General features: G+C 31.6%; 5 protein-coding genes across 6 annotated transcripts; 1 reads left to right on the forward strand and 4 right to left on the reverse strand.

Annotated features, from left to right (window-relative positions):
* The first annotated feature begins 5,057 nt into the window (after positions 1–5,057).
* On the forward strand, positions 5,058–11,468 carry LOC129887151 (E3 ubiquitin-protein ligase RHF1A-like). 2 transcript variants are annotated; one of them, XM_055962120.1, is made up of 9 exons: positions 5,058–5,112; positions 5,203–5,340; positions 6,691–6,737; positions 6,871–6,933; positions 7,167–7,257; positions 7,336–7,652; positions 7,850–7,945; positions 8,023–8,383; positions 11,071–11,468. In XM_055962120.1, the coding sequence occupies exons 2-9, from the start codon at positions 5,218–5,220 to the stop codon at positions 11,080–11,082; spliced, it is 1,110 nt and encodes a 369-aa protein (XP_055818095.1). In that variant the 5' UTR covers positions 5,058–5,112; positions 5,203–5,217; the 3' UTR covers positions 11,083–11,468. The 2 variants fall into 2 exon arrangements, with proteins under 2 accessions (XP_055818095.1, XP_055818096.1); XM_055962121.1 differs by having other exon boundaries at positions 5,068–5,340; positions 7,345–7,652.
* A 17,327-nt stretch (positions 11,469–28,795) lies between these two features.
* On the reverse strand, positions 28,796–32,737 carry LOC129887152 (peroxiredoxin-2F, mitochondrial). Its single transcript, XM_055962122.1, has 5 exons — positions 32,497–32,737; positions 32,368–32,397; positions 30,572–30,730; positions 29,287–29,381; positions 28,796–29,053 (listed from the first exon to the last, which is right to left on the reverse strand). Exons 1-5 carry the CDS (start codon positions 32,677–32,679, stop codon positions 28,948–28,950), a joined length of 573 nt encoding a protein of 190 aa, XP_055818097.1. The 5' UTR covers positions 32,680–32,737; the 3' UTR covers positions 28,796–28,947.
* A 4,652-nt stretch (positions 32,738–37,389) lies between these two features.
* LOC129884139 (uncharacterized) lies at positions 37,390–42,905 on the reverse strand. Its single transcript, XM_055958487.1, has 3 exons — positions 42,865–42,905; positions 38,970–39,126; positions 37,390–37,932 (listed from the first exon to the last, which is right to left on the reverse strand). Exons 1-3 carry the CDS (start codon positions 42,903–42,905, stop codon positions 37,687–37,689), a joined length of 444 nt encoding a protein of 147 aa, XP_055814462.1. The 3' UTR covers positions 37,390–37,686.
* Positions 42,906–45,185: 2,280 nt separating this feature from the next.
* LOC129887153 (NEDD8-activating enzyme E1 catalytic subunit) lies at positions 45,186–56,567 on the reverse strand. The gene is made up of 9 exons (XM_055962124.1): positions 56,376–56,567; positions 56,121–56,284; positions 54,815–55,017; positions 48,402–48,634; positions 48,256–48,318; positions 48,089–48,145; positions 47,767–47,888; positions 47,487–47,604; positions 45,186–45,702 (listed from the first exon to the last, which is right to left on the reverse strand). The coding sequence occupies exons 1-9, from the start codon at positions 56,472–56,474 to the stop codon at positions 45,415–45,417; spliced, it is 1,347 nt and encodes a 448-aa protein (XP_055818099.1). The 5' UTR covers positions 56,475–56,567; the 3' UTR covers positions 45,186–45,414.
* A 2,472-nt stretch (positions 56,568–59,039) lies between these two features.
* LOC129887154 (protein trichome birefringence-like 11) lies at positions 59,040–63,080 on the reverse strand. Its single transcript, XM_055962125.1, has 4 exons — positions 62,257–63,080; positions 60,626–61,015; positions 60,255–60,413; positions 59,040–59,805 (listed from the first exon to the last, which is right to left on the reverse strand). Exons 1-4 carry the CDS (start codon positions 62,697–62,699, stop codon positions 59,433–59,435), a joined length of 1,365 nt encoding a protein of 454 aa, XP_055818100.1. The 5' UTR covers positions 62,700–63,080; the 3' UTR covers positions 59,040–59,432.
* Between the last annotated feature and the right edge of the window lie 9,009 nt (positions 63,081–72,089).

Here is a 72,089-nt window from a genome sequence, read left to right on the forward strand (position 1 = left end):
AGTTTAGTTGTACATAAAAATCTTAATATACATCTAATGGATGTGGTTACAGCTTACCTTTATGGTTCACTTGATAATGAAATTTACATGAAAATACCAGAAAGGATTAAAATTGCCTGAAGCATGTAATAAGTCTCGGAAGATATACTCAATAAAACTGCAAAGATCATTATATGGTTTGAAACAATCAGGGCATATGTGGTATAATCACCTTAGTGAGTACTTAATAAATGAAGGTTATATAAATGATGTCATTTGTCCATGTGTTTTTATTAAGAAAACGGAATCAGAATTTGTTATATTCGCCGTTTATGTTATGATATAAATCTCATTGGAACCCCTGAAGAGGTCCAAAAGGCAATTGAATATCTAAAGAAAAAATTTGAAATGAAAGACCTTGGAAAGACAAAACTTTGTTTAGGTCTGCAAATTGAACATTTAGCAGACAGAGTTTTTGTCTATCAACCTGCCTACACTGAGAAAATCTTAAAAAGATTTTACATGGACAAAGCACATCCATTAAGTACTTCAATGATTGTTCGATCACTTGAAGAAAATATAAATACCTACTTGAGACAACCAGAGATCTAATGTTCCAATCATATTTACCCCAAAGATATTGGGGAGAATGTATTTTGACAGCCACTCATATCATAAACAGACTTCCTACCACTTATCTGAAGAACAAACGCTCTTTTGAAGTCATGCATGAGAGAAAACCTTCTTATTCATTCTTAAGGAGTTTTGGATGCCTCTTCTATCCAACAGTACCAAAAGCCCATAGAGACAAGTTTGAACCTAGAACAATACCTCATATCTTTATTGGTTATCCATTTGGAACAAAAGGATACAAGGTGTTGAGCCTAGCCATTAAGAAGATATACATTTCAAGAGATGTGATGTGTCAGTTGAATGTATAGAGTTGTTAAGTGTTGAGCTAGTGTCTGTGATACTTACACTTTCTGGATCACTGGAATGAGGTGCAGGTATGAACAAATCATCATAAACAGCAAAATGGGGAGAAGGATTTGAATAATGAGTAGGATTTGAACGCAAGTACTTAGAAATCAAATCAAATAAAGCTCTTTTGGGAGCAGATGCAAATGGAAAAACATTCTCAGTGCTATTGGTGCACTTATGTATCTTGCTAACGCAACTAGGCCTGATATAACATTTTCTGTTAATTTGCTAGCAAGGTATAGTTCATCCCCAACGCGAAGGCATTGGAACGGTATCAAACATATTTTGCGATACCTGAAGGGTACTATTGATATGGGTTTGTTTTATACTAACAAAGGTTGCGTAGACCTTATTGGTTATGCAGATGCAGGTTATTTATCAGACCCACATAAAGCTCGATCTCAGACAGGTTATCTATTTACACACGGAGGGACTGCTATATCATGTCGATCTACAAAACAGTCCATTGTTGCTACTTCTTCAAATCATGCTGAAATAATAGCAATTCATGAAGCAAGTAGAGAATGTATGTGGTTGAGATCGATGATACAGTTCATCAAAAAAAGATGTGGTCTGGAAAATAATGTTAAAATACCCATAATTATATTCAAAGACAATGCCGCGTGCATAGCTCAATTGAAAGGTGGCTTCATAAAAGGAGACAGAACGAAACACATTTCACCAAAATTATTCTTCACACATGATCTTCAGAAGAATGGTGAAATTGATGTACAACAAGTTCGTTCAAGTGATAATCTTGCAGATTTATTCACAAAGGCATTACCAACATCAACTTTTGAGAAGCTAAGACACAAGGTTGGAATGCGCCGTCTCCAAAATATCAAATGAAGTTTTCATCAGGGGGAGTAAAATACGCGCTGCACTCTTTTTTTCTCAACCAAGGTTTTGTCCCACTGGGTTTTTCTGGTAAGGTTTTTAATGAGGCAGCAATCAAGGCGTATTACCAGATATGTAGACACAAGATTTATGGATATTCATGATAAATATGTATATTATGTTTTGTAAAGTTTTTTTTACACGTGGACATCCAAGGGGGAGTATTATGAAAGTGGATTGTCCACTTAACATAATATTCTATATTAGTGGGGCCCACTCAAAGTGGGCAACTAACCCACTTGGTTTTCTTCTTCTTTGATGGCTATAAAATGCCATCATTTTGGCACAAAAACATCCATCCGAAGAAACATAATTACATACTGAAAATTTGCAATCACTCTCTTCTATTTTATTTTCCTTACTCTCTCCGTCTAATTAATTGTTGAGGTAGTATATTCATAACAAACACAATATAATACTTCTCATCTTATTTACATTCCAACACAAAAGAAACAACCTTATATAAGGTGTAGATCTTCTTCTATAAATAAACATAACAAAATGGATGATATTTAAGGAGTAGTAGGATAATTAGTAGGATATAATGATGTCATAATGGTTATTTTGTAACTGAAGGATAACCCTGGTAAGACTCTTCAGCCTAATAATAAAAAATAATGACACTATTTTCTCCATTTTACCTCTCCTAATTATCATACACGTTAATATTAAAGTATATATACAAATCAATAATGAATCTTTTATAAAAAGATATAAATAAATTAATAAATTAAATTTTATATTTTTAAAAACTTGATATTACAACTTAGAATCTCAAATTTTATTTTTTTTAAAAAATTATAATTTAAAATTATAATATCAAATCGGATGTTGAAACATCTAATGCGACTCATACCCTCATATTTCTTAAAAACCAAATATCACACAATAATTTAATTATTTTTGAGATAAGTGTCAAAAACACATCTAAACTATTCCTCTTTTTTAAATTTTATACCTAAAATGTTGGGAGTGTGATTTCATACATAAACTATCACTTATTAGTTTGAGAAACACACTTTTCTCTTTCATTTTTTTTTCCATATCACACTCTACATGGACAAAATATTTATCTTGACAAAAATTAAATAAATTATTAGAAGTTAAAATTAAAGATTAAAGTATAACTATATCCCCCATCCAAAAAAATAATAATTATAAAATAAAATATAAAATATTTTTCTTATCTCACTCCACCACTTTCTCTCACCATACCCCCATCAATTTTTTAGTTTATTTTTAATTTTTAAATTTCTTTTATAAAAGCTTTTTAAAAAATTCTTACTTCATCCTCCCTTCAAATAATAATTTAGATATTATTTTATTTTATTTTTAAAAAATCTACCTGGCCCCACCTAACTCTCCGCTTCCAATTTTTTTCTAATTTTGTGTTAGATATATACATATGATTTTAGGTAAGTAATTTTTTACTTGCCGTAAGACTTTTTTTAAAATATAATTTTTATTTATGTTATATTTGATATGTAGAAAAAATATTTTTCTAAGAATATAAGTACATATCTAACTCAAGACGATAAAAATGTAAATAAATAAATAAAAATAAATTAAGAGTAGAGGGTTAGATGTGGTGGATATAATTTTATTTTTTTATAAAAAAAATAATAACTTTTTTTATGAAGGAGTGAAGGAGGGGATGAAGTATGAATTTTCTTTAAAATATTTTATATAAGAAATTTTAAAAAATAAAAGACGGGGATTGTCTTCGGGGGGGGGGGGGGAGGTGGTGGAGTGGGTGAGAAAAATATTTTAAATTTTATTTATCAAAAAGGTAATTTTTTTTTTGGGGATAAAAATACTTTAGTGTTTAACTTTTAGTTAATATTAATAGTTTATTTATTTTTTGTCAAGATGTAATATTTATTTATTTGGAATGCCATATGACAAGGTTTTTACAAAAAATAGAGAGAGTGTATTACAGGGGTGTGCATTATTCGGATTAAACCGAAAAATCAAACCAAATTAAACCGTATTTTAATTTGGATTGGATTTTTGATTTTTTGGTTTGGTTTTGGATTAAAAGTTTACTTGTTTTTGTTTGGTTTTGGATTTAGAAAAATAAAAACTGAAAAATCGAATTATTGTTTATATATATATAGAGATAGATATATATATATAGATAGATAGATAGATATATTACTAATTACATATATAATATTTTGGTTTAAAATTAAAGTTATAATTAACCACTTTTATCCCTTTTTTTAGTTAGATAATTTTTATTAGGGTATTAATAATTTACTGTATTAGGATATTTAGGCCCGAGTCAGTGGCCATTTTTATTTCACTAATTATTGTGTTTTAAAGTTTTACTCGTAATTTATTTTAGAAAATATATTTAAGAGAGTCAATATTATTACTTCTCATTGTATGCAATTTTTAATTTTTTTAAGCATGTAAATATAACGTTGATTGCTATTAATTATTGACATAATCGAATCGCCGAACCGAAAAAAATCAAATTGAAAAGAGAAAAACCGAACCAAATCAATTTTTTTTGGTTTGAATTGGATTACACTTTTACAAAATCGAAAATTAAAAAACCGAAATCGAATAACATAAAACCGAACCAAAAAATCGAATGCACACTCCTAGTGTATTACACACACCACTAAGGTGTGTTTCTCAAATTAATAAGTGATAATTTAGGTATGAAACTCACACTTTCAATAGTTTAGGTATGAAACTCAAAAAAATAGATAGTTTAAATGTATTTTTAACACTAATCTCATTATTTTTTAATAATCAGACAACAAAATTAGGACGAAAGAATAAATGGATCAAAAATAGTAAAAAAAAAATAAAAATAATAAGGTAAAGGGTTGAATGATTCCAAGTTCCAACAACCGTCCGAATGGAGATGGGATTCTTTCTTCTCTCTCTCTCATCCATAATTCTTTTCTTTGACCTTTCTACACGCTTTCTCTCTCTACACATTTCTAGGATTTTGTTAACTATGAAACATTGATTTATAAGCTATTTGTTTTTAGTTTTTTTTACTGTTTAATTGGCCAATTTAAAAGGCTTAAAATAAACTCTAATAAATAATTAAATTTATTTAAATAAATTTATTTTAAATAATTTATACGTTGAAAATAGCTTATTATAAATAAATAAAAATAAATTAGTATGTACCTATATTTTTTTTAATGGTGCTTAAAAATGAGTCATTCCAAACCGGCAATATTTTCTTCCTCTCCCCTTCTCTTTACTTTATTCTACGGATTTTCCCCTTTTGTATGCTCTCTCTTTCTCTCTATATACATACATTTATCTCTCTATATATCTACATATATACTTACATTGATTTTTCTGGCATTGTTACAGTTCTAGCTGAATTTCATGGCTAACGATTTGGAAACATCGCCGCCGCCGGCAGCAGCAGCATCGGCCGTCGTTGATGATAGCATTGAGGATGCCTGTAGTATCTGTCTTGAGCCGTTTGACTCCGATGATCCTCCTGCTGTATGCTATATCTACAAGCTTCGCTTTTGTGTTTGATGCATTTTCCTGTTTTATTAAATTAAATTTTTAAAAAAAACTATATGAAAGTTAGGGATTATTTGCCTGTAGCATTTTTCCTGCAGCTGTTTGTCTCCGATGATCTTCCTGCTGTATGTTATCTCTAAGCTTCCCCTGTTTATTTTGTTGCATTTTCTGTTAAAAAAAATAAAATTCATTCCATAATTGGCTATATATATTGTTAAAACTTAGGGTTTGTTTCTGACTTTTTGATGCGTTTTCTGTTTTGTTCCCGTAAATGCTGTGTGTTTCGAAAATTTAAGGATTTTATGAAAAATTAAGGAGATGTAGATGACTCTAATGTTTGTTGATCGGAATGGATGAGTTCTAGCAGTGTGTAGTTTTCACACCTTGGAAGTTCCGACGACTTTTTAATGGAAGCAGTTGGTATATAAAACAATAAAGAAGGAACAAGTTTGGATTTTGTGGTTTAATTGTTGAAATATAGAGTGAGATGTTGGTCATGTGTTTCTTTATTGATCAACATTTGATCAGTGAGTTATCATGTTACATCAAATCTCTGATATGTGGCCTTCTCAATAGGATCTACGTGTACCAAAATGTGTATCTTATTCTTCTAGAACTGAACCTTGCTCTAATTTCAGGACTCTTTTGTTAACCCCTGCCCCCTCTTATATTAGGATTTGCATAATGATAATGTAATCTACCAAGAAGGCATGCAAATAATATACACGAAGTAATGGTATAATTTATATCTTAGTTATGGTTAAAATTGCTTGTTCTTTTATTAATCTTTGGAGTATGGTGAGCTTAGTATTTTTCTTACTTTCTCCGAAGAGAGAGATAGAGATGGATAGATATATATATATATATAGAGAGAGAGAGAGAGGGAGAGGGAGGGAGATAGATCGATAGATAGAGATAGGTAGATAGATAGATAGAGAATGGTGTGCCTAGTTTCTCTTCTTATCTTGTTGAAACATCCATCTCAACCTTAGTTTTATGATTTTTACTTATTCTGATCTAATGTGATACCGGTTAAACCTCAATGGAACATAATGTTAAAAATCGATTTGTTAGGACTGGTCTTATTCTCCAAACTAATCCCAACTAATTTAACTTTGTGAACTAGTTTGATAGCTTCTTTCGCAAAAAATATTAGACAGTTCAGTTTGTTTGACAAAGGAAGTATGTATCAAAGTGATGTTGCAAAGTTCTTGCTGTCTCTTGGTGATGTCTTCTTTTGATTCTTGTGGCAATTCGTGTGTATGCTTGATTATTGTGTTCCATTATGCATTTACCCAAGTTTCTTAATTTCTTGTTTTCTTTCAGGTAACAGATTGTAAGCATGAATATCATTTGCAGTGTATTCTTGAATGGTACATTCAAAATTGTTACTGTATAATATTTTGGTTAAATGTCAGGAACATTCAGTTCCTCCCCGTCTGCACATTTTTAACCACCACTGTCTTGGTTGATATGCTCAATGAACATCGTGTAAATTCTGTTCAGGTCTCAGAGAAGCAAGGAGTGCCCAATTTGTTGGAGGGTTCTTGCATTGAAAGACCCTGCAAGGTATTTGAAATATTCTGTGGCTAAGAACACAATTATACTACCATTGACTACTTTCTCGTGGAATTGGTCTCGTCTGCGGACAAGAGCTACTAGCTGCAGCACGCAATGCAGCCAGAAATACATATCTTTTTTTTTTCTTTTCTTAAAGGAATTTCATACTGTTTAAGAGCCAAGCATTCTGATTGATACCTCATTGAGACGTATTTATTTCCCTCTTTTATGATGATCTCCAGCCAAGAGCTACTAGCTGCAGTGGAGATTGAAAGGAACATGAGGTCAAGGCTTAATGTGCGTCATACCAATGAAAATGTCGAAGCCAACCATGTGGGTGACATTGCTAAGCTTGGAATTGGCTTATTTCTTTCCATTCCATTTTTGCTTCATTCTTACTGAGAGCCTTAGTATTTCCAGGATGCCTCGCAGCAGAATGATTCAGATTTTGAGGAGCGAATTATGCGACATTTTGCTGCTGCGACCAGTAGAGTCCGTCTTGTCAACAGAAGGAGAAGACAGGCATCTTCAGGATTTGGTCCTACACAGGTTGTACCTTCTGTGCCTGTAGGAGTTGGTTCAAACCAGACTCAGAATAATGAATCCCCTGTACAGTTCCAAGGCTTTGGGTTTTCTGGGGATGGGTCTGCTGCTTCTGCAACTTCTTCTAGTATTGGACCTGCATCATCATCAGTTCCTACCCATGGAAGTGATCCTTCTAAGCTTAGGTATGACTGAGACTGTCAAGCTTGATGAATAACTCGGCAGTGTAATGAAGCTATCTACTTAAAATCCTTAATATGCACCATCTCTTAATCCTAAGTGTGGTCACTACGTTTTTACCTTGATTTTTTTGTTAAGTTTTTCCACAATTGATCCGGAATCGTATGCCTCACTACTTGGTTACTTGTTGGAATTCCTTCAGCCAACCACCAACTTATGGTCCCCAGAGGTCAAGCTCATCCGAGTTTCTTGCATTTTCTGAATCTATAAAATCCAAATGGTCTTCTGCTTCAGCGAGGTAGAGGAACTCCAACTTGTCGTTTCCTTGAAAGCTATTTTGATTCCCCTCTAAGGTTATTGTTTCTCTTTCAACAGGTATAAGGACTCAATCTCAAAAGGTACTCGTGGTTTTAAGGAAAAACTATTAGCACGCAACACCACTGTCAAGGAATTTGGCAGAGAAGTTCAGCGTGAGATGAGTGCTGGAATAGCTGGCGTTTCAAGAATGATTGAACGACTTGATCTTACTTCAAAACGTACTGGAGCTGCTGAACCATTATCTGCATGTACCATGGGTACCTCAAACGTTCCTGATAGAGGATTGAGCGAGCAAGGAAATGTGACAATTCAAGCGCATGATGGTTGCAGGAAGCATTCTACAATTGAAGTAACTCCTACCAATCCCTCATTGATCTCCAACACCAACACTGGCCAAATGGGAATTTCTCTTGGACAGGTTTGTAGTTGGTCTAACTATATCTTGAGTAGTTGTGAAGCTTTACTTGTTTCCGTGTTCGTCATCGCTGATGTTGCCAATATGCTCTTCCATTTGTTATCCATAGCTTCTGCTGGATGTTTATATTGCCTTTAAACAGAAAACTAAACTTGGAAGCCTAGTCTGCTTTATTTTTCCCGATTGGATATAGAGTTAGCATACAACTGCAGCATCGGAACTTTGACTCAGAAATTAAAATGACACCTTCCTAAACAGAATACATTACATACTGTGAGAAATAAGATAGTTTGAGAGAAAACTCAGCTTGATTATTCTCTCAAGCAATTTCGGCTTAAATAGCTAAGTGTATTATATATTTTAAGGAAAGGAAAGAGGATCAAATTACATAATTAGAGGAGTAAATGCCTAGGAAGTACTTCAATCTGCCTAGGGTCCTATCTCTTGTCTGGAAATGTTATAAGAGATGTTGCTTCAATTTAATTATACCAGCTTCATCATTGCCCGTGATGACTGTTTCTTCCCCCCCCCCCCCTCCAACCCCCCCATCAGGAGGATCAATAGAGTTCCCACTTTCGCTCTAGCGACTCGAAACCTCAACCCCTACCAGTTGATGGTGGAGGTGCTCAACCACTAGAGCAAGCCTCCCTTGTCTGTGACGACTATATCATCAACATAAATGACCAAATAAATGCACAAATTATGAGCATTATGTCAATAGAATACAATGTGATCAACCTCACTGCAAGTCATACTCAAGTCCTGAATGACTGTGTTGCTACTTACCAAATCATGTTCGAGGAGATTGTTTCAAACCATATAGGGATTGACGCAACCGACATACAATACCACTATATTCTCCCCGAGTAACAAATTCAGGAGGTTGCTCCATATATACATCATCCCCAAGATCATCTGGAGAAAACATTTTTGATGTTAAACTGATAAAGAGGTGATAAAGAGGTCAATCAAGAATGATAACGATAGATAGTAAAAGGTCAATCAAGAATGATAACGATAGATAGTAAAAGGTGACCATATGCTATTTTAGCTAAGGGGGAAAAAGTATCACTATAATCACGCCCACATATCTGAGTACCTTTAGCAGCAAGGCGGGCTTTAAGTTGATCAATTTGACCATCTGGATCAACTTTGACTACATACACGTACCAACAACCAATAGTAGATTTACTTGGAGGTAGAGGAACAAGCTCCCAAGTACCACTAGCATGTAAAAAGACATCTCTTTGATCATCGCATATCACCATCTAAGATGGGATAGCACTTTACTTGTGGACTTAGGAATAGGGTTAGGACTAGGATTACGAGTGGATTGAGTACCTTCATGGAGGGTGATCGGTGGACTAGGAGGAGACAAGTCCGCAATATATGATGCTGGATCATGACGACGATGATAAGTCGAGTGGTGGAACTGGAACCGTAGGTGATGGAACTAGAGCTGTAGGTAGTGGAGCTGGATCTGTAGGTGATGAAACTGGAGTTGTAGAGCAAGACGAAGGAGAAGTGACTGATCCCCAAAAGATGAAACTGGCAAGACCTCAGAAATGTCTTATTTGATCACCTGGATCTGTGAAGTATGAATGGGTTTGAAAGAAGGCAACATCAGCAGATACAAGGCACCGCTAGAGGTTAGTTGAATAACATTGACATCCCTTTGCACCCTCTAGTAACCTAGAAATACACATTTAAGAGCACGAGAATCTAACTTTTCTTTTCCTGAAGTAAGGTTTTGGACAAAACACATGCTTCTGAAGACACGAGGTAGAAGAGACCCAGTAGCTTTGGCTCGGATGTTGTATATGTGCGTAAAAATCTACAAAAGAAGGACAAATGATAGATTTTGAACCAAGTATAAATCAAATGGGATGTGGTAGAATTCCGAACTTGAACCTAGAATGTTCAAATCTTGAATTCACCTCTAGATTTTGGAAATGATTATAAATGAAACAGGAATATGAATCTGAGGATGTTCAGTATCTGAAACAGTAGTCCATTGATAGGATTTTAGGTGTTTGTGTTTCCTATGTTTGTTCCTTTCTATTCTCCTACCAGAAGTACTACAACTTTTTATTTACTTTTCATAGTGCGATGTGTTAGAAAGAGCTTTTCCATGACATTTTTTATTCCATCTGCCCCTATGTGCTCAATAGCAACAACAATGATGGGTCTTGTTGGATTGCCTGATCACCTCATCCCGAAAGCCGCTAGAAAAAGACATTTTATTTTACAAAATATAATGTTGCTTCTCCGTCTCTCTTCACGTGCATGCTGATTCTATTTTATGATCATGTATGTGTAAATACTTTTTGACAAAGGGTTGCAGTAAGACTTGAACCTAGACTCCTTTTATGTTGATGGCATGTTGAATTGCGTTAACACCTTATCTAAAAGCTTAAGTTATTAGATAAACTTTTATTTATTTAATTATGTCTTCGACAAGTCTCATTATAATTATAAACTAGTAAAATATCGATTATTTAGAAATCACAATTATCTTCTTCTCTTATCTCATAAAAGTGATAAAGTTTATGAAGCAACTGTTGCAAGAGGTTAGGATTGGAAGATAACCAAAAAGAATTTTGACTTTTCCATATCGATAGTTCTCTTTGCTTTTGAAATGAACTCTTTCCGCTGTTTAACCATTTCTTTCCCTCTTTTTTCCCTTTCAGAATGGAAACTGATGCTGCAACCCTGTTGAAGTCAGAATAAATGATACCTGATCATGGTCCTCTTTGTCTCTGCTATTAACTTATAGCATAATGTATAATCTGCAAGTGACGTACGCTCTAAAGGTCAGTTATTGCAGTAGGTGACTGACTTGCGTCCTGCAGTTACTGTCTGAAAACCTGGAGATTTGATATGCTGTTGGAGAAATTACAGTTTGTGCTTAAGCCTTAAGGTCTCATGACCTGTTCTCTTTACTGTAAACCTGTAGGATAGTAAGATTGTGATGCAGATGAGCTTGTGTAATTAACCATGTCCATTACCTTAATGGATATTCAAGAGTGGATGTCTTATGGACTATCCGTCATTCTTCTTTATGGTGGTTATATTTTCTTCTTTGTTATGATTTTGCCCAGTTTATCTGATTTTTACTAACCTAAGGCAGAAGCTTTATTCGCCTGAATGACTTCTTGAAAATTAGCAAGCATTAGTTTTTTGTCGTGCACCTTACCTTAGATTTTGTCATTTATGTGAAATGTGGAGGGTAATAGCTAATTTTTGCAGCCCTGTCCTTTGGAGTTTCTGATCCTAGCTAGAAACGTTTTCTTCCGGCAAGGTTTCCCCTTGCACAGGTATCTACACCAGTCCAGGAGCTACGCCTTTAACACATATTCCTTTAGCAACAAGTTGATGAGCTAGTTCTCTAGTTTGGCAACCTTTGTTGTAGTATTAGACTATAGGTTAAATCAAATTTGTGAACTCACCTGTCATGTCCCTTGTTGGAAAAATGATTCTTGTATCTGAAAAATAGGTTTTAAAACATATTCTTTATCTTTTACTAGCACTTAATTATATTACTCTTCATTAGCATTTCCATCCGACCACCTTTGATGAGCCTTAATTAGTTATTAGTACTCTCAGATGTCCATTATCTTGGACTATATAATTCCCTCTGAGTTCACTTTAATAGGGTGGATTGGATGAAACAAACCTTCCTCCTTTCTTCTCGTGTTGGCTTTCCTTTTTGTTAATCTTGGTTAGTTTTTGTATTCCTAGTTTTATACAAAAATAGCTCGTTTAATCTTGTCCTGTGGGATACACCTACACAAGGTGGATATCATTAACGATAGTGTATTTTTCATAAAATTTCAACGCGCTCTCTCTCTCTCTCTCGTCTGTTCTCTTTGTTTTCCATCTCCCTCTAGTATTTACTTACACCAAACTTACAAGGAGCTTGTAAAAAATGTAATGAGGATCGGTAATGTTTCAAGGTAGAAGGCAAAAAACAACAAGCTTCTCTAATTAATAAAGGGAGGGACAATTTCAAATATATACAATAAACTAATTAGTTTACGATAAATATAGTCATAGTTTATTTATATTACTTATATATGAGCTATACACTGAATATACAGTATGACACACTCAAAAACTGAATATAGTTTGACTATACATGAAATATACACTGACTATACAACGAATGACCATTTTTTTGGTAATTATTTTTGCTGAATGGCAATGTGGTGTAATTATTCCATTACAATAAACTAATCAATTTACCATAAATATAGTCATATTTTATTTACATAAAAAATAGCCAAAATCATAGGAAATATACAGTGACTATACACTGACTATACAATATAGATTATTTATACATGAGTTATACACTGAATATACATTATGATACACTCAAAAAATCGAATATAGTTTGATTATACATGAAATATATACTGATTATACATGCCTATACAACGAATGACCATTTTTTTATAATTTCTTTGGCCGAATGACCACTGGGTGTAATTTGCCTATTTATAAATACTTCATAACTCATTACTCTCGTTATTCTATTTTATGTTTTTTTTTCCTTTTTCAATCTGTTAACATGACATACTTTTATATTTTGAAAATTATTTAACATTAAACTTTTAATTTTATCTTAATGACATTTTTTTTATATAGTGTCACGAATCAACTCCGTAGGCCGTGACGGGTGTCCGAACTGGACACTCGCATATACCCTTGCTAACCATAAGTAAACTTGTCTCTTATTTGAGTCATAGTGTGCCAATAGGCAAGATAATATATAAGCCGACGAGGCTATCGTAGCATATCGGCACAACTGTACCTACATACATATACACAACCCACATACATGTCCACAGACCTCTAAGAGTAAGAACAGTAACATAAGGCGGGACAGGGCCCCGCCGTACCCGTAAACAAATAAATATATACATCGAGGGTTAATATCAAAACTAGGCTCCGGCACTATGGAGCGCTTCTGAACTGCTGAGTGAAACTCCTACGCTGACGGATCCCCAAAGTGTGCATCTGTATCTGCGGGGATGAACGCAACCCTCTAAAAAAAAGGGATCAGTACGACATATGTACTGAGTATGTAAAACATAGACATCATAAGGAAATTACAGTTGGCGTAGAGATGCAGCGGCAAGTGTGACATCTAATCATTTACTGTACATGTAGCTTATAACATAAGGTCGTACATACTATCTCGTACTATACCCATTCCGTTCGAGGACTTGGTGTAATGACTACATCACTCTGTTATCATAAGCATCTGTATACTATTAGTGCTATCTCATATAATAATGTCGAGGAACGTCGTCCCGATCCATATATTATATAGTAATGTTGAGGAACGTTCGGCCCGATCCGTATATTATATAGTAATGCCGAGGAACGTTCGGCCCGATCCGTATATTATATATCGTACCCGGCCCTTTATGGTACTCGATGTCATCATATCATCATACTGTACCCGGCCTTTTATGGGACTTGGTGAAAGATGTATTACAGTATACACGAGTAAGGTAGTGAGTAATCATATACAATCTAAATCATTATCAGAGACTCGACAATGTAAGAAGATTAAGCTATCGTCTGAGGACCAGAATAGTAGTGTAGCCATCTCGAGTGCCTTCTAAATGCCATTAAGGTCTATACCACTTAGGATCTCGGGGATCCTAGACATGTACTAAAGTAATACTAACAATTCATAGAATCAGGGATACCCGTCGTCACATCGTCCTTAGGACTAGGAGCTTATGTATTCAGTACTTCTCAACCTATAGAGTTCAAGTAAAGTAGTTCAACCTACTACAAGAGTTTGACATTCAAAAGTGAATAAGAGATACGAATTACATTTAGGACTTAAGAGGTTCAAGAAACTTAAGAAGCTTGAGAACCTTCCAAGGTACAAAAGTACGGGGTGTAACATATAGCCAGACAAATGTATGACATGTTTTAAATAATAAATTTTAGAAGTATTTTCTTAAATAATGTGCATAGTTTAACATGCAAAATATATAATAGCTGTGTAGTTTAGTTAGTTTGATCTCTGGACTATAATCGCTTTCTATTTTTTTTCTCTTGGTAAAAAAGTTCTCTTTTTAGATTATGTAAGATATAATAAGCTTTAGTATAGTACATAAAGTATGGATTACGAATGTTATATCTTTATTGAGTATAATTTTTTTACTACTAGGGCTACACATACAATGTTCAATCAAAAGTTTGAATTATAGGGTAACTTCTTTTTTTTTCATACTTGTTATTTTTAATATAGTATTCTTAAATAAGGATCTAATTTCACATGATAATTTTTATTAGTTATTAGTTTCTCAATATGAGCGTTACACGATAGATGTTAAGTCATGCAATTAATATCATATGTCGTTGGATTATGCAATTAATATCATATGTCGTTGGATTATACACCTTTTAGTTTTTTTTTAAAAAAGTATTAATTATTAGATTATACATGAAAGAATAAAGTACAAGTATTTGTGAAAGATCAATACTGATCATCGTATGATGACTTATTTGTGTACGTCAAGATAATTGGATATCGTTTGAACATATGAAGATAAACAATTAAAGCTTAATTAGATATATGTACATTTCTTTTTTCTTTTTACTAGTTTTGAATTTATGAGGTATAACTATGTGACTAACTAAACGTTTCTTATCTAGTACTTCCTCGTAGACAACATTTTCAGTGTATGTTTCTTCCATTCGTTTTGTGTTGCTCTGTTATTACCAAACATTGATATCCCTTTCCCAAATTTGAGATCGTTTGACCCTATAGGTTTTGTTTAGGAAAATTTTTCTAAATACACAATTTATTTTATCATATTTTCTAAAACTATCTATCATTTGAAACAATTACAAAAATTTCTCTCTTTTCTATTCTCCGATACATCACTGTAGGCGATGTATCGGTTGGATACATCACTTTACGTGATGTATCAGGACGTCGATTTTAGTTTTTTAAATATTCAAAAACTTATCAGGTTTGGTTTCTGTCCATTTTTCTATACAAACACCTTAGGTTTATATTAACGAAATTTATGCATTCGTGAAATTAAATCCTTGCCCCATTTTCAGTCTCTTCACTATTTTTTCTTCAAATTACTCTTATAAAAGAATTCTAGCCTCAATAATTCAAAATAAAATTCATGAGCGAAAAAGATACAAGTTCTAAATTTATTTAATGGAGGATGAAAGAAAGCATATTATTAATGTTAATGACTTAAATTCTATTGATATCACATAAATTGAGAGAGGGGATCGGATGTAACTTTCAAACAGTTTGCATGGATTCAAAGAAAAAATAAAGAAGATTAACCTTCTGGAGTAAAACTGTTTGAAAGTTAACGGTGTTATCTTTGTTTTTAAGGGCAAGGGTGGCATCATCCTAGACAACTATTCTCTCTAGACCATACATATTTGTAAATTTTGTAAGAATCACGTAGTTCAAGGAGCTAATTATTATCAAGATAAGTGTTATAAAGATATTTAATTTTTATTTTTTTTAATTTCATACTTAAACAATTGGAAGTGTAAGTTTTATACCTAAACTATCACTTATTAATTTGAGAAACACACCTCAGTGGTGTGTGTAAAGCAGTCTCTCTACTCTTTCTAATGGCCAAATCCATCGGTGGTCCTTTAAAGTTGGCACCAACTTTCACTTAGATACCTAAATCAGGAAATGTTCATTTTAGACACCTAATGTAAGGGTATAATGTGTCATGTTGACACTTTTTACACAGTTGGCACCTCGCGTGTTTTTCACCTACCTGAGGCGCCTAGAATTTATTTTTTCATCTGATGTGGCATCAAACAAGGCCTATAACGGTCATATCTCTCTTATCTATATATTTATCCTCTTTCTTCTTCAATTTTGCCCTAATTTCTTAGCTTATTTCTCTGATTTGGAAAAAGAAAAAAGCAATAATCAGTTTTCTCTCTTCTTCTTTGTTTTTCTCTCTTTCATGTCACTCTTCTCCTACACTTCCATGTCGAGCTTCTCCAACTCTTCCATGACCTATTTGGATGAATGTCGATATTGTAAATATGGTAATGAAGCACTATTAAAGACTTCTTGGACCCAACTAAATTCAGGTCGTAGATTTTTTACTTGTAAACTTTCAAAGGTAAAGTAATTCTTTATGTTAATATTTTTACTCATATATTGCAACTTTTATTCAATGTGAAGCTTAAAGCTTCATTTATTTCTAGTAAGTACAACAAAAGAGGAATAAGTATTTTCTGTTAATTGTGGGCTTCTAATTTTTTTTTCTGATTGATTTTGTAGAAAATGGGTGGCTGTGATTTTTTTTATTGGTATGAAGATCGACACCCTCCTCAAGCAAATAAGGTGATCTGGGATTTGTTGAAGAAAGTCAAGGCTTTTGATAAAAAAATAAATCGAGCAAGAAATATATTTATTGTTGGGGTGATCGCTACTGAGTTGGTAATGTTTGGAATATGGAGATTGAAGCCTAATTGTTAAAATGTGTTGTGTTGTTCAGGTGGTGGTCTATCATTAGGTATAGGTGGTGGTTTAGTATTATTTTAATGTTGTTGTTGCTGTAAAATTGTCTATGTTTTGGATGAAATAAATCTTCATGTTGTTGTTGTTGTTGTAAATTTCTAGTCAGGCCACATTTGTATGTATTTTGATGTTATTGTTGTATACAATTCACAATTCATATCTTGTTGAAGTGAATGTATATTTCACATATTAAAAGTTCAAAATCATACATTTTCTTCATCAATGGTGTTCTGCAGCATCTCTATTTGAGAAACAAGGCGACAATTGCATTATGTGATATGACAATTTAATACCAAAAATATTTAACAATATCACAATGTAACTCAAAAACATAATCCACAATGAACTCAAAGTTAGCATTATGCTAAATACCACGATCAGTGAATTGATTTAACAAGGTTACAATCTTCAAAAGTGTTTTTACGTTACATAGAAAAAAGTATTCAAAGTTGGTGCTGCTGTTACTTCTTCTTTTTGTTTGCCATTTGCTGCAATTGGGAGGTAGTGACATCATCTCTATTTTTCCATCTCAAGCCTCTAGGCTTAAAACCAAGGTGTATGTCTGTTGAACTTGCATCCTTAAAATTTGAACCTGTTGGTCGAATTTTTTGACTTGAAGTCCCTGGCTATTTTTACAGAAAAAGAGAAACCAAAATTAGTAAGTAAGCTGCACTTGTGAAGATTAGTATGTAACCAAATGAGAAAACAGCATAATTGAGTATTTGGGTTCCACTTGCACTTGTGAGTATGCCAAATCCAACATTACTTGATCCACCATATGATGGTTTTTTTGTCCCCCCCTCTTGCAGAGTCTTCTCTAGTTGCTGCAACTCCTCTCTTTTGTCCAATAGTCTCTTTTCTCCTCCGAGGTAGTTGACTTGTTATTCCGCTTGTAAAAGGAATACTTGTATCCACATATGATGGTGGTTGGCTTGAGCTTGTATCATTCACCCTCTTAACTCTACTTGTATCAGCACAAACTGTTGTTGAAGAAGCATGCTTGCTTGATGTTGTTGATGCAGGTTGGCTGAATGTTGTTGGTGTAGGTTGGCTGAAGTTTTTTGGTTCAGATTGGCTACTTTCTTATGAGCTTTGATCATTAAATTGTGAATTATGGGTAACTGCTTCTGAAATTTGACCAGCAACCTGAATATTTAAGCACAAAATATATGGTCATTAAAAATTCAACAAGTGACTAAAAAACACAGAAGCAAGTATAAATTATGTTACCTTGCAATATCTCTTGTTATGACCTTGTTGTTTACACATAGAACAAGTCTGTTTCACCCTTTGTTTGGACATTTTTCCATACTTCTTTCTTGGTTCATCTTTGCCCTTTCTTCTATTTCTTGCAGGTCTGCCAGGCATTGGTTAAGGTTTAAAAGGTTCAATCCTTATATTGTTAGTTTCAGGACACATCTTCATAGTTGGAATTGGTTGGATGAAATGATTATAAGCCTTTAAGAAGGTATGCTTCTTATATCAATGCTCCACAAGAGGTTCAGGCTCATGTTCTATGTGGCACAAAGCAGCAATAGCATGTTGGCATGAAATGCCTCTCAATTGCCAAGTTCTACAACTACAAACTCTATCAGCCAAGTTAACTGTATTCCTGTACTCCCCTTCTCCAATCTCAAACCCAACATCAGCATTCCAAAGCACCTTGCATGTCCTAGACTTGTCCTTATTCTCCTCTAAGATAAGTCTAGCCATAGGTACAATATCAGATATCCAGGTGTTGGCAAACTTAATCATGTCCACAGTTTTTGTCATTATCTTTCTCCTAATTTTCTCCAACATAGTTATTATAGATTTGTGTCTACATGATATGATCCATGAGTTAAAGGTATCACACATGTTATTTTCAACTACATCATATTTGGAATGCTCTTGAGAGAATGCCCTAACCCATGACACTTTTGGATAATGTAATAAGTTAGCACAAATATTCTTACCAAGTTTGCTCATTTTATGAAGCTCATCCTTGAACTTCACTTCAAAACTTGCCTTTGAACATCTTCAGAATTGTTTTCTCCTTTCCTCTCCCTTCCAGGTTTGATTCCAATTAGACCTAATATGTCTAGCACACCTTATAACTTTAGCATTTGGTCGCATTTCATCAACAACTGCATGAAAATCCTGCAAAGAAAACAAAATGCAACTCAATACTTAATAGATAATCTAATAGCTTTAGCAAATGTAATAGGTAATTACCATTTGCATATCTGTCATCACAGTAAGACCCTATCCAGTACCTAATTGCAGGTCCTCTTTTAAGTAATTGATAAAGAAACTCCAAATATGCTTATTTTTCTTATCTACAACTGCCCAAGCTATAGGAAACATATGATTGTTTCCATTCTTGCCAACTGCTACTAGAAGTTCACCCTTGCAAGCACCCTTTAAGAAACATCCATCAAATCCTATTATTCTTCTACATCCTTTCTTCCACCCCTTTTTCAATGCATACAAGCACACATAGAAATATACAAATAAATTCTTTCCTGGTGCAGTTTCTCTATCCATTCTTAAAAAAATAAAACTATCAGGATTGGTCTGTTTTATAACCTCAGCATAATCACATAATCTTGCAAATTCCATATTCCAGTCACCCATGGATTCTCTAAGAATCATTAGTTTTGCCTTGTAACAAATGGTCCTACCCACATACAATCCTAACTTCTTCCTGCACAATTCTTGTATTTTTCAAATCTTTATGGATGATTGTTTAGTTATTTCATCCCTGAATTTATTTTTTAGGAATTTACTTGTACACATTTTGTTCTTATTTGATGGAGAACACTTATGTATAGGATGGTAGTTCTTGATCAAAAAGTTACCAGAATCTCTATCAATTGCACCATAACATAATCATTTGCATTTTTCTTTGAATTTACATTTAGCCCTCACTCTATGAATTTCATTAGGCCTTAACTTAATCTGATAATTATTTTCTACTACATAATTTGTCAAAGCCTTTCTAAATTGTTTTGCATTTTCAAAAATCATTCCAAGTTCAAAAATAGCAACTTCACATTCAGCATCATACCAGATATTTTTACTCTTCCTTCTTCCTGGTTGATCAATACCCCTAACAACTTCTACATCTATCACATCTGTGCTATTATCACTATCACAGTCTGAGCTATCAATATACTCTTCATCTCCTCCTAATCTGTCAACATATCTATTCTTCTTATTTCTTCCAATATCTTCAAAGCCTCTATCAATACCAGCTTCACCTATTGGTATTTCTTCAAGTACTTTCTTTTTTTCTTAGGATTAAGATTTCTTTTGTTCCTCCTTTCAGATCTAAAGGATCTCAATTCTTCATCAACATCTGAACCATCTTCATCAGGAATGACATTTATATCTGAGTCACTACTATGCAGATCTGACTCATTCACATTTGAAACATCCTCAGTCTCATTCACATCTGAAACAACCTCATTCTCCACATTTCTAACATCAATAGAGTCTGACCATGCTAAAAGACCAGCTGGAGTTGGCAATTCCTTTAACTCATCAATTTCATGGACCAAATAAACATGAAATTCATCACCATCTATTAAGTCTTTCACATAGTCTAACAACTGAATATCAGAAGTAACTTGGACAAATTCATTGTTAATTTTATTTTGACAGTAAAAATCCTTCACATTTGTGTACCCAAGGTCTTCAGTGTATGAAAGAAACTCGACAAGGCTAAAATAATCTTTATCAATGGCAACGGAAAATACATCTATTTCTCCTCTGTAAGTAGGGTTAGGGTCTGCGATAACATGACCCCCATGATGAAAACATGTCAATATATAGTCGTTCATATCTCAAAAAAAAAGACCCTAACACAAGAAAATGCCCCAAAAGCCCCTTGCTTTATCAGTGCAATTTCCAAAAAAAAAACTAGTGACAAAATCTAACAGAGAGTGGACACAACCAGAACATACACCTTTTTCTTCAAGGATGAAACATGCAAACACAAGAAGTAGTTGATAGAAATGTCAAAACGCCCAACAAAAATGCAATCTCCAACACTTGATTTCAACCTTTAAACCTGAAAATTGGCAACATAAACTAACATAACAGTTAGTACTAACTAAGAATTGAATGAAAATCAAGAAAGATTGAACTTTCATATACTTACCTAGGTTTTGATCGGTGAAATTAAAGATAGGTTTCGCCTTTGAACTGAAGAAACAATGGAGAAAAAATGGTGTTGAAGATCAAATTTTGACCATTTAATCTTAAAGCTATATGTCATGTAAAAAAGACAGTGTTGGCATGATATAATTGGTCAACTAATCCATGTGGACGAAAGTATAATGTGAGCTATTGACTCCAACTTCAGATTATTTAAAAAGTGTTTACATGACACATCAGACCCTTGCATTAGGTGTCTAAAATGAACATCTCCTGGTTTAGGTGTCTAAGTGAAAGTTGGTGTCAACTTTAAGGGGCCACCGATGGGTTTGGCCCTTTCTAATTTTTGAAAAAATCTTACCACATAGCATTTCATATGGATAAAATATTCTATATTGACAAAAAAATAAATAAATTATTAATTTTAGTTAAAAGTTAAAACTAAAGTATTTCTATCCCAAAAAAAAATATTTTTTTAAAAGTTACTTTTTAAAAAAAAGTTTAAAATATTTTTCTCACTCACTCCACCACCTCCACCCTACCCCCCTCAGACAATCCCCCATCTTTTTATTTTTTTTTTAAATTTCTTGTATAAAATATTTTAAAAAAAATTCACATTTCACCCCTCCCCACTCCTTCCTAAAAAATATTATTATTTTTAGTTTTAAAATAAAATAAAATTATACCCATATCATCTAACCCTTCGCTCTTAATTTATTTATTATTCTTTTTTCATTTTTCTCATTCTGTATTAGATATGCTCATAGAAGAATATTTTTTCTATTTGCGTACCAAATATAACAGAAAAAATATTTTATTTTAAGAAAAGTCATGCGACAAGTAAAAAATAATTTACTAAAATCATGTGTATGTAACTAACACAAAATGAGGAAAAAATTAGAAGCAGAGGGTTAGGTGGGGCGGGGTAAAATAATTTAAAAAAACATAATATCTAAATTATTATTTGAGGGTGGGTGGGTAGGTAGGAAGATGAAGTAAGAAGTTTTTAAAAAACTTTTATAAAAGAAATTTAAAAAATAAAAATAAAACAAAAATTTTGGGTGGGCGGGGGGAGTATGGTGAGAAAAAGTGGTGGAGTGGAGTAAAAAAAATTATATTTTATTTTATAATTTTTTTAGGAGGGTGGGGGCATAGTAATACTTTAATATTTAATTTAAGCTTTTTATTATTATTAAAAAAAGAATGGATCAGATTTTTGGATCGGGGAAAAAATAAAATTTTAACTAATTTTAATAATTTATTTAATTTTTGTCAAGGTGAAATATTTTGTCTATGTGGAGTGTGATGTGGCAAATTTTTTTTAAATGAAAGATAGAGTGTAGGTATGAAATTCACACCATGATGAGAGTGAAATAAAAGAGAGAGATGTGTTTTTCAAACTAATAAGTGATAGTTTATGTATGAAATTCACACTCTCAATAGTTTAGGTATGAAACTCAAAAAATAAGGATAGTTTAGGTGTGTTTTTGACACGTATCTCATTATTATTTGTCTCTATCCTTTTTAATATTACATAAATCCCTTCAAAAATAGTTCATTCGGTTGTGATATCCGGATACATTAATTAACAAATCAGTTGAGTTAAAAAAAGAATTATGTATCCGAATACATCATGTGGTATTCGGATACATTAATTCGAATACATTAATTAACAAATTAATTGAGCTAAAAAAGAAAAAGAGAGTAGCAATTATCCGGATACATTAATTCGGAAAAATAGTTCATCCGGATAGATTCTATGATATCCGGATATATTAATTTGAATATATTAATTAACAAATCAGTCATGTATCTAGAAAAATGGATTTTGGGTGTAAAAGAAAAGATTTTAAAAATATTTGAAGATATGGTAAATAAAATAATGTATATAGGTAATTTTTGCTAAATATTTTCCTTGTGTGTTAATTGAAACCGCCTCAATCAATTCTCCATTTTCCCCTTTTCCACACAAATTTCAATTTTTCTCTTGGCGAATGCCGGTGCTAAATTTTACTGTGGTTGAATTTTACGCAATGCAAAACACAAATGATTATCAAACTTGCTGAGACCTCATAGGCTAATGTTGTATATTCAACCACATGTTCATGCACAGAATTATTAGTGTTGGGCTACAACGTTGTTATTGAGTATTACAATTTGACAAGTTTACAATTATAAGAGGAAATGACTCTTAAAATTAATTATCAATAATTAAGTATTTTTGTATTATCAAAAAAATAATAAATGAAAATTTTGTTTATTGTAAAAATTTTAATGAATGACAAAAATTTCAATCAGCATTTCTAAATATCTTCATGCTTTTAATATAATATTAATTTAGTGTACGTATTTTGCACGCGTGTGCCGTCAATAAAAAAAAATTATATATGAAAAGAGCAAATAAATATTACTACTTGTCATTAAAATAGATTCAATAGTACTCACGTAAATAAAAATAAATGAATATTATTATTTTGATGCAGTAGTTAAGTATATTGAACCTGCATGCAATGATGAGAAATAACGAAGAGAAAGTAAATTTTTGAATCCTAAAGTGATATTAATAGTTCAAAACGTATTCTACTTTTTTTTCTTATACTTTACTCAACGACATCGTTATGTTAATTGTTGAATCACATTTCTTATTTTCTTTAATTGTTGAATTCTAAACCTTTTTTTTTTGTTCGGATCCAACGATATGACAATGTTATATTAACTTTTTAATATCAAGTCTTGTTGATTTATCTAAATTTTAAGTGAGCACAATTATAATAGAATTCAAAATTTACTCTAAACTAAAATCTAAATTAATTATTTATAGGATAGCTTAAAAAATGATACTATATATAATGAAAAATTGAATATATAAAATTTAATGAACTAAATATATATATATACCAATAAATTAAAAGTTTGATCTTTTGTCCGTTTTTTATACGACTTAGGTTTATATTAACGGAAGAGAAGAAGATACAAGTCATCTGGAGCAAATAGGGTTATCTTTGTGGCATCATCCTAGACAACTACCGGAGAGGAAACTTAAGGAAAACATACTTGTCTGTTAACCGAAATCTCTTCAATCTATTCTCTATTTTCCCTTTTTCGACACACACCATTTTTTTCTCTAATATAAGTTTTATGTGGTCGAATTTACATTATTAATATGCTTGCAGCTTGGTGAATTTTATGCAATGATAACCTCCTTGGCCAAACTCTCTAGAATCTCATAGGCTAATTCTATATATTCAACAATACTGACATGCATTAGTTCCTACTATTAAGTAGTAGAGTTTGATAATGATGTGTATGGTTGAGATGCATTAGTTAACTCTACTAAATATTAGAGTTTGGCCAGTTTAGAATTATAAGAGGAAAATGACTCCTAAAATCAATTATCAATAACCAATTATTGATAAAAGAAAAATAATTATTAATTTTAATTATTTTAAAATTAATTATCCTAAAAGAAAAATAGTAAGAACAATTTTATTCATTGTAAAGTTTTTTAATGAAGAACAAAAAAATTAATTGACATTTCTAATGATCTCCATATTTTTAATATAACTAGTTTAGAGTGCGTGTGATGCACGTGTGTATCACGATAATATTAAAAATTGTATATAAAAATAATAAAAAAAATAGATTATAATACATGTAATAATATATTTATTTAAATGAAAAAAATAAATATTTTTCTAATTTTAGTATACGTGTATTATTACACGTATATGTCGTGTCAATTAATTAGCACTAATATATATAAAAAGAATAGATTGTTAAAAAATAGCAATTGACGCCTAAAAAATAAAAAAAAATCTTGTATAAAGCTAATACTACAAAAAATACAATGCTCCTAGATCCCACTAAGCCTAAACCCACCAAAATGTGAGTTGTTACATTGTGTCCTATCTAATTACCTAATCTTCCAAATAATTATTTGGTCTACATCTACTTTTCCAAATAAAAACCTTTCAGAGTGAAAAGAGCAGGAATCACTGTGATAATAGTGTCATGTTGTGTCGCCTTAAAATCGAATAACAATGAAAGGAGTAAAACTTGTGGCAATCAGAAAAAGAGAACCATCATTTCCATAAAAAATTATTGAAAAGGTAAAGAGATAAATCTTAGACTTTTTCTGACTATTTCATTTAGCAATAAACATGCTTGTTTTGTTTAACTTTTTGATTATAAATTTTCATTTATAAGAGAAACACGAGAAATTATCAAAAAGAATTCTTTTTTTTCTACTTCATATTAAAAAAAAAAAGAATGAAGATCACTTACAACTCTTATTCTACATACACCTATTACCATATTTTTAGGAGACCTCAATTTTAGGAAATGTACGACTCCAAATCCACACATACCTATTACCGTATTTTTAGGTGTCCTTAATTTTAGGAATCATATATTTTAATATATATATTTTAGTAGGACTCTTTAATTATAAATTTTCCTTGTATTTTTACCATATTTTTTATGAGTCCTTAAAATATTATAAAAATAAGTATACTTTACCTAAATTCCATAGTGAAAAAAGCCAATTACAATACATCCCTCATTTTTCTTAAATTACCCAATTTTCTTCTCTTTTTTTTTTTTTATATTTCTGATACATTACTTATTTTGCTGATATATCAGGTATTAGATGTAGAATAATTAATGATGCTGAGTTATTTATGGATAGTAACGTAATTTAAATTAGGATTGGTTGTTTCAATCAATTACCGTGCTAATTAAGGAAAATAATCCTTAAAAAATATAACAGTTATGAAGAGGAAGAAAAACTCAAAAAACAGAGCATAACTGCGAACAAAAAATTCAATCCAAAATTCTATTTTCATCAAGCGAATCGAGATGAATATGTAGTGCCGAATCTGATACATAACATCTTGTATTGATATAGATTGTAGATGTATCAGAAATATTAAAGCTTGATACATGAGAATCTGTTACAAAAACATGATGTATCAGAATCATTAAATCTTGATACATGAGAATCTCATACATAAACAAGATGTATCAGAAGCACTAAAGCTCGATACATGAGAATCTAATAAATAAATAATATGTATCAGAAGTACTAAAGCTTGATACATGAGAATCTGATACATAAACAAGATGTATCAGAAGTAGTGAATCTTGTTACATAAGAATCTGATACATAAACAATATGTATCAGAAGCACTAAAGCTTGATACATGAGATTCTGATACATAAACATGATGTATCAGAAGTACTAAAGCTTGATACATGAGAATCTGATATATAAACAATATGTATCAGAAGCACTAAAGCTTGATATATGAGATTCTGATACATAAACAATATGTATCAGAAGCATTAAAGCTTGATACATAAGAATCTCTTAAAAATAGGATGTATCAGAAGCATTAAATCTCGATACCTGAGAATCTGATACATAAACAAGATGTATCAGAAGCACAAAAGCTTGATACATGAGAATCTGATACATAAACAAGATGTATCAGAAGCAGTGAATCTTGATACATGAGAATCTGATACATAAACAATATGTATCAGAAGCACTAAAGCTTGATGCATGAGATTCTGATACATAAACAATATGTATCAGAAGCAGTGAATCTTGATACATGAGAATCTGATACATAAACAATATGTATCAGAAGCACTAAAGCTTGATGCATGAGATTCTGATACATAAACAAAATATATTAGAAGCAGTAAAGCTTGATACATGAGAATCCGATACAAAAACACGATGTATCAGAAGCATTAAAGCTTGATACATGAGAATCTGATACATAAACAAGATGTATCAGAAGCAGTAAATCTTCAAAAAAAATGACATTTAAAAAAAAATATAAACACGATGTATCAGAAGCATTAAAACTTTATACATGAGAATCTGATACATAAACAAGATGTATCAGAAGCAGTAAAGCTTGATACATGAGAATCCGATACAAAAACACGATGTATCAGAAGCATTAAAGCTTGATACATGAGAATCCGATACAAAAACACGATGTATCAGAAGCATTAAAGCTTGATACATGAGAATATGATACATAAACAAGATGTATCAGAAGTAGTGAATTCTCAAAAAAAACTACACTTAAAAATTTTTTTATCTATCGAAGTTGTTGACCTTTTCTTTTCTTTCAACTCCACATTAATTGAACACCCAAAAATATCTACGCATAAATGTCTTGGATCTTTTATAATACATCTTGTCTTTCATTTCTCAGTTGTTCTCTATGGCTGGTGTGGTACGTGGAAAGGAGATAAAGTCTATGGTGGTTGCCAAAGAGTACATTATGCTCGGAGAAACACCAGGTCAGCAACGTGTACCATGCTTCGTTTGCTCCTTTCTATTAGGACGGAATTTTCCTAAATGAATTCAATTTGCAGAATGTTCATTGGAAATCAGGTCATAGATGTATCAGAAGCAGTAAAGTTATGAAAATAGAGAGAGAATGCAGTTGAGAATCAAAAGGAGATGATAGTCTAACTCGTGTGAATGATTTTAGGGAGAAATTAGCAATATGCACAGTAAATTCCTTAAATTTTTGGATCTTGAAGATGGAGAGAGAACGAGAGAAAATGATTTAGAGGAGAGAGAATGTTTTTTGAGTTATGTATCCGGAAGATAGAAGGGGAAACTGAAAATAAGGGATTTTGGTAATTTTTTTAAAAGACGGGGACTTATCCTAAAAATAATGGTATAATAATTAAAGAAAAATGATGAAAATACATTCTTGTTTAAAGCGAAGTCTTTTAATAAAGGATAAAAAGTTCACAGAACATTATTAAGGACCTTCGTGCTTTTAATATAGTGTACATATGGATATTGATATGGATAGACATCATATATAAATATTGCAAGAATAAATCCAAATTAATAAAATGTTAGTCATGTGTTTGTATTATATCACTTTGGATATTATTGTAAAAAACTTAATTTACTAATATGAAGATTTAAATAGTTTAACTCAAACATCTAAGAATAATTATAATGTTAAAAATACCAAGTCTTTCTTTTTAATAAAGAATTATTTTTTTCTACAAACTTCAATATTATCTAAGCAAAATTAAAATTATAAACTATTAAAAAGAATTGAGGTCTCAAATTTCTATAGGCTTAAAATAATGGCTTTATCAGCCTTCTCTTGAACCATTCTTAAGAGAGATCGTAATAATGCAGGTTATCCACTCCCGCACCAAATTCAAATGAAAAAAAAATTCACGCCACCCTTAATTTATAGTTATTAATATAAATTCTACATTTTTTTTTCATGAATATTTGTAGTTAGTAATTTAAGTTTCTAAAATAAGTAAATCTTTCTTTTGAAAAATAATTAATAAAAACATTTAGTTTGGAGTTCGAAAAAAGGAAAATTGGATCACGACTTTTAAGATATGAGTAAATAGTAATATATAAGAAGAAAAGGAAGAAGAAAATCCGTCCTTCACCGTGATGGCATTTCGCATGTCTTTGTAATTATTTTTACAAACTTTTACTACCTCATATTCTTAGCAAAAGTTAAAAATTCTTGTTTGTTTTCCAACTCTACGTGGAATAAAACATCTGGGAAACTAATGAGTTATGGAGCTTTTAAGCAACTATTTAATAGGGCAGGTTTTATTCATTTGAGTTGATATATTTAGGCCTCTCTTCTTCTTCTTTTTTTAAAGAGAAGATGCTTTAAATTTACCAACGTGGAAAGTGAATATATAGCTCAGGATAACTTGTTAGCCATTTATATTTATTAACCGAAATTACTAGGGGTGTCAATGGATAGATTTTTGGAAAAAAACCCATTGTTACACACCCGTACCGTACATTCAAGCATGCATAAGTTATTGGAGAATGGAGACAAAAGGCAAAAATCTAGATCTGTCCTAGGATAACATCTCCACCAGAAACCTTGAAGTCAGAAGGAGCTTCTTCAACATTCAGAACCTTAACATTTCCATCAACCACATACGCCGACCACCTATGCAACAACAATTAATTAAGGGATTAATAGAGAGGTTGTTTCCTGACCTCAAAAGGCCAAGTTATTTGGAAAAGGGTTGCAAGAAAGTTCAAGACTTGATTTAAACTCGTTAAGCTTCTGCACATTTCACTAGGATTATCAATTTTGGCATTGACAATTGTTGGATGTAGAATCGTTAGTTATTTAAGCACGATGAAGCAGTGAATGACATAAAACATGGACTCCCTTACCTATGAGATCGAAGTCCAAGCAAAGCAGCCGAGAGATCAATTGTTAAGTCCAAACTCTTGTGGAAGCTTCCATCAAAATCACCATAAAACTCAATCTGCATCGTAAAATAGACTCATCCTCATAGTTAGAGCAAGTACAAAGAACAACTATTTACAACTATTACAAAACAACTGATATAATGAAATTTTCTGACATCTATAATGCTATCAAAATTACACATGAGAAGCAATTCAATAAATGCATTAGAATGGCATTTGAGATGTAAAGGTCATAAAACTAGGTGAGATCAACAACGCCGTATGGCTAAATAACAGGAACACGAGAATCTCAATCGTAGATCTCTCTTGGTTATCTGTCATACCTCAGTTTATTAGTTATCACTATCCAAACCCAGTCAATCAGAGTTAACGATAAAGCACATAACAATCTACATCAGGCTGTGTTTTTTGATGCTTCATACAGTTTATGAATTAAGCCATCCTCGATATGCTACAACATAAATTGCCCAGTTAGAGTTCAACGTCAGCCCACCTACATAGATTTCCAGCTCCATGGAGGAAACTTGAGTTTCAGTGGAAATATATTAGAATATGGTCAGGACACAAACTTTCGAGTTTAAGTTGGAATGTATTAGCATATGGTCAGAGTCAATATCTTTGAACACGTAGAGGAATGTAAGTAGTAGTTCATTCCTTTAGCTGTGACTGCAATGTTCCTATCAATCAGCTACTATATTTTTAGTCAACTGCCATCCAACATAAATGTTGCTTAAAAGTAAGATCTGCTCCACATGCCTCTTTGACCCCTGGCCTGTAACTCCAAACCCGACCCTCATAACCGAGAAATCCCGAGGACTGGTTGGCACATAGTTTGGAAGTCATTGAATAGTGGGACAACACTCTATCCCTCTCTACTTAAAAGACACCAAGCTTCTAATCTACATCAGGGTTCGAACTCATGATATGAGCTTTTAACCCACACACCACTCTGTGCGCTCTTACAACTAAAAAAAACCCTTGGGGCACAAAAAGAAACATTTTTCCATTCCAAGTCTTGTCAAAAAGGATAGATTAAACTTCTTCAGCAAATAGATTCAGCTCCCTACACAAGATACATGATCGAGAAGGTTGATATACAAGAATATGTTTACTTCTGCTGAGAACTGAGAAAAAGTAAGTACTACAAGTCTCCCAAGGACCATAGAAAGATCAAAGTAGTAATAAGTGAAGGTTACATTTGCTTAAAGAGAAAAACCGGATGACAAGGCATGGCACAGTAACTTACAGCTTCTTTGGCTTGTAGCTTTTCCGCCCAACCATTCATAGTGTATGGATCATTCACAGCAACACAGATCACAGAGTCGATTCCTTTGGCCTTGAACTTATCAATGTTATTCTTGTAGCTAGGTACATGTTGCATTGAACAAACTCCAGTGTATGCACCCTGGAAATTGTACAGGTAACAACTTTAGGAAGATATAAAACCAAGAAAATGAAGAGAACCAGATATTAAACAAATGACTAGAAACAAAATGGCTATGCAATATGGCCTCTTATGAGGCAAAATTCCTACGACATCCATCAAAGAAACTACGGAGCCTTTCTTTCTTTCATCATTTCTTAGAGTCATTTTATTCATCTTCTATTCATTTCATAGTGTCAGTTTATTCAACCTTCTATTGCAGACTAGGGAAACCCCTTTTCTATTATAATTCAGATCAATTGAGGAATCATGGTAGTCCAGTTGGTTGGCTACCTACCTGAACTTTCACATTGTTACTGAAGGTTCAATTCCCCATTTCGTAATCTCGTTCCCCATTTCCCCTTCCACTTCCCTCCCACTATGTATACAAAAAGAGAAGAATAGAAAGAATGGTATTAAATATTTAAATTTGTGTCCCATTGTATCTTTCCTCCAAAAGCAAATATGTGCAACCGACCAAGTGGCAACGTTAATCCAGTAGTATGTAGCAATTGGGATTATAACTAGATTGAACTATTTTGAAAATTTGCACAAGTAGTAGCAGTATTCATTTTTAGTCCCAGGAAGATAAAACATTAGACAAATAAAGATTGCTCACTGCACTTTAGTCATCAGATACCATCTTGATTTAGTACTTTGTATCGAAATTACAAAAGACCAATTTATAATTTGTACTGAAAGTAACAAGAAAAAGAGAAAATTTACCACTTTGATTTCTTATTAGGCTTAAATGGAGCTATATGGCCCGTGAATATTCATATATATAGTGGATACCCCAACTTGGTTGGAATTGACGCATAGCAGTTGTTATTGTTGTTGTTGATGTCTTATTAGGACTTTTACCTTTTAAATCCCAATGAAAAGAAAGGACTTTTTCCCCTGCTCCAAACATAAAACATCGTAAACCAAAAATAAAAGATAAAACAACCATGAATGAAGCACAAGTTGATAATTTGGAGGCTAGAAATAAAATGGCAGAACCTTAGAGTTTCACTCTAAGACAGATCCAAAACGTAATACTTGTGTGTGAGTTCTTACACTTGTGGTTCATCTTGCTATTTTTCTGCCATTAGTTTCCTTTATATCCTGCTTTGATTGCACTTTTTGAACTGAGGGTGTATCAAAAATGGCTCTACCTCACTAAGGTAGGAGTAAGGTCTGTAACTCTGCTTATATCCTATCCTCCCTAAACACCACTTGTGGGATTACACTACTATGTTTTATTTTTGGTTTTCCATCCGATATCCAATACTTGCATTGGAGTCCGACTAAATCCGAATTCGCAGCAGAAAGTCGGAAGTCCCACCTTTGGGTAAAGTGCTCCCTAACAAAAGGGACTCTGTGCCCAGGACTCGAACCCGAGACCTTTTGTTAAGGTACTTACCATTCCACCACAACCCTTATTAGTACTATGTTGTTGTTGACAAACAAATTCTCATAATTTGACAACCCCACTTTCTTTATTCCAATTAAAAGAACAAAAAAAAAATATTCATCTAAGAACTACTCCTAAGCCCAGAAATGAAAACTAGTAATATACAATACAACTCATTCAAAATCAGTGGCAAGGCAATAAATATAAAGGAAAGTCAACTTACAGGAAGACCAAAGATTACAACTTTTTTACCCTGAACACCAAACAAAATACAACATATAGTTAGAAACCAAGAAAAGGGTAAATTTAGGTATAAAGATTTCATTTTTAAAATTGAGGTTTTGATGATTACCTTGAAGATATCTTTGATAGGGGTAGTAGAGAATTTGGAGGAGACACCTTCATCCCAAGATCGAGCCTTTTGTAGAGAAACACTTGGTGCAGCTGCAGTAACATCACTACCTACGGATATTGAAGCATAGGATCTCAGACTTTGAACCACCGTTCTTGTTCTCTTTAACATTGCTGAGGCCATAGCTGATTCTCCTTACTTTATGATGGTGAATAGTGGTTTTTGTTAACTTCAGTTCTAGTGTTGCCTGGTGAATATATGGACAGGGAAAGGATGGGCCTCATTTGAGAAGTCAAACTTGGGCCCAATTTTGGTTTCCAGCCTCATTTGCTTCCGAGGGTCTTGAAAATGTAAAAAAAAACTACGGAAAAATTATATAAATATACAATTTATTTTATCATATTCTCTAAAAAAATTATTATTTGAAAAAATTAAGAAAATCTCTACTCTCTTCTATTCTTAGATACATTACTTTCCGTGATGTATCAAATAGATACATCACTTTCCGTGATGTATTGGGACGTACGTGATGTATCGGGATGTTGGGTGATGTATTCAAAATTGAGACGCGATGTATCGGAACGTTGAGGGATGTATTCGAAACCGAGAACGCGATGTATCGGAACGTTTTGAGATGTATCAAGATTCCTCCAAATTTAAGAGATTTTTATAATTTTTAAAAAAATGTAAGGATAGGATGTAATTAGTTTTTAACACTATGAAAGTTGTATAATCCCTACAAAAACTACTCCATCCGTTCACTTTTACAGTTTACTTGTCTACTAAGCAGATCCATTAAAAAAAAATTGATATCACTATTTTGTCACATTACCCCTATTAACTGATGTTTAGTATTATGTATTTGGAGAATAAGTAATTAATATTAATAAAAAAATATGAAAAAAAATAAGTCAAGCGCCAAAATTGGAGAAAAGGAAGTTACTATTTATTTTAATTTGGTACATATGAATTTTTGATGGAGAACTTTATCCGAAAATATCAAAAACCTTTACTTGGGAGAAATATTTTTTTTGAAGCTTCTGCTTAATAGCTGGAAAAACAGTTTTTGCAAACTCAAAAAAAACTTATTTCTGCATCAAAATTAGCCAATAGAGATATCAAATTTAACCCAGGTTTTAAGTTCCTACCAAATATGGCTCAAAAGCAAAGAAGTAAATGTTATTTTTCAGCTAGTGGCTGTGACCCATTAGCCCATTTAGTTTTAAGAAAAATATTTTACCCTTTATTATGTTCCTTTTCTTCAGTCTTCTTCATCTTCTCTTTTTCTCTTTTCAGTACATGCTTATACATAGAAGATCTTTCTCTTTAGCCATTGTTGATGTCAATTTTTGCCTTTGTTTAATATAGTTTCTTCTTATTTCAGGTATATTTAGAAGAAATTTTTTCTTTTACTTTTGAAAAAATTTACATATTAAGTCATTATTCTATCTCTGTTATTAAAGTTATTATGAAGTACTATTGACATTGTTGAAGTCATATGCAGCCATTGTTGAAGCTCGAAGCTTCAAAATTTGAAAATTGAACTTTTACAAATAAGCTATGATTTGAATGGGTATTATTGCAAAAAATCAGTTATATATATAGGAGCCTAAATATGAAATCTTCAGTGAGTTAGTGCAATTTTTGAGGTGTTTTTGAATGAATCTGATGTATGGATAAAAGGAAGAAGACAAAGTTCATTTTTATATATTAATGTATAACACTGTATAATATTGTATATGATGTATAAATATCTCGTATAAATTAATATAATATTGTATATTAGGTGTTTAATAGTGTATATCAAGTTTTTAAACATTTTTGTAAAAAATAAAAGGATAATGAACAAGTATCACCTCAAACTATGACCGGAATCTCAGAGACACAACTTAATTATACATGAGTCATATTACCCTACTGAATTATTTTAAAAGTGTAATAAACACACCTTTAAATCTATATAATCACCTACATGAAAGGAGGTGTTTTACACTCGCCTCCACATCATCTTTGTGTCAGCGCTACATCAATAAATTGTCATATCTAAAAAAAGTTTAAGAAATCCGATGTCATTTGATTCCTTCTTCTTCATTACTGTCACTACACCCACCATAACCACTAAACCCACTATTTCCACCAATAGAGCTCATAGAAATCATCATGAAATTTGTAACCAACAAATTCATTCCTTCACCATCATCGGATTCAATGTCTACTATCAAGCTCATTTTTCTACTGCCAAACATCAAAACACTTATCATATAACTCTCATAAAATGTTAGATTCGGATTTTAAAATGTTAAATCTCATGTATCCATCTGAAATTTGTGACCAAACAAAAAAAAGTAAAAAATAACTCTCATAAAACTTGGTCTGAAATCTCCATCGAAAAATCTACCCCAAAATTGAAATTCTAATCCAAAAAAAATTTAAAGTTGGGGTCTTTTTTTTAGTTGAATTTGGGTTAAGAAACATATTTATTTCTCACTCAAAAATTATTTGAGCAAGATGAAGTAAAGGTCAATCGAAGTGGGAAGAGAATAGAATGAAAAATCAAAACCAAACTTTAGTGGGTTGGGGTGGGGATCGGGATGGGTTGCTATATCCATGGGGAACTGAAATCGGAGTGGGGGTGGGGGTGGGGGTGGGGTGGGGTGGATAATTGAGGAGAGGGGGAAAATTAATTATTATTTTTTAAAAAAACTTTAATTTAAATTGTGCTCTTTACATGTTGCCTAAATTAAATTTCTAATATGCAGTTTTTTTCTCATTAGTAAATTTCATGTCAACTATTTGAGTAAAAATGAAGAAAAAAAAAATCTTTCGATACTGTAAAAATTGATGTAAAAGATTGGAAAAACTTCACTGGCAATTTAATTATATTGCGAAAAAATTAATTGTATTTCTAAAAATGATAAAGTTTGACTCTATTTCACAATGCAAAAAGAAAAAAGATATCAACTTAAGTTTTAATGTTAACTATTTATGTGTACTAATTAATTATAAAGATGTCCAATTGAAAATGGATATGTGTCCATATTAATTAGATTTTAAGACTTTTTTTTCGTCTCTCACATGCCTTCAAGAGAGTAAGGACACTCTTTGTGTCACCTTAGCACCGAAATGTATATTTATTACACTTTAAAATAATTCAAGGGGGTAATAAAACTCATGTATAGTTAAAGTGTGTCTCTAAAATTTCGGTCATAGTTTGAGGAGATATTTGTGTATTATCCCAAAAATAAAATATGAAAAAATTGTATATTATTGTATACCAAATGTAAAATATTGTATATCGGATTGTGACTTTGGCTAAAGATTTGTAATGTAAATTTTGGGCTATATTTTTGCAATGTTAATTAAAAAATTGTATACTTTTGTAATTATTCCAATAATATATCAATTTTGTATAAATATGTATAACAATGTATAAGGGGTGTTTATACACCCCTATACAATATTATACCATATTGATCAATGTTAATTATAATATTGTTCTTTATTTTCATATGTTTTGACTAAAAAACGTTTTAACCCAACTCACTCAAATTTTTATCAAACAGCTTCAAATTTAACCACAACTTCAAAAGTACATTCCCAAAAAACACTAGTCATCTCAAATCTGACATTCAAACTATTCAAGGCGTACATGATCATTGCAAACAACTAGTGGGGATGGAACATTCGAACCAAATTCATTTGAACTCAATATTATTATGTATCTAATTTTTATTAGTATATTTGATTAAGTGTATATGTATTTGATAAAATATACGCGTGTATCTAAATACGAGTTCATGAATCCGATAAAGTGTACATATTTTTGAATTAAGATATAATGTATCTAGTTTTGTGAATGTATCTAACTAAATGAACATGTATCTGATAAAATATATACTTGTATCTGAGTAAGAGTTCTTGTGTATGAGAATACATGCTGCTCTGACACATTATTTAGTTTTATCAATATATTTAATAATGTGTACATATATCTTATGACATATACATATGTATCTCAATAAAATTTCATGAATCTGATAAAATGTACATGTTTCTGAGTTAAAAAGTTTAAACTTTGGTGATGGCAAAAAAGAAGAAGAAGGATTTTGATTGTTTTGATTTTTTTTTAGGAGTTGTGATATGCCATATCCTCTTAAGTAGTTACAAACACGATTTTCTCCTTAATTAATGATTTTTAGTTATATCCCTTAATTAGACACATTCTTTAATTAATGACTTTCATTTATACCCGTTAATTGGACAAACTAATTGAGATGTATTTGTCTTACATGTATCCAATGTGGAAGAGGCAGATACACGTATCTTATGCACAAAGTATAATAAAAAACATAATATAACAGTTGTTTGTATAATTCACATACTCGTTCGTATATTTTGTTACGAATATACAAATTTATTTGTATAATTTGCCGACAATATACAAATATGGGAAGTACATACAAATTCTGTATTTATACATTTTAAGAATTTTTTAGAATTTATACAAATCAAATGTATAAATATTATAATTATATATGGTAGGGTCAACATATACAAAGTCTGAATTTATTCAATTAGAAAATTCTGAATTTATATTAATTACTGGAAAAGGTTTGCCGCGGGTGTTAATTAACTTAAACTATAGCTATGTATATTAATTAACTAGTATATGTTTGCTAATTCGTGTTATTTTTTCATATTATATTATTTAAAATCCACATCGCTGGCAACAATTCTTTTGTTTTTGTAATAGATTAGTCTTAAATTAGATGATTTTATTGTGACCAAAAAAAAAGAGTAGCTTTATTATATAATTTCATCAATTTCAGTTAAGAAATCAACTTCAAATTTTCTTAATAGAACACACGATTTTAACAGATGATCTTGATACTTGTCACGATACATGCATAGAGTTATTAAAAGGGGGCCAAAAAATTACAATTGAATCAATTACATCTAATTAAACATGAGAGGATTACATAATAAACAATCATAAAATTAAATACCACTATAATTAAAGAGAGGCACTTATATACCTTAGTCTGTACCTCTCTAAAAATATACTGCAAATTGCAAAAAGGAGGACTCCCTTTGTACAACACAATACAACCCAAAATTAAATTCTAGTAGTTAATTAACTTAATTATTTTTAAGTTATAATAAAGTCTTGAATTATATTAAACATGTGATTTAAGAAAATCTAGTAGGATTTAGTGAATTATAATGAGGTGGAACTTGATTAATTAGTTGTCTTTCTGTTTGTCCTTGGATCTTGGTAGTTTTGGATGAGAAATTATGTCTTGGTTGCCTGTTTTTTCTTCTTAGATGTGAAGAAAGAGGGATAAATACTCCAGTTCCTTTGCTAATTTCTCTTCTATTATTCTGCTCATATACATATCCTGCTCTTCTTGTTGGATACATTACTTGTGAAAAGGCCTGTATTTTTTTTTCCCCCAAAAAACAAAACAAAACATAAGTCTAGTAGACTTGAAATTTGATGACATAAATATAAGTGAAACTTTAGATTAGTGACTAAAGAGAGATACTACTACAACTTTTGAAAAGAAAATTTGTAAGCACAAGTTGTTAGAAAATGTAAAAAATTCACTTCACACAAATTCCCCTGCAGTTTCTAAATATAGATTTTCTATTTTTACATTATCATCTTCACGGTTTAAACTTTATGTGTTTAATAATTAAGATTCTTATTAGCATGGATGAACCTATTGTATATTTAATATTATGGGTTCTAATATACTATTTGCTCAATTTTAGTATTTTCTTTGCACTAAACTTAAATTTGTGTTTCGCTGTCAAAAGTATTGAATTCAGATGAATTTTGTGTCATAAGTAAGATACACCCGCAACTGTCCCTTACTAGTATACGTTAAGAAACAATTATCGATAGAGCTAACTAGATACTCCATCTAGTCCATCTTTACTTGTTCTCTATACTAAAAATAGATGTTTAATAATACTTTTCCAGTTTGGAAAATCAATGAATTATTTACCCATTTGTGTCTATTGTACCCTTTCTATTAGATACTATTCAATATCTAATACATTTCTCAAATCACTAAATTTACTATAATCAAAGGGTAATATAGTAATATTACACCTATTATTTATTGTTTCTTAAGGTGTGTGTCAAGTTAATAGTGGACAACTATTATTGAACGGAGGGGTATTTCAGATAAAGGTTCAATTTCCTTATTATGTGGGCTAATAGTTGAGCAAAAATTGAAGGAAATTTCAATAGAAACAAAAAAGAACTAAGTGATTCTTCCTCTTTTCTTAAGTTTTGGTTAAATCCAAAATTTCCAATAACTATGCATCCTTTGGAACTTATTTAACACTTTAACATATATGATCTGAAATTGATGAATTAGACAAAGATAACCAAAGTATGTTTAGGGAGAAAAAGAAGACAACTCGAGCATATATATTGAAATAGAGGGAAAAATATATCGAACCTGAAGAGAGTCATCAGGAGAATCACGATACACCTTAGAGTTTTGATGTTCATGTTCATCATCATCCATTATTAAAAGAGAGATTTGTTTGCTCAAATCTGCAAAAAACAAATCATCTTCTACTTCCATTTGAACAAGAGAAGTCAAAAAATGTTCACTTCACTTCACTTTTTTTTTTTTTTTTTAAGTAAGAAGGGATAGTATTATAGTGTAGTAATAAATAGGAAAATGAAAAGCAAAAAAAGGCATACATGTGGGATAGTGGGGTCAAGAATGACAGCCAAGCCAAATCTGTGCAAGACCCACAAAAGGATATCAAGTGAAATCTTTTATCGATGTAATTCTACAAATAACGTTTGAATTGATGTATGTAAACTTTTTTTTTTTATTTTTTTAGACAAAAATATTATTTTCGATAGATAAATAATGCATATAAAAGTAACTTATAAAAGAAAATACGAAATAAAAAAGGCATTATCTAGATGAGAATTGAGAAAGAGAGAGAGGGACAAAAATGGAAAAGAAGATGAGGATTGAAGAATCTACACAACAGCGACAGCCCACGCTTTAGTAGATCAGATTTCTCATCCAAATATGGACTGCATCTTTCTTGCAACCACGGCTTGAGACAACCACATGCACATGCAACATTGGGTTCATCTAAATTTAATATTTTTAATGTAAATCACAATTTTTTTGTAAGAATTAATTACTAAAAAGCATAGTAAATAGTATATTAAAAACTATAATTTAGAAAATTAATATTAAAATCTTAAAGATTGAAATCACAAAATTTAAATTCTAAATCCACCCCACCTCAGAAGGACAAAACATGAAGTGTGTGTATATAGTTCACAATTTTTGAAAATATTATTAATTCTATAGTAAAAATTTAGAAGTTGCGGATTTAAGAATTGAATCTGCTTATGCCTACATACTATACATAATTGTGAAGAGTCTCACATCAGTTCTTCAAGAAATAATATGACTTCTTTATATGGTTTGAACAAATCTCATATTTCAAATTAGTTTTTTGGGATGGTTAAATTAAATTAGATTTTTTTTTTCATTCGATGTCCGAAGCTCACATTAGAGCCCCTACTAAATTCAAATTGCACACAAGGACGGAGCTAAGTGGGAATTCGGACGAACCCAGTAATTTTTTCATAACCCTAGTAGCCTTTTCATAACCCTGCATTTGAATTAAAAAATTATATATATATATATATATATATATTAACTTGTAAAGCTTCTAACAAAACTAATTGATGGTTCAATGGTAATGAAGCGGTCATGTAAATGTTTTTCCACACTAGAGTTGTGGGCTCGAATTCCATCATCATTAAAAGTTTCTCTTGCTTTTTAAAAAGAAGCATACTTTGTAATATTTCTCTTCTTTAAAAACCCCAAACTCCTAAGCCGACAATGTAAAAGATATTACTTCCTTTATCTCAAATTTTGTGAATTTTATTTTATTTTTTGAAAATCAAATTATGTGAACTTAATTTGACTAAAAATTTGAAATGTATTTTTTCATAATATTGACATCATAACAAAAACTACAATTGATATAATACTTTTTGTATAATTAATAAACATATGTTCTTAATTAATATTATAAAAAATAATTAATTTATGTTTTTCAAATTAGTATATTTTAATTAAATTAATCATAAAAACTAAAAGTAAGATTTCTACAAACATCATGAAATTTATGTTTGAAAAAAATATTAATACTATAAATATAATATCATAAAATTATTAAAACATTTGACAAAAACATAATTTATCAAATCTAACTAAAAAATAATAATTTGCAATGCGAAATATCAAGTCAAAACAAATAAAACTGAAAATATAACATAAGTTCTAAATTCAAAACAAAAAATATAATATAATACTCTTATGTCAAATTTCAACATAACGTACATAATATGATCAAAAAGAAAAGAAAAGTGTAAGTCTATAACTTTATTCAACAATGAATTCTACTTTAATTTAAAAATTAGAATACTAACAAAATTATGCTAATAAAAAAAATTAGAATAAATAAATAGATAATACAAAAAATTGCATGAAATCATATGAAAAAATCAAGGTTGAGAATGAGAAAGAATGAAATATATAAAAATACAAATATAAATAAAAAAAATAAAAACGTTTAATGTAATTACACCTAATTTCTTATTCCCCCCATGAAACTAGAGGAGTGTAATTACTTCCTTTAAATTACATCCAATTCCTCTCTTGTCAGGTAATTACTTCGTCCATCAAACACATCAAAAAATATAATTAAATTCAATTACACCAAATCTCAATTCAATTGTGATTTTTCAAATAGACCCTTAACAAATTTGATCCACTTTCATCTTAGGCCATTTCCAATCCATGCCAAATTTTACATGAAATGCTATATTTAGTGTAAAATTTGATGCAAAGTTGCTCCAACCCATGCCAAATTTTGCACCAAATTTGGTGCTATACTATTCATCACACCAATTGTCCTTTATTATTATTTTATTATTATCTTATTATACAATACTTTTAATTAAATATTATATAAGTTGGTATGTTTTTATTAAAAAAATTTATTTGTTTTACGCAATATTTTTATAATATTAATTTTCGATTAAAATTTTTAATTTTTTTTATATATTATTTTCCTTTACTTGATTTTTTTTGAAATTAAATATATGTTAATTCTACTATATATTTTAATTGGATATAAGTATAATTAATCTTGACAAAAATTAAATATGCAAAAATATAAATCTCGACATAAAAAAATCAAGGACAAAGAAGCTCATTTTGAACTACGTAATGCATTAATAGAGCATTTATGGGAGTACCGTAGTGATCTTGAAAGTTGAATATTCATGTAGAACTTAAAATAAAAATTTTTAATTGTGTAATGCTTATTTAATTATATTTCGTTAATGATTTCACTTTTATTTGTGTTATCCATTATTATTTATAATTTGTAATATTTGCTAGCAATTTATATTATTTTAAAAATTATGATATAAAATAATTTTATATTAAACGACTATAATTTGAAACAAGTGAAAATTATATATTGAATGTTTTTTTAAAAAGAATTTTATTTTATAAAATAAGAAATAATAAATGAAATAAGAAATAATAATATAATAATGAAAAGAGGAAAAAAATTATTTTTTTGATGTAAAATTTAGTACAGTATATTAGAGATGCCCTTAATGATCCTTTAAATTTTAAATTCGCCTCCACTCAATAAAAAAAAATCTTTAAAAAATCCATGAAATGCGATTTCAAAGCTGGCAATAAAGAATCATTAGAAAAAAGGGAATACTCAATCATGAAACTTAATTTCAAAGCAGAAAATATGAAAAAAAAAAAAAAAAAAAGCCATTCATCTTTTTTAGTTAGGGTGTCAGCTACAGCTTTCCACTCTCAACAACACAAAGTTGATATACATACACCAAGTCAGAATTTTAACTTTATGAATTCTGAATTTTATAATGACAATTTCGAGTATTAATTTTTAGATTTTAAACTTAAATTTGTACATATTTCATAAACTTCTTAATATAAATATACGATTTGAATAAAAGTTACTGAGTTCGTTGAATCAGTAGCCGAATTTCTAACTCCACCCCCTGCTTTAGAACTAGTTGGAGATATTATTAACTTCATCAGCTTTCAACTATTAGCATTATAATTCAATGAGGGGGCACCACTAAAAAAACATCATAATTCTTTAATTTCTTATCATAGTACAGCTATTTAAGTCCTTCTCCAGTCTCTCACATGTAATGTATTATATTATATAATACATCTAGAGATGCAAGAAACTCTTTTGCATCCAGTAGGCTCCATTCAAACTAATTTTTAGATCTAGTAATATATTTTATACCAAAATGATGTTGGAATTTGTCCTTTACATGGTTGCACCATTATGGCTGATATGATATCTCTGGTGAGGTTAATATAGTATGGGATTTTAATTATATTGGATAAACTATTGTTAAGATCACTAAAATGTGCGTCTGATGGATGTGATCTTTCTATCTTTTATGAGATGTATTGAATATTGAGAAAGGAATTTTTTTTAGTAAGAAGCATTTTTTTTCTTTAATGGACTCTACACGATGTAAATTTAAATTAGTCGAGTTGATAAATTTAAGATATCGTATAATTACACAAAAAAACACCAATAATAAGAATGAGGCTGACTCTAATATTATATAAGAAAAATAAATTTTAAATCCAACTCAACTCCAAAAAGTAGTTTATGAACTGAAGATTGTCCAATGATATTTACTCTCTCCATTTCAATTTGTTTGTCTGATTTTGACTTGAAATGAAATTTAAGAAAGTAAAGAGAACTTTTCAATCTTGTAGTCTTACACTAAAGATATGTAGAATGTATCAAATGTGTTTTTTCTACAATTGATTCATGTAGAGGAAACTTTAATTTTGTGGTCTTAAACATGCATGTTATGTGATAAAATTGAGATAAGAGTTGACAAACATGGAAAGAGACACTCTTTTTGAAATATACTAAAAGAGAAAGTTGGACAAACAAATTGAATCAAGAGGAAATATAAGAAAAGAACAACATATTCCCTGGAACAATGTGGAATACTCTTAAGAGGTCATTTGGTAGGGTATATAAAAATAGTGTTGAATATAGTGTTAGTAAGGCTGACATTAGTTATATTGAGATTATTTTTTATGCACTATTTGGTTTAGTGTATTATAAATAACATGCATTTCATAATTTCTAAAAAAAATATTTGTTTACAAAATTCCATCCACAAATACGGTGGAAAGGATGTGAAAAAAGTTTTAAAGGACAATTGTGTTTTTAACCATGCTAATGCATGCATTAAAAATCCTTGCATTGTTAATACAATAGTTTGTCATGTATTAATTATATATAACATAATATAAAATAGAATACATAACTAATACTTGCATTTAATTATAAATAGATTAAAAAATGTATCAAACAAAATATTAATAATATATAAAGCTAATGGATACAATATTTTTCGAAAGCGTCCGTCTGACCCCTAATAGTAATAGACAGATCTCACAGAGATGAGAGATGTAGAGAACCTTGAAAAGGCAAGAGTTTTTAGTCAGAAAAGGTAGAGAAAGAGAGAGCAGAAGGTATATTTGGCACTTGGCAGAATTCATCAGTTTTGGTTCAAATTCCTGTTTTGTTGTTGAAAGAAACCATTTAATCTATATTTAAAAAAGATTATTAATTTTAAAATGTAACAACTCAAAAAAGCTAGAATTTAGAATATATACATAAATTTCCTTGGTGGACTTGAAGTTTTGATGTTGCATTTAAATATGGATTACAACTGATGCTACTACGATAAAGTTGAAGGGTATGTATATCTACAAATGGATATTATATTATTATATGTCAGTCTTATTCTTATCTATATATGATTTTCAATATTAATTAAAGTAGGACACACTTAGGTACACAACTAAAAAGCTACTGAATTATTGAGTGTGTGACCTCCATACCTATAACTAAAGAGCTATAGGGACCCCAACCCTTTGTGGGACCAAAAACAAATGCATAGCTAGTTGGCTGTTAGAGGTTTTGGTGGTCACTGTCTCTTTTATCTGAAAACCATATTTTATCTTTGTGAGCATTCAATTAACATTTGCAAGAAAAAAAATATATAAAAATAGAATAGATCTCGAATCCCTTTTTTAGATCTATTTGTTGGATTCGAATGTTTGACCACTGCTAGATCACATATTTATCACCATACCCTTCCATATGCCCACAAATTTTGGATAAGTTAGTTGAGTGGTGGATAAAATACTACTTGGCAATATTTCTGCCAAGATTGAGAAAATGCCCATTCTCTGCATCTGAGACTTGTTATGTCATGAATGTTCAATTATGCCTTCCCATAATCATATCAAATAATTACACACTAATCAAAGTGAAACAGCTGATTGCGCATCAAAAAAGATAAAAAGTCATAGCGGTTCATTATCATTGTTGTGACAAGGATTTACCACATATAAAAGTTGTATTGCCAGCAGCTTTGAAGCACCAATCAAGTACTGCAGTGTTTTCACCCTTCAACTTACAACTTATTTACCTATACATGTTTGTGTCTAGAGAAATTCAAAGTAAGTAGTATCAGATTGAGCTGAACTTCAAAAGTATTTCACAGATTTTCATAGATTACGAGATGTATAACTCACTCATTTCATTTCACATGTTGGAAATAAATTCACCAATTTTCACGTCCACGTGACAAGTAAAGAAAGAGAGTTACAAAAATGGAGGCATTTCCTATCAACCTCGTCTGCTACTGCAGTTTACTCATGTTACACGAGAGAAAAATTAGAGGAGAAAAAGAAGCTATTCTCCTAAAAGTGCTTACCAGGAACAAATAAGACGCTGATAAGTGACTGAAAATTAAGCCCCACCAGCCATGTCCATATCTGTAACTCCAATCATTCCCTTGAAAACAACACGTAATTTCCTAGAACATGACTGCTTTTTATCTCCTTTCCCCGCTGCACCAGTAACATGAACGATGTCCCTTGAAGTTTTACCCATAAGCTCAAACAATGGTAAATCCAAATTAGATCGAGTCATTTCTTCTAATACTGGAGGTGCTTGCATGTATAGATTCTTCCCTCGATACGTCACACTTACTCTAGTTAATAGTAGCTTAGGGTGATCTTCAAGGAGATCAATGAACTGCACAACACCAGAAAGAGACAAAAGCTTACGCATTATTAGTTGTATCACCAACCAATTAGTTTATTACCCTTTTGTTGTGGTGGAATGTTTGACAAGCACAAACAAGAAGACCAAATCGACACGAAGCTAAGTGCATCAAATTACATGGTCTTCACGCTGATGACAAAAAGGCATTTAAATCCACAATATATGGCATCTTTTTTTAAAACTGGCAACATAGTCCACAATATATGGCATCTTCTCATGAGATTTTTATGGCAGATAACTCAATGTATCAGAGAGTAATTCCGAAAGTTCTTTTAACACGTCCCAACTTTCAAACAGAGAAAATGCGTGAATGATATGCAGCCCTACAGTCGCAGATTCTTCCAGACATTTAAAGGGCAAAGCAGTGGGAGTAGTGAACTCAAACAGAAACATAAATATTATTGCCCTCCACCCCACCCCATAAAAAAAAGAAAGAGAAGGAAATATAAGATGGCTTCTGCCCTCTTACGCCGATTCAGTTTATCAAAAGATCGTCCACTTGAGCTCTTTTCCAACCGAGAGTATGATAAGGTCCTAAGTAATTATTCCAACTTTGACTACAAGCAATCCATACCAGATAGTTACTATGAACATTGAAGATTTTAACTCGAACTTCCAACTTATCTGTTGTAAAAGAGATTCATCTTTTCAGGAAAGGGAGGGATACTTGGATTGTTGTTTAATGTAATTGCTGCAGATGCCAAGCTATCTCATAAATTCCATTCTGCTTTATTTCCTTTTACAATTATACTTTCTTTAAATGGGTTCTTTTACTAATATTATATTGGGTGGTTAAGATGAAAAACTGTTCATAGTCACGATTATAGTTTTTTTTTTGATGAAATAAGAAGGATATCATTAACAAAGCATCAAGTAGATGCACAGATTACAACAGAAAGAAAATATCAGCTCCCATAAAGGCAAAAAAGCTATCTAAACAGCTAACAACAAAGATCTATGGAGCTGATAAATTCCAGGAAAGAATCAACACTAAGTACAGGAGAGAGATTAACCCAACCAAAAAGAGTAATCAAACATCTAGCTTTAAGGGTAGAGATGGGAGTTGGGGTGCCATCAAAATTCATAGTTAAGATTAAGGTTACTCTGCCTTTGGGGTTGTACACATCGTCTTTCAGACATGATCAAACTTTTATGGACGAGTTTTTCCCTTTACATTTCAACAGGTTCTAGGGATCTTAGGATTGCTTGCTTGTTCCTAGTCCCTACTACTCAGCTTCATAAAGTCTTCTGGTTTAGACACTCAGCTCTACTGTAGTGACAGCACTAACACCACTAAAATGATCATTGTCAGGAATTTGGCCTAATATAGTTTTTTTCCATAACCGTTGGGCCAGCTTGTGAGCGCCTCGACTAATTCCACTAGGTAAATGCTACCTCCCACTAGCGCATGTATCAAGTAACTCTATCCACCAAAGTTGGAATAGATGGAAAAAAATACCTAGTGTTTGTCTACTGGAATTTAAACCTAAGACCTCATGATTCATAACCCATTTTCTTGACCACTAGGCCACACCATTTGGTGCAACAATACAGTCATATAAAGGATGCATTGAAACATGCAAGATAAGTTGACTAGGTCAATATCGGGATATTGCTCCCCAATTCTCAGCTGGTTTCTTTTCTGAATCTTGATGTGATATATAAAGTTTCTCATAGGTATTTTAGTGTTTTACTGAACAATCTTGTGAGTGATAAGTAACCGTAAGGAACTGAGAAATAAAAAGAACAAGAACCTTTTTAAGAGTAACTGAAGCTTCTAGCTCAATAAGAACACCAGGACCACAAACAAGACAATCTTTGTCCCTCACAAACTCGGTCACTTTGGTGTGCAGACCTTCAACTCCATTGTACCTTCAAAAGGGACGGAATTCCACATTAGTCATACGAAAAGATTAACCTTCAAGATGTTATCAAATTAAAGTGCAATACTGACAATAGGATCATTGGTCATGCACAACGGAAAAAGTTGCAACATTGTGGAGCTACATGAATTAGGAGTTAAAACAGACTTACGTTAAGTAATTTGTTAATGTTTTGCTACATCCAGAGACAACCTTCAAGGTCTCCAAAGCACAGGCAGCAGAAATTATAGCATTGGTGGACGCTATAGCAGGTATGATATTTTTAACCACACCCTGTAAACAACAATGAAAGATTACTCAAATATGCACTGAGAACACATGAAACTGCACAAAAGCACTATACCAGCATAATATGGCCGGAATAGAATAAGTTCTCACCTCAATGCATAATGAAATAAATAAATACTTCTAAGTTTGGCCATATTAATGGGGGATGTCTACAGAAGGCTGAAACTTTCATACCATGAGCTTACCTGGGTCAAGGAATAGGTAACTCCTGGAATTCCAAAGAGCTCTGCTCTTTTAACAGCCTACAGCACATGGATCAGAGAAGTCAAGGGTTAAAAAAGGGAACATGAGAAATGTTTGCTTAAGACTTTAAGTACTAGGAATGGAGAAAGCAAAGAACATAAATTGTAACCTCTGAATACACCCATTGCATGTGTTCAGGATCATCTGGATCAAATGTTTTGCCACTATGAGCCTGCATAAAATTTTTGGGGTAAAAAAACAGAGCACTTGGACTAGAAGCTTCAAAAACCAAGGGCAGCGAACTTCAATATTTACCTCATCCCATTTGATTAAATGTGCATACTCAATGCAGTGAGCAGCAGTTCTAGGAGTTTCAGCAAGAGTACACAAGGGAAACTTCACTTGTGGGGGAAAGAGCCATATTGTACACTCAAAGCAGGGGGTGACACCTGGCATTATAATCCTTGCATGACCCTTGAATCCTTCAGTCCCACCATCAACCATAGGTTTAATTGACTCTTCCTGTGGGTTGTCATCAGAATCGTACTCTGCACGAAATGTCAGATGGGTGAGCGAAATTAGTACACTTTCAAGAACGTCCTTGCACTAAGTATGAAAACTAGCCAGGATCATAAGACACATTTCATAGGGGCTGAAAGAGCTGCAATCCACCCTTAAGGTTCTGAAAATGCCTAACTAGTTTAATATCTTTCTTTGGAATTTACCCAATTAGATCTCTCCTTCCCTCTTCACATTGATATCTTCTTATGTCATGTATGTATAATTCATTTGTTGCTCCTAATATAATACAAAGGGGCAGCTCCAGGAAGGGCTGGTCCGAAATGGTCATGCCCTCCCCCTTTTGGAAAGATGATTCAATTCCTTAAATAACCTTCTTTTTTTTTGAAACTGGTAACTTGTATTTCTCAGCATTAAGGGCTATGCTGGCCACCTCCAAAAAGTAGTAACAGAGAAGGGAAAAGAAAAACAGATATACTTACAAAGAACCTATGAAATCCACTAATTGGATTTCCTCTTCTATATTTTGTTCTTTACACCAAAAACCTAAGGAAGCAATTACTTTCCATTTAATCTTCTGTATCGATCATTCTTTTCCTTCAAAAATCCTCTGATTCCTTTTCTTCCAAATATTCCACCAGATACAAGCAGGTACTGTCCTCCACCTCTTCTTTTGACTCTTGCTTCCCCCCTTCTGATCCAACAACTCAATAAGTCTGTTGTGTGCTCTGGCATACACTAGTTTAGGCTAGATAAATTGAAGAATAAAACGCATACTTGTGTTGTTACTTGGCAATGCAAAAATAAGTGTCTGTTGGTTTCTAGTGCCTCTTTGCATAGTGAGCATCTAGAGGCTATGTTGATGCCCCTTTTCTGTAATGCTTCATGAGTCAAACAGGATCTCCTAGCTACCAACCAGACAAACCACGTCACTTTAGTGGGAGCCACACTTTTCCAAACAGCACTCCATGGCCCTGTTATCCTTCCTCCAGTTACCGATAGACACCACTTATACAATCGGTTGACAGAGAATCTTCCATCTAGGCGTTGTCTTCATAATAGACTGTCTGTTTCCAAATTAGTACCGGGAAAGCCTTTTATCATATTCAGTAGTTCAATTACCTCTTCTATCTCCAAGTCATTTAACAACCTTCTAAATACCAAATTCCACCCTTGTTGAGACCAATAAATAACCTTTTTTTTAATTAGTAAGATTATATATTTTTTGAAAAAATGTCATGTGAAAATTTGAAATTTAAGGTATAAAATGTAAAATAATATATTTAAGATAAATTGCAAACAAATTACATATTTCAATAAGAAAACAAATAGATCACCAAAGATATTAAAAATATTGAGCAAGTTCGATGATATAGATAATAATATAGCAGTAAAAAAAATTATCATTAAAAAATATTCTATGGAGTGACGAGCAACAAGTAGGTGTTGTGAGGTATTTACAAGGAGTAGCAACATTACATATTGTGTAATGAGCTCAAAGAAACCTACCATTGCTTCTATATCATTTGCAATTGCCATGTCATACCAAAAAAACAGTAGGGAAAAACATGAGATAATTACACTCAGTGCAACCCATAAAGTAACTTCACATAATTTAGCCAAAGTTTTCAATGCTCACCTGAATTGGCCAATTTCATGACAATTCTAAAATGTAGGGCTTAGATCTGTTGAGTTGTGGAGCTCTTTAGCTTTTAGCAAATTGTGCAAATTTTTTTCCGTATGCAGTATTTTCTATAAATTAATGTTCTCCAATTGCACGGCCAACTAATAGAAAGATCTACAAAACTAACCTAAAATGAAAATGTGATATAACTTAACTATAAGTAAAAATTGGTGTTCAACCATATTATTGAAGCTCTAAGCTTCACCATTAGAAAATCGGATTTGTGCAGTTAAGCTCCATTTCAAGAGGGTATTATTGCAGAAGATTGGTTACGTATTGAGAAGCCTAAATCTGAAATTTTGGATGATTTGGTGAATAGTTTTTAGGTGTTTTTGGATGAATCTGGTGCTTGGATTCAAGGAAGACGACGAAGTCGGTTTTTTGTATAATAGTGTATAATGTTGAATAGTATTGTATATGGGTGTATAAACATCTCTTATAATTTAGTATAATGTTGGATATTGGGCGAATAATATTGTATATTAAGCTTTTAATCATTGTTGTAAAAAAAATAATCAAAGCTTTTTATATTGTTGTATACCGATTTATAATGTTGTATACCAAAATTTTTAAACACTGTTGTAACAAAATAATGAAATAGTGGAAGGATAATTAGAAGACATGTGGTTTTGTGCAAACTGTTATAACAGCAAAAACGTTTTCTTATCTGGAATGGCTATTATATTTTGGGCTAAAAATTTGCAATGCAAGTTTTGGGCTATATTTTTGCAATGTAAGTTAGTTAATTGTTTCAAATTACCCTGTAAAACATCTATACTTAATATTAACGACATATTTTAATTTGCTTTCACAAATTCTTGTGTCCCTTTCCTTCCAAATAGTCCACCAAACTGCTGAAGGGAGACTATTAGATGTTTTCATCTGTCTTGCCCAGCCCTATCAAGTAACAACATTGTGACAATTCTTTTTTCATTCTTCGCATTGTCCAATTAACCCCCCACAATGTTCAGGATAAAATCTCAGATCTGTCTAGTGAATGAAGTGATTAAAAAGTGATCAACATCCCATTATGCCTCTCACACAGTGCACATCTACTGCAAATGCCCACCCCTCCTGTGAAGGTTATCTTGAGTTATCCACGTTTCCTAAGTTATAGATAGTCTTTTATAATGTTATGATTTTTTTAATTAAGGTAATTTCTTGGTTGAGGTTTATTTTTAAATAATTGTGATGTTAGAGCCAACTTGCACGCACATCAACTGATTCCACGATATACCTCCCACCAACAATAGGCATCGGGTAACTCTATCCACCATTGCTAGGACAAATGGCAAGAAATAATTTAGTGTTTTCTAATTCTGCTGGAATTTGAACCTAAGACCTCATAACTCTCAACCCACATCATTGACCACTAGAGCACACCCACAGACTGACAGAGTACCTGAAGTGCAAGTTCTGTGACGTGACACATGAGGCGGTGGTCGAAGTAAAGATGATGCACTAGATATGCCTAAGAGAGAAAGTTTCAAGTATCTTGGGTCCAGAATTCAAGGAGATGGGGAGATTGACGATGTTGTCGCACACTATATTGGAGTGGGGGGGGGGACGGGGGTGAAATGGAGGTTTGACTCTGGGTATAGTGCAATAAGAATGTGTCGCCAAGGCTTAAAGGTAAGTTCTATAAAGCAGTGGCTAAATCAACACTATTTTATGGGGAAAAGTGTCAGCCAGTCAAAAATGCTCATATCTTAAAGATGAAGGTACCTGAGACGAGGATGCTCAGATGGATGTGTGAGCATACTAAGAGAGATATAATAAGAACGAAGTTACACCGTATAGTATGGGAATGACTTCCGTAGAGAACAAGATGAGAGAAACAAGATTGAGATGGTCCATACATGTGAAGAGGAGATGTAAGGATGCACTAGTGAGGAGGTGTGATAGGTTGGTTGTAGCAAAAGTTTGGAGAGATAGAGGTACGCTGAACAAGAACTAGGAGGAGTGAGTGGACATGACATGGCACAGCTTCAGCTAACTGAGAACATAACTTAGATAGGAAGGTAAAAAGGTCGAGAATTAACGTAGAAGTTAGTAGGTAGTTGAGTGTTGTCCCACTTCTAGTAGTATAATTAAGGTATCAAGTAGTTTCCTTTTCTCCGATGTTTATTAATATTTGTTGCTACATTTGTATTGTACATTTGCTCTTTTGTTGTCTCTTTCCTTTCTTACTTTCCTGCAGCAATTACATTTATTTTGAGTCGAGGGTCTATCAAAATAGTTTGTCTAACCTACAAAGGTAGAGGTAAGGTTTTTGTACATTCTACCCTCCATAAAGTTATATTTCAAACAATCAAATAAACTGATAGCATTTAGAAGACCAAGCACATCCATAGTCCTATAAGATTGTCGATTATAATGGAATTTGTGAATCAATTTTGTACCACAAGATTAAAATGTGTAGAGAATAGGAGCAATTTGACAAAGAAATTGGTTCTGCCAACTGTTAGTGGTCATCAACTTATAACCATTAGGTCAAAGGTTCCAACACAGATGTCAACAATTTCCTGTTAATCTTTGGGTGCTAGATGTTTGGGGGTTGGAGGTCTCTTAGGTTGGTCTGTGACAATGTGGCCCTGAGGCTAGAGACCAGTCCTAGACAGTTATGGGCCGGTTTTATGCAAATGGGAAGGACCGACCAAACCTCTATCAGAGATCGAGACCCATAAAGTTCCACATTTTAGTTCCACCTGATTTAATTGAAATATCAGAAAATCACTTTGCTCCTCTTTATGATCAGATTACTCTTCTCGTATTCTATGGAAATTCAGTTTTTGATTGGTCATATTTTAGAACAACACCTAAACAAGATTGATAGTGATGTGGATAAGTTAATATACTGGTTCTTATCTAATTCTAAGGCTCCTTCTAGCTTATTTAATTAAATTAGGCCATCAGTAATGAGATTGACATTTGTTAGTGAGTTACTTATCAAAAAAATCTATTAGTCAGTTGTCGGTGACCTAATGCATACCCACATAAAACAACTAGAAGAAATTCACAAAATCCTGGCATGTTTCTAAAGATAAAATCCGAACATAACAGCCCCATAGTTTATCCACATTAAGGATTTCTGGACTAAAATATCATCTCGCTTTCATTCAAAGGTTTGGATAAAAATCCCCCTTCCCTGAGGATTATTTAATAAAATGTGGTATATCACGATAGTAGTCTGACTATACAAGTAGAAATAGATGTCCCGTTTGCTCTTTAGTCAACATTTTCCTCTTCCAAGGTGACTTCCCAGGTTTGGTCCGTAATCATCACCTTGGGCCAGAGCACATTGCTGATCTGTTGAGGAGCTGGATCAGAAAGGGAGGGAGCAAAAGCCAAAAGAGATGGTGGAAAACTGTCCCAGCTTGCATATGGTGGACTATATGGAAGGAGAGGAATGGGAGAATTTTCAAAGGAAGATCAAAGGAAAATGTATCTCTACATTATGTTTTTGGTTTAAAGAGCAATGTATAGTAGATGAAATACATATAGTGAATTTCCTAGGCTTTCTATAATTAGCTATTTATGTAATCACACTTTTGGAGTAGCCAGCATACCCTTAATGCTGATGACTACATGTTACCAGTTTCAAGAAAAGAACATTTTCCTCTTCCAAAGTCAAACAACAATAGAATAAATCAGGAAAAACAGTGAGAGAACACCAAACCATGCATATTTTTCTCTCATGAATATACAGTTGGTTTGTCAATTTGAAACTGTGTAGTATGTTACTCATTTCAACAGATGCACACAATCTTCAAATTTGAACACTCTTAAAAATAGGCACATATACTAGTTGATTATATACAAATATGAGCAAAATAACATGGAAGAAGCATCTTTGTGCAAATCCATGCATGACAAACCTCAAATTCTTTGTTTTCACATCTTGATGCTTAGACAAATATCCAAGAAAAACTACTCTTATCTTCATACTAGAATCTAATATTTGTTACTTCACACTTATCTCCTTTCCTATTTCCATTTTGGCCTTAATATAAGTTATAGAAATTGGTCACAATAAGCATGTGTCATAAATGGCAAAGGGAAACAGAACTGGTTTTAATCTTAATCAAAAATAAAAAAACAGAATTGGATTTACAATTGTCTAATTGTTGATCTGGGGTCAATCTATGTTTAGACTAGAGACATCTAGCTAGAAACATAAAGATCTGATGTTCCACAGTAAAAAGAGCAGCTATCCAATTTATTAATCAAAGAAAGAAAAAAGGACTGTCTCTGACATTTTATGAAGAAGTATCACTCACAACCTTTCCATTCACCCACACACTATTTTGAATCAGCAATAAAATGAAGGGAGAGAGGGGATGAGAGGTTGGACCAAAATAATCTAGCAATCTGCAACTATTCAATTAGAAGCTTTTGTTCTCCTAAGCAATTATAAGAGAAAAGGTACAACAGGGAGGCATTTAAGTGAAGTACTCAGAAAACAAAATTTGATCAAGCCAATGCAGAACGGGCAACTTGTTTGAAAGCATAAGAAAAGACAAACCTAGAAAGCTGCAAGCAACAGAATTTATATAGCTTCGAGCCTCAATAGAATCAAGACCAAGAACAATAATATGGAAATCATTGTAGAAGCTTATAGGTTTGTCCTCAATCCGACAGAAATGTGGCTTGATATCTACACCACTGATTCTCTCCATCACTCTTTTTGCAGCAACTTCTGCCTTTGGTTTCCCCACATCTCCAAGTCTACGTAGGAAGAACTATGAAATTTTAGTAGACATATTATTGCTAAAATTTATACACAAAATTGTAACTGCAAGCAAAAAACTAAGGGAAATACATATATACCTAAATCCAAAGCGATAGCTGACTCAAGAATTTTGTTTTTGTCAATAACTATGATCATACATAAGAAACTACCAAAAGAGAATAAGGATAATCTTCCTTTTATGAACAGGAATAAGGGCAATCCTCCTCGAACAGAGTGGCGGAACCAGTAGACACACAAACTAGTCGAAGGGGGTTCAACATCTACTATATATACGTAAAAAATTATTTTAACCATGTATAAATAGTATAATTTTCTGCCGAAAGGAGTTCGAATGAATCCCCTAACCACAAGGTGGATCCGCCACTGCTCGAACATCATGGCTCACACAAATAAAAATGTGACTTGTACCCCCCACACCACTCACTTCTTCTTGGGTTTTGTAACCCTAAACTACTTTTCGAAGAAGTGAATAAAAATTATAATTTCAACAATACACGCAAAAAGAATCTAACCATATGTTCGAATCGCATAATTTCAAACATGATGCTAATCAAGAAATATTCTGCACATGAATAAATGTTATCTAGTGAGGTTAGTAACTTCATTACAATACTAAATAATGTGTTCGTTAAAGTAAATTACGGATTTCTAAAACTAGATTTTTTTCTGATTCTCATGCATAGCCTTAAAAGGTAGGGGTAAGGTTTATACACACTTCTCAACTTGTGGATTACAGTGGGCATGTTGTTGTTGGTGTTGGTGTCTCATACAGAGCCCTACACTGATAAACGAATTTTGCACTGGGCTAAAAACTACTCCAGGAAAGCATCTGACCTAATGCAAAGCACAAAACAAACTAAACCATAATGCCAACTAGATTGTATCGCGTATTGGTTATTTTGCTTTCATTATGCACTAAGTATAATTCTTAGCTGGGTTTGCATAGATAAAGGAAATTTGCTCTGGAGACAAACCATGAGATCAAAACTCAGTCTTTTATGAATTAGGACTTCAATATAATACACACATTACGAACTCAACAATAAATTCGAAATGCATAATGTCATAAACAACGCACCTGAACAGGAATTGGCGATTAAGATTGGTAACTTCAATTCGGTCCATATCAATAACCTCAAGGTTACGAAAACCAGAGAAAGCCAAATCCTTAAGCAATTCGCAACCTAATCCACCAGCACCTATCACCAACACTCTTACGCACTCCTTTATATCATCTCTCAACTGTAAAACAAGAGATCAGACTTATAATCATAAGGTAATGCAACATAATCGTTCGAGAAAAAAGGAGTAGGGTTTTGGATTGGGGGTTTACCTGAGCACCGGCCTCGAAGGTCGGGCCGACGAGATTTCCGGGCCGGAGAAGGAGTTTATCGAGGTCCCTTGATCTGCTTTGTGATGTTGAATTCGCCATTGATGAGTTCGACCTACTAGCTTCGACCTTACGCAGGAGTTTCCGCTTCGCACTTCCCCTTATTGCAAGTAGGATTAAGCACTTGTGGGGGAAAAAATGGGAAGAAATTATATTAATCATATTTTTTAAAATATTCATTTTACCCGTATATTATCATTTATCAATATTTGTTTATTTTTACTTCTTTAAAATTATAAATTTTTTTCTTTTTTAAAATTGATGTAACAAATTTACCTATTGAAAAATAGCTAAAGTATATAAGTTAAAATGTTCTATAGTAAAAAAAATGAGCATAATAAGAAAAATAATTTTCTTAAAAATTATCAAACTTTAATATATATATATATATATATATATATATATATATATATACAAGTAAAAATGATAGAGAGTCCTTACTTTATAAACATATTTCCATATAGGTAAATGCACTTAATAACCTAAAGTCTAAATCATTCAAATTGAAGTATTTATTACGTGCAAATAAATGAGCCCTAAATTAACCTCTTCACTTTGTCTTTCTAAGGAATGTGATTGTGAGACTTTGTTTATGGCTCATTTACTTTAATAATATAGTATATAACATTAATTACGAATTTTAATACATATTTTAACTTTATAAAAAATGACATTACTTTTTTTACTCAAAATAGTAAAAAAAGAATAAAAATATTTTTTTCTTTCTTACCCCCTCTCTCTCTCTCTCCTTTTTTTCTTTTCTTTTGTCCGTTTTCCCTTTTTCTCTCTCTCTTTCTCTTTCCTCCTCCCACCCCCGCCCCCTCTCTCTCCTTCCTTCTTCTCATTTCCCCCCCTTTTTCCCCTCTTTCTTGATCTCTCTTTTTTTTAAAATAATAATAATTAATTATTCTAATTTAAATTTAATTTTGGATTGAGTATTATGAAAATGACGGTTTTACTATTTTTTAAATTAGATGATTTTTTTATTAAATACATATATAATGCATTTCTAACACAATAAAGAAAATAAATATAAACAATAATTGTAATATATTTTGAATTTAATATATTATACATATTATAGATATTTTTCAATGTACGTGATGAATATATAAAAATAATATTTTTAATACAATAATATATTTTGTTGATAAGAGAAAAATAAAAAATAATTATAATAGATTTTGAATTCAATATATTATATTATAGGCATATTTCAATGCACGTGGTGAATATATAACTAAAACATTTTTAATACAATAATATATTTTAGCACCATTAATAAGAGAAAAAAATTAAAAATAATTATAATATTTTTTAATTCAATATATTATGCATATTATAGGCATGTTTCAATGTACGTGGTGAATATATAACTAAAATATTTTTAATACAAATATATTATAAGTATTATGTGTGAATTTCAAATATTTCAATACTATTCAAATTAATTTACATTGTTAGAAATGTATTATATTTATTGAAATAACAACAATTGAATTCATAACAATGTATAATATTGAATTCAAATTATAATACATTTTGAATTCAGTGTATTATACATATTATGGACATGTTTCAATGCACGTGGTGAACATATAACTAAAATATTTTTATTACAATAATATATTCCGTTAATAAGAGAAAAAAATGATTATAATAGATTTTGAATTCAATATATTATAAGCATGTTTTAATGCACGTGGTGAATATATAACTAAAGTATTTTTAATACAATAATAAATTCCGTTAATAAGAGAAAAAATAAAAAAATAATTATAATATATTTTGAATTCAATATATTATAGGCATGTTTCAATGCACGTGGTGAATATATAACTAAAATATTCATAATACAATAATATATTTTAGCACCATTAATAGGAGAAAAAATAAACAATAATTATAATACATTTTGAAATCAATTTATGATACATATTATATGCATCTTTCAATAAATGTGGTGAATATATAATTAAAATATTTTTAATATAAATATATTATAAGTATTATATGTGAATTTCAAACATTTCGGTACTATTTAAAATTAGTTTTAAATTAGAATAATTAATTATTATTTTTAAAAAAGGGAGAAAGAGATAGAGAAAGAGAAAAAAATAGATAGAAAGAAAAGAGAAGTAGCACTCAGAAAGGGGACAGAAGAGGGGGGGGGGGGGCGAAGAGAGAGAGGAGGGTAATGAGGTGATTTAAATTATTAATTAAGATAAATATGTTATAGACCATAATAAAAAAATACGTTAAAAAGGGGTAATTATTAATCTAAAAAAGTTCATTTATGTAAAAAAAACCTTTTGTTTATTTGAAACTTGAAAGATTAGGAAAATATATTCTCAATTGAAATTCTGTTTGAATCATGAATTAAATTTCTAACTTAAATGCTACTTAATTCATCTAATAGTTCACTTTCCAGGTTTATCAAAATATTTTTCTCCATCAGTCAGCAACTCAAAAGGTATGTTATTACCAGACAAGCTCAGTCTGTCGTTTATATTTGTGTTAAAAAAAAGTATGTTACAAATGTATGCCATTTGGTCCTATGAAAAGGAAACTATAGTCAATGAAAATATTATTTGAAGGCAATCAAAGAATATTAGACAGAATAAGCTTAATTGACAGAGCTACTTCAACTTAACATTCTTTTCTTTGTTCAGCTACAAGTTGTAACCCAAAATTTCACTACATTTGAACATACACCTAATCTCCTATCTATGAGCTTATCTATTTTATTCAATGACCCTGTTTACATCTTACCCCTAAAAATGGGCTTATCTTCAGTTTAAAATACCAAATCTACACAGAAGCAAGTCTTGAAACAGCAATGAGATATTCACAGCAGGTTCTTGTCTCGCCTCTGGTGTCTGGTAATTGTTGTATCTTCTCGATTCTGTATTTTATCGGACAAGCATCTTTATATTTAACACGTCTTAGTCCTGTTGAGCATGTATAAGCTAAAGCACACCTCGGAGAAGCAACCTCGGATCATTGTACCTGGATAGTTGATGTGTTCAAAGATTGAGTGGCTTCTCGCTTCATAAATAGGGCATACAGTAGCTCATTCCATGCATCTGGGACTCCCGGAAGGCACCAGTGGCTGCAATCTTGCCTATTGATTGGCGCAGGGCCTACGTTAGGACCCAAATAGTACATAGATGAATGCCCATCTTTTCTTCTGGAGGTTAGATGTGTTACATTTAGAACATGTAATGCTCCTTGATTTGTCGTGTTTAAGTGAGTTGACATTATATCACGGAATATACTGTATCGAGCCCATGTGTGGGGTGGCACCAATGAAGAACCTCGATCGGGAAGTGCCTCCAGGTGACAGCCTCCGCCAGTTCTCCAGTCTCCACCTCTGCAAATAACGCAATATATAGTTTTGTTAATAGATTATTTAAAGGTCAGCATATTGAAGTTCTGAACGAAACCAAAACCATGGTTCTCGTCCTTTGGACCACTAAAGATAGATCTAGTGCACAAACAAAGATCAGTAATTCAGCTTATGCTATGAAGTACAGAATAATGAGTCAGAAGGTGCTCCGACCAATAGCCAACTCCAGTGTCAAGTCAATTGAAATAGCTAGATGTTCACCTATGTATCAAGTCCATCCTATCGAGGTCATAGTCATGTCTAATGATCCTCAAGGAGCAGAAATTCCGGGTTTGTCAACATGAGGGTATAGTAATGCTTATATCACTGACCAAGTCATGTCATGACTGCAAGCTTAGTAGAGGTATGAAATGTGTAATGATTAAAGGACCAAGAACAAATTAGCAAGGATGAAGAAGCTTGAGATCACCAACCTGAAATGTACCGGGGCATATGTCCGGAAGAAGACTTGTGTTTTGTTGGAGTTAACTTCACGACTTACCCAGTCTAACACCGTTTGCAAAGACCTCTCATAGGCAGTATCCACTTTCATATCCATCTTCACTTCTGACCCCTCTTGGAAGTAACAACCCCTGAAGACATTTTCATTTTGAAGTTAATAAATAAGATAACACGGTATCGTAAAATGATGGACAATGACCACATCAAAGACACTGCTTAGTTGTAGAATGCTCTACTCAGCATGACAGAAGCAACAAACTAATAACATTAAAAGTTCATCTTGAGAAGCGTACACGGGTTGAAAGTAAAAACACGTTTTTTTTTATAAGTTGAAAAGAGGTACCCTCTTATGGTCTTCTCATAGTTCCACCAGTGTCCAGTATTAAAAACAATGACATCTGCATCCCTCCATTTTAAAGAGTTCCAATCCATTTTATCTAACTTTAGAGTTGTTCTTATATTGGCCGGGGCTCCAGCAGGAGGTCGACTCTGCAACACAAGAAACGGAGCCCTATAGTATTCCACTGTGCAATTGTAATCAGCAAACTTGAAGACCAAGAACCCTTTGTGTTTCGTGATAGGACTGCCATTAACTTCATAGATGTTGTCCTTGTTGGCTATAGCTGAAGAAAGAATGCAAAGCAAAGACTCCCACTGGTTTCTCCCAATTGAGTCTCCGGCAAACACTATACGTTTATCCCGCAGTTTCTCTAGCATGGTCCTGGGATCAAATCTGTTTCATGGAGTGGAAAAGTAAATCTCTAGTTTCCTTAGTTGAATTTTGACTTTTAAGATCAAATGATACTCTAATCTCTAGGTATAAAAAATTAGAAATTTCAGAATCATATCTCGAAAGATGTGGCCTAAATAAATCAAAAAATGTATTTCTCCAAGAAAGCAATAAACTAGGTAAATACAACATTCAAACTTATCAAAGCAAAAGTTAAATGCAGTATTCAAAAGTTTCCAGCAAATTAAGCAAATGATAAGAACAAAGTGATTAGCAGTTTTGTGTCACATACTAACAACCAACCCAATTTCTCTTCATTTCAGTAATCCAAGTTGAAAACTAGAAGAGGTCTGAATAAATCATATTACAACAACAACAACGAACCCAGTGTGATCCCACCATGTGGGGTCTGGGGAGGGTAGAGTGTACGCAGACCTAACCCCCACCTTAAAAGGTAGGGCGGCTGTTTCCGAAAGACCCTCGGCTTAAGAGAGAAGAACAAGGGAGGAGAAACAAGGAAAAACAAGACATAGGTCTGAATAAATCATATTAATATCCTAAATTAATATAGATTTAGAACAGAGGATACTCAAGTTAACCGAACAAAATTCTTGTACCAAAACAGTTTGAAAACTTAACAACTTCATACTTGATACCAACATTTGTGGTTGTACAAGTTTAGCACTACCCCTTTGATTTGAGAAATCAATATTGTGAATGTTGACTAGAAATCACAATCATGTCACTTTCACAGAAAGTCATATTATTAATTCGAGTGATTACACCATTATAAATGCTGGAATATAAGCTACAAGAAAAATGACAAATGCAAATTTTATTAAAAACACGTGTCACCAGAAAGGAACCCACAATTGATATGTCCAATGCTAGTTTTCTCCAAAACACATTGCAAATAAAGATAAACACAAAATACAAAACACACTTTTGAAAACAACAACAACAACAACAAGTAGTTCCATGAAGTGGATCTAGGAGGAGGGTAGAGTATATGCAAACACCTTAACCCTATAAATACTCGACGCAAGGAAAAACAATCCAAAGCAATCGAGAAAAAGAATAATCGGAAGTGAAAGCATAACAAAGCATTCTGAATAACAACTACAACAACATAATACGATAATTGAAGTACAACAAACAACACATAGTAACAGAAATCGAAAGACAAGAAACTACAAGAGCAATACTACGACTACTGGTATGGACAACAAACTTTGGATAAAAACCTGGGCAAATTGCAAGCTTTAGGCTGCCATCTCCATTTAGTGTAAAACAAATCAGGCCTTCCATTCTCAGTACACCTGAAACCTTCATCCAAGAATTTACAATCTCTAGAATTATACAAAGGATAACTGTCATCCCAAATCCAGTCTCCATCAAAAACATTACAACCACAACCATTTTCACTCAAAAAATCAATCTTTTTCCTCTCAGAAATTGGCCTATCAAATCTCAACCATAAAAACCTCTTCTGAGACTCTGAAGAAAATTTCAACACTTTAGCCACACTTCTGTAATCCAACAAGGCAAAACACAAAACAAGACAGATAACTAAAAAGAATCCAAGAATACTCAGAGAAGGTTCAAACAGCCTGAATCTCTTTATTTTCTTAACAACAATCAAGAAAGTAACTTTTTCATACTCTTTCTGAGATGGGGTTTCAGACATCTTGGAATTCTTGTCAATTTCTTGATAAAAATACAATCTTTATAAGAAAAATTAAAAGAATTGTTGTGGGGTGCAAGCAAGAATGAAGGAGAGATAATCATAACAAGTTGGTTAGAATCATTGTTCTTTGAGGGTTCTTTACTTGATAAAGGAGTAAAACAAGAATTATTCTGAGATGGGTGTGGAGAAAGCAAAGTATTAGAAATGGAAGAAGAAGAACAATGAAAAAAGAAAAAAAAAAGTTAGGGGGAAATGGGAAATGATGAGTGTGCAGTGTGCACTTTGTATTTGTAGTAATGAAGGAGTTAAATTTCAAATCTTGAAGGGAACTTAAAATAATACAAAATTCATGGTTCTTCTTACCTGTTAATTTTTAATTATTTTTTCAAATGTTGCCTGCAGAATTAAATAAGTGTGTAAAATTTTTGAGAAGCAGACAAGTTATTCCCAAAACCATAATAACAAACAAGTAAAAAAAGGAAATATTTTCCAACAGTTTGACTTTTAGCAAATAACAATGGTGATTCGATATTTTCCATTTTGAGAATTGGGAGTATTAATTTCTTTTTAATGAAAAAGGACACGAGTTTATCAAGTAAATGTAGTACTACACAAAGAGAAACTGTTAATAATGTTTTTGTCTCTTTTTTACTTGCCAGTTTATATTTACACCCTTTTAAAATAAATATAAGTAATCAAGTAAGTATTTATTTATTCTACTTACACTTATTAACTATATTTTAAATCACAATATGTTTGAAAAATAATTGTTCAATGAAAAGGGTAAATGGTAAGAATATAATTAATTTTCTCTTGATTTATTAAAATAAACTAGTAAAAGAAGAGTACAAACTATCTTTCTACTTAGAAAGAATTAAATCCTAGATATCCAAAATCTTTATGACCTCAAATATTTAGTTGACTTTACTATTAGTGAAGCATGTAGTAGGTAGTATTTTGTCAAAAGTTTAAAATGTGTAGCTATAAGTATTTAACTCAATTTGCCAATATTGGAAAAGTGAGGATTAAATCTCTTCATTTGTTTTCTTGCTTAGAATAAACCATGTGAATGTCTTTAAATCTTTAGCTATGGCCTTTTCCTTTTTGCAATGTAGTATATATATTTCATTTCTTGTTTGAACAGACAAAGATTTTTTTTTAATGATAAAACGAAGAGAATTTAACTCGACAATAATGAACAAAAGATTGCTCATGACCAGTAAAGAATATTGTGCAGTAGATGAGGTTGTTCCTTTTTTAATCATAAGTTTTGAGTTTGAGACCTGAGTATGAAAACATCTTTAATAAAAAACGCTTTCCCCTTGAATGAAATTTACGCATCACAAATTTATATTAATTAAATTTTAATAAAAATACCAAAAACTAAATGAGAAAACAAAACAAAAAAAAAGATTACTCATGATGAATTATAAATTGGGGTCATGACTCATGACAGTTTGATACCAAACTACTCATGACGAATTATTTCTAATTTACCATAGGTAAGGTAGGATGATGGCAAGACGGCGATATGGCCACCCTTCCACCTTTCAATTCAACTTTTTGTCAAATAAAGGTCAATGGAGTAGGAAACATGGGATGAGCCCCACTTAAAAATGAACCATGTTTGGATGCTGTGACAATTATATATATATATATATATATATATATATATATATATATATATATATATATATATATATATATATATAGGAAATGGACAAAAATGTCGTTAGTAGTTGTAGGATTGAGTTATACTCCGTCCGTTTAATAATAGTTATCAATTATTTATTTGATACATATCTTAAAAAAAATAAATGATATTTTTTGAAAATATTAAATTTAATGCTTTTGAAAATATATTAGATATTGAATACTATCTAATAACAAAGGTACAATAATGGACACAAATGAATGAATAATTCATTGATTTTCCCAACTGCACAAGTATTGTTGGATATCTATTTTTAATATAATGAAAATAGTAAAGATGGAGGGAGTATTAGTCGCACGAGGTGGGGGATTTACACTCTGTTTGGATGATGGTTTCCCATTATTTCATAATATATGGTATGGTATTGTACAATATAGTATAATATTATGTTTGAATAGACGGTATGATTGCTATTGTTTAATGATAATTTTGTTATTTGATTTGACTGTATGATATTGAATCGTAACTGATAAATTTATGAAAATGCCCTTAATTATTATAAATATTAAATTTATCATTTTCCAGCTCTAATCTTATATCCTAAAGTCGACTAGTTACTCGACATTCTCCAACCATTTTTGACTTCTATATTTCTCACATTAGTTATCTTTTCAAATGAGGGTTTTTTAGTGGCTAAATTTTAAGGTTATGAGCGTAAAAGAGAATAAGAAATCTAAAGAGAAACCTGCAAAGGTGTTGATTCCACGGGAGATAATGAGCACAATTAAAGAGAGAATATCAATTTGAAATCCCTAGAAGGTTAAAAAATTATTGCGGAGGAGAAAAAATTAATAATACGACGGTGAAAGCAGTAGATATATTAAGGTAACGTTTATAAAGAATAAAGGATAAATTAGAATTATTTAAAATTAAGTAAGAGTATATAAAAAAGTGAACAATGAGATACCACCAAATTGATGGTTTCAAAAAATGAGGGGTATCATGGTTACAAAACATGAAACCAAACCATATCATGCCATCCAATTAAAAAAAACAATCAAAACAAATATAATTCTCTTACTAACCATATCATACCATACCATATCATACCGTGAAAAACCACCATCCAATCAAGTGTTAGTGTCTGCACCACGATTTATAGTTGCTGAAAATCTTTTTTTGTTTACACCACGATTTCACTATTTATTGGGCACATTACCTTTGCACTTATTTACATCCCCATCGATATAATTTATTAAAATATTTTCTTTTTTTAATAATTACTCACTCCATAAAAATAAAAACAAATTTCTTCTATTCAAATTAAAATTCAACTACAAATAAAATTTAATCTTCATGTTAGTATAGAGTCCAACATCAAAATGAAATTTTCTTGGATATAACATATCAAAATAGACCCGTCTAAAAACATGCACTAAAACAGATATTTCACCCAAAATTTGACGAAATCTCTCTTATACCGTTGACGTTCGTTTTCTCCAAATGTAAAATAAAAAATAAAAAATTTCAGGGGTTCGCCCAAAAATGGGTGAAATACATTTTCTTGGTTAGCTTTTTATATATTCACATGAATTCTTACGAATTTCTTAAAAATATTCACGTTAATGAAATCTTTCCTTGCTGATTTTTTCAGATTCTTGGAAATGTTAATCTTCAATATTTTGTCACTACAATCTTTGGTACAAAGATCGTTTCACCTCAATTGGGACCTTGAAAAGTTGGGGGCGCTAGCTCATACCACAATGATATTCACTCTTTATGGAGTGTTACGATGTTCAACACGACAATCTTACTGTCAAACAAATTTTAAAGGAGAACAATAGGATACTTGTAAGACATTGAACATATTACCTCGTAAAGCTCATTGAAGAATAAGTTGCATCAACAAATCACACAATAATGAAATTTGAAAGAGATAGTCATGTTTTAGCGAACGAACTTTATCAATCGAAGGATGGGATGCCTGACAAATATATTTAAATAATTATGTACCTTTTTTTTTTATCATCAAATGAATGTTGCTATTTATTTGTGTACAGTCAACAATTTAATTTGCTCTGATGATGACAAATGCTTGGAGACTAAAGCTTAACATGGAGCTTCTTAAAGATTAATTAATACTCTATCTGTCCCATTTTATGTGACACTCTTATCTTTTTAGTCCGTCTAAAAGAGAATGTCATTTTACTGTACTTAGAAACAATTAACTTTAAAATTCTCATTTTACCTTAATGAAATGAATGTCAGCGATAAAAATATCTAAGTATTATTTTAGACCACAAGTTTCAAAATGTTTTTTTTCTTAAAATATCGTGTCTAGTCAAAGAATGCCACGTAAAATGGAATGAAGGAAGTAAAAAAAAAAAAAAAAAAACTATTGAAAACCTTTTTTCTTCATGAAATTTATTTTACTATTTATTTACTAAAAAAAAGTAAAAAACTATTGAGACTAACGGGGACAATGATTTCTCTTATAACCAGTTTACCTACATAAACTTCTTCTTTGTACCATATAACCTGGAGCAATATTCATTTCATTTCTACGACACCTAGTATTATTGGCTTAAAAATTCTCAGATATTAAATATTTACAATTGAATTGAATGGAGTAAGTGACCAATATGACTCATCGGCCAATGGAAAAAATATATTGTTGTAAGTTTGTTTGTAATTTTTTGAACTGTCATACTTACTAACATAGGACTTTGGCTCAATGCCACGCATATCACAAAATTTTATGGCATGCGAACATGACATATGATAATTTCTTTATATTTTAAAAGAACATTTTCGACTTTGAGCAGTAACTGTGTGTACATTTCCATCCTTACCACTGCATGTAAATGTTAAAATTTCAATACTGTACTACATTATTCTAACTGTGTCCATGTTGGTCCGCTCCCAATATTCTAAAAACTTCATGTCAACATTGAGCAGGAAAAACTTATTTTCTGCAATTAACAATATCCCGACTTTTCAAGATCTCCAATGAGGCGAAACAATTCTTTATACCGAACGATTATAGTGACAAGGAGACATTCCATTCACGTGAATATTTCTAAGAAATCTTGAAAAATTCACATGAATATATAACAAGATAACTAAAAAATAATAATTGTACTTCGCCTATGTTTTGACGAACCCTTGAAATTATTTTTTAATTTTATATTTGGAAAAAACAGATCTTAACGGTGTAAGAGACGGTTCTTCGCCAATTTTCGAGCAAAATATTTTTTTTTATGCATATTTTTATACAGGGTCCATTTTGATATGTTATATCCAAAAAATTATCCTTTTTGATGCCGAACTCGTTAGTATAGTCAAGTTTAAAATTTAAAGTTTGTGAATGCATAGGAATTAGTTACTACAATAGTAGCATTGAATATACTATTATACGTGGTGATTTGATAGGGGCATGTGCATCGGTCGGTTCGGTTCAATTTTAAGTATTATTCGATTTGATTTATCGATTTTTAATTTTTAAATATGCTAAACTGATAATTAAATCAATAAGATATTTGTTATGGACTTTTGATTTATCTGCTTTTGATCTTTAATGATTCGATTTTTCGATTTAACCAATAAGAAGATGCTTTCAAAATAAATATAGGACTTCTCCAACAATTTGATGTCATATAGGCATACATCGAAACAAGCAAATCAGACGTTCTTGATGTGAATACTCACAATTCACAATCTTAGTCGTCGCCTAAACGTCGTCGTTGCAAATCGCAGCTGCCGCCGTTCTTAGTTCTTTGAATTTTGACATTGTGAACCTACTAAAGCCTAAAAGGTAAATACAGTGTAAACTGTGAAATAGTGTGGATTGTGAATTTTATAGGTTACTGATAGTCTGATATAGTGATTATATTGATATCTTTTGTTTGATACTTTGATATTTATGTACGAGTAAAAATTAAAATAGTAAATTATTATAGTCTTAATGGGTTATCTGTTTACTCAACAACCCACTATTAAAAAATCGATATCGAATCGATAACTCAATAATTTTTTTTATAAAACCATTAAATAACCGTTAACCCAATAATTCAATAGTAATAAACCAGTACACCTTTTTCGGTTCTATTTTTTCACACCCCTCGTGATTGGTATAAACTTCATAAAGAGCAAGTGGTAATTGTCAATTATATATTTATATATCACGTCTGTTATTATTCATACAGGGGCGGACCCACATATACCCTTTCGGGTGTTCGAGCATCCATTAATTTCGCGGTAAAGTTATTTTTATATATAGTAATTTCTTCAAAACATGACTATATTATACGTTCAACACCCAATAAACAAATCTCCTATTGGGTGCTTAGCTCCGGTGGCTAGTTTGAAGATTGTGTCTTTAGCAAAGTTAAGGATTCGATTTTCACTAATAACAATTATTTACACATTTTCTATTTTTCTCTTCACCCACCCCAATATAAACTCACATGTTCTACTCTTTTTACTTTCTTGTATACTTAACTTTTAGTCCTAATTACGTTTTATGAATTTCTTGTGACACAAAAAAATTTTAAAAATCATGTCCAATCACTTCTTTTCTTATTTTTTATTGAGAAATTTTGGCTACATATTTGATGAAAAAATCCTTCAAGCTAATTTTTTTAGTTTTTTTTTTGGTAATGGTAGTATTAATCTTATTTTTTTATCATTAATATTTAAATATCGTGTTTAAATAATTGTGAGCTTATACGATATGATTTATAGTAATTTTCTACTAAAAAAAATCAGCTAGAATCTGCCATTTAACTATAGAGCAATAAATGTTGTGCTCCTACTAAAAAGAACTAATCAGTTTCAATTTTTATCATTAGCTATTCATGACCTATTGTTCAAAATGATGTTAATTAACCTCTCTTACTTTATAATATAAATAAATAATCCTTATGTTTAAAAACAAAAGCAGGTGGGAAGTATTGCCCCGAAACAGCCGGGTTGCTCACGGCATGAGACACGGCTCCTATATATATGCTACCCAAAATGTTTTCACCTAATTTTGAGTACAAATTTAACACTTAATTTCTATTTATTCCTTTAAATATTTATAAGGGCTGAAAAATAATATCATCTTCATATATTTGCATAAATATATGCACTTAATAAGATGTCGATTGATTTCATGTAATCAAATCTTTCTTTCCATAGTACTTAATTGGAGACTTTCTAAATAATTTTCAAATATAATGAATTTTTAAGATGATCGATTTTTTTTTACACCCCTCCCCCCTCCCCCCTTTCCCCTTTCCCCTTTCCCTCCAGGAGTTTCTATATTTTAGTTTTGTTGGTCACTCGAATTTTATAGTTAGAGGTGATGGATGCTTAATTCATGTGAACGATCTCCTCTTATCTAAGATAAACCATGAGTTATGTTCAAGAAAGATTTTTGCAAGATAAGTTTAATAATGACTATAACATAATAATGTTAATTTACAAAGAATACATGAAAGTCATGAAAGTAATTAACATAAATTTCCATCATCTTAGATACTTTTCAAGAATTTTCACATAAAATCAATTATTTAATAATATTTTTTTTTCTAACACCATTCAGATGAGACAAACATTTTTTTTTTCTTATGGAAATATCAATCTGATTTTTATCCCATATGAAACATTTTCTAATTATATTTATATAAGCATTTCCTTGAAGATTATGGAAGAATTGCTTAACTACGTGAAATTAATTGATATCTTATTTAAGTGCTTTTATTTGTGCAAATATATAAATTATTTATATCTAATAAATAAGAGGTATATATATTTCTATATTATTTTAAAAGTCATTATTCAAACAAAATCAAATTTAAGGCTTTTAAGTTGATAACACGTGTCAAATTGGTCAACTAATTGTCTTACTTTCTGTAATAATCCCAGGCCCCAGCTGTTAATATTTTGAGAGCCAATTCATTCTCATTTATATATATTTCTTTCACGTAGATTTTTAAATTTGTTTCTCATTTCAGCATTAATGGCACCAAGCTAAGCTATCTAAAAAATTATTTAATGTTAAGAAAAGGACATCTTGCTCCAAATGATGCAACCCTGTAATGTAATATTGTAAACTACAAGAATATTGGTGCTACAAACCAAAGTTTGGGAGAGATTTTTGAAATTATCCCAAAGCTTAAAGATGGATAATAGTCCTAATTAACTCATTACTTCATGAGATCAAGTAAAATTCAAAATCAAACACACACACAAAGTTCTCATGTAAAATTGAAACAAAAAAATTGAAACCGACTATCAAGAGGTGAGGTGGAATGGTTGAAATTCTTTTATTCTTAATCAAAAAACTCGTATTCAAATTTTGAAAATGGAAAACTTTTTGAAAGGAAGAGATTTACCTTATTAGTGAATTTATCCAGTATAAATTTAAATTAATCGAACTAATAAACTCATGAATACCAAATGGATTAAAAAAATAAAGGAACTGAAATTGCCACCTATTTGATTGATCACCCGCCATCATACCCCAAATGAATTTAGGTAAAAAGAAAAACCATGAAAGACAAATTTAAACTTTAAAATGGGGCGCCAACATAAACAATATAGATAAAATTTCATTTCCCAAGAGATAATTTTACCACATTAATTTATGAGAATCTTCAAGTGTTGACTCACATTTCACATTAAATCCAACTAATAATTAGCTCTGAGCAACATAACGTATCAGTTGTGTATTATGTTTACTCTCTAGTTGAAATAAAGTGTGATGAAACTTCCCCCTTTTTCTCTTGCTAATTAAGTGCTAAAAAGTGTTTAGATTTGCAGTGGCCAAGGTCTCTCAAGATTTGACTATTATTTGACACCCATATGGCCATATATCTACTAAAATCATTTAGGTATATTTCAAGGAAAGTTCTAAGTTGACACTCAATATTGACATGCACTTTTTTTTAACCCCAATATTTGTAATGTTTAATATATTTATTATTTATTTAAAAAAACCATCTAGGTCTATTTCATGGAAAGTTCTAAATTGTTATCCCAAGGTAACTTTACATCTCATCCAGCCTTGATTTCCACAAACAAAAATGCATCAACCGACAGCATTTTGAATTACAAATGAGGAATATAATATGGTGTTATATTTAGTGATTGGAAATTATAATAGGCATTTGAGATCGATGCTGCTAGGGAAAACTCTATCTTGAAGTATAAGCTAATTAAAGAAATTAAAGCACTATCTTTTTTCTTTTAAAAGTGACTTTTATATTTCTGCCCATTGATTACTTTAAAAGAGAAGAATTTTTTGGAAAATAAAATATCGAGTTCAATGATTAAGTGAAGGAGATGTAAATATAAAATTCTTTCATACCACTACAATCAATAGAAGACGTAGAAATAAGATTATAGAATTAAATGATACGGTGGAAAATTGGACTTTCGATCCTATCTCCATAAACAACATTATTAATAACCATTTCCAAATATTGATCAAAAGTAGCTACAACATCCCATCGATATGCCTCAATGCCCTTTCTACGGAAGCCAAAAAAAATGTTGTCAAACCCCTAGCAGAAGAGGAAATAAAAAATGTTGGGTTCTCTTCCAAACCACTAAAATCACCTTGTCTAGATGGGCTGCACCCTCTATTTTTTCAAAGATTTTAGAATGATACAGAAGAATCAGTGGTTGTTACATGCATGAGGGCGTTCACACATAATACTATTCCTCAAGAATTAAGTAAGACTATATCT

This window comes from Solanum dulcamara, chromosome 4 (genome assembly GCF_947179165.1).
Source record: "Solanum dulcamara chromosome 4, daSolDulc1.2, whole genome shotgun sequence".
Lineage (NCBI taxonomy): Eukaryota > Viridiplantae > Streptophyta > Magnoliopsida > Solanales > Solanaceae > Solanum > Solanum dulcamara.

Excerpts from the sequence above, each read along its gene's own strand:
- LOC129887151 (XM_055962120.1), top strand. The coding sequence starts at position 5,218 with ATGGCTAACGATTTGGAAACATCGCCGCCGCCGGCAGCAGCAGCATCG. Across the intron at positions 6,934-7,166 it reads GCATTGAAAGACCCTGCAAG|CCAAGAGCTACTAGCTGCAG; the intron begins GTATTTGAAATA and ends GATGATCTCCAG. Across the intron at positions 7,653-7,849 it reads AGTGATCCTTCTAAGCTTAG|CCAACCACCAACTTATGGTC; the intron begins GTATGACTGAGA and ends GAATTCCTTCAG.
- LOC129887152 (XM_055962122.1), bottom strand. The coding sequence starts at position 32,679 with ATGGCCTCAGCAATGTTAAAGAGAACAAGAACGGTGGTTCAAAGTCTG. Across the intron at positions 30,731-32,367 it reads TTGTAATCTTTGGTCTTCCT|GGTGCATACACTGGAGTTTG; the intron begins GTAAGTTGACTT and ends TACAATTTCCAG. Across the intron at positions 29,054-29,286 it reads CTTGGACTTCGATCTCATAG|GTGGTCGGCGTATGTGGTTG; the intron begins GTAAGGGAGTCC and ends GTTGTTGCATAG.
- LOC129884139 (XM_055958487.1), bottom strand. The coding sequence starts at position 42,905 with ATGGTGCAACCATGTAAAGGACAAATTCCAACATCATTTTG. Across the intron at positions 39,127-42,864 it reads CAAATTCCAACATCATTTTG|TGAACATTTTTTGACTTCTC; the intron begins GTATAAAATATA and ends AGTGAAGTGAAG. Across the intron at positions 37,933-38,969 it reads CTCCTGATGACTCTCTTCAG|GCCTTTTCACAAGTAATGTA; the intron begins GTTCGATATATT and ends AAAAAAATACAG.
- LOC129887154 (XM_055962125.1), bottom strand. The coding sequence starts at position 62,699 with ATGTCTGAAACCCCATCTCAGAAAGAGTATGAAAAAGTTACTTTCTTG. Across the intron at positions 60,414-60,625 it reads TATGAGAAGACCATAAGAGG|GGGTTGTTACTTCCAAGAGG; the intron begins GTACCTCTTTTC and ends AAATGTCTTCAG. Across the intron at positions 59,806-60,254 it reads TATGCCCCGGTACATTTCAG|AGGTGGAGACTGGAGAACTG; the intron begins GTTGGTGATCTC and ends CGTTATTTGCAG.
- LOC129887153 (XM_055962124.1), bottom strand. The coding sequence starts at position 56,474 with ATGGCGAATTCAACATCACAAAGCAGATCAAGGGACCTCGATAAACTC. Across the intron at positions 55,018-56,120 it reads AATCGCCAATTCCTGTTCAG|ACTTGGAGATGTGGGGAAAC; the intron begins GTGCGTTGTTTA and ends CTTCCTACGTAG. Across the intron at positions 48,319-48,401 it reads ATTTAATCAAATGGGATGAG|GCTCATAGTGGCAAAACATT; the intron begins GTAAATATTGAA and ends AATTTTATGCAG.